Below are 72,089 nucleotides of genomic sequence, written 5' to 3'. Positions count from 1 at the left end.
ATACACATCTCCACATAACACAATCCTAAACCCAAATCACTTTTCACCACATTAGGCTAGGATTCATAACTCACTACTTACATAATCACAACACATTCAAAACTAAATCTTAGCCCGTTATCATATATTTCATCACATGAATCACATTTTCACACATAAGGCTAAGATTCTCAAAATCATCACTTCTCACAACTAGCACATACATATGAGTTCTATGGCAACTTAACTGTTTACAAATGTACAACAAGAGCAAATCTCTAACACCACATGGGTACTAAGGAGATAATCTCTAACACCACACCTTACTAAGCACTAAGGAGATAGAACTCTATAGCACCTTACATCTTAAGGCACTAAGGAGAATATATGTCATATGGACTTCTCACTACTTCTCCCTATAGGTGAACTCCCACCCCTTATGATCATGCTCATGTAATCTTCCCCCATATCCTCCAAATACAGGAGAATATTAACCAAATCACCACTTAAACACACCAATCAGTAATCAAGTAATTTAGTTGAAAAGCTTTAGCTAAAGACTTGTTTTACAAAATCATCAAAACTATAATGCATCTATATAATTGCACTGTAGACACAACCCATAAGAATTCCTATCTCAATTGCATGCATTTCAAATCACAAAAATCAAGTTGGAAAATGAGCCGTACATCGCAACATATGGAATGAAGCCACATGCCCAACTTCCTGTGCCTTGCACTGCGGCATACAACACCATGAGCCGTGGCACGCTTGTCTGAAATTTTTGCTATCATTTTGACAACAAAATGATGAAATTTTGGTGTATGCCATTTTCACATATGACATATGATCAGAGTGATTCAAGTACCCACATGAAACTTAGCTCATAAGCTAGCTAATGAGATAGGTTTGAACATGATTCAATGGTCCAATCAAAATTTAGATACCCTGGTATATAAAGTCACTTTTTCTGAAAATTTTGCGTATCCAAGCATTCAAATCGATCTCTTTCTCTTATCAGACCACACAAGGCCTTAAATCAAAGTCCAACAGGACCTAATATACTTGATCGACCATATTATATCACAATCATATGGATATATCAAAATTTAGCCCCTTAACGATCAATTTTCACATTTCATAAACTTTCATAATTTTCCAATACTTGGCACATCTTAGCCTACTAGGCTCTTTTCTCTATCACATGTCCACACATATCACATTTACTACTCAACTTTAGCCCCAAATTTCTCATTTCATCATAATTTCACACTTGGAATTAAGATTCACTAATATTCACAACAATTTCAACACAACTCACAGAAATCTTAGCCCCAGATTCAATTTACCTCATATATATACAATCGAGCTAAGATTGCACAAAATTACCAATTTAGACATGCATGCAACCTTATAGTAACTTATATATACAAAATTCACACTAGTTTAGTTCATTAAACAAACTTTGAGTTCACACAACTTCAATAACTCTAAGATAGCCCAGACTCTTTTCTCTTGCCCTTATCATTGCTATGTCCTATAAAATGTAACTACGGAGGTGAGATAGAAATCTCAGCAATAGAATAACTCACTCCTATTGACTATCACATGCAACTATATGAAAGTAAAACATAATATATTATTTTATGTAATATATCACATATTTCATTTCAAATAACACTTATATCAAACAATTAATCACTTTTACACTTGATTTACCACATTTCTCCACTTATACCATATATAGCAACATATTGCATCACATAGCATCCTATAGCATGATCACTATCAATCAAACCTCCAAATCACCTTAACACGAAACCATAGGCTCACCTTAGACTAATGTACATTCTTATTGGCCCTCAGCTCACTTTTAGTGGTAGAATCACCTTACCGAAGGTGTTCTATCTCACTTTTGGACTATGGTTTTCCTCAATACACACAATAGGATGTCATTAATTCCAATACCATATTACACAAAACACTAAGGAGTCCTATATCTCCAACACTGAACCTCAATAGGCACTAAGGACATCTTCTCTAACATTGCACCTTAAAAGGCACTAAGAAGGTATAATTCTCCAATATTGCACTCCATCAGGTACTAAGGAGAATGTGACATACGGTCTTATCATTACCTCTCTACTCAGGTGAACTCCCAACCCCATGATAATGCTTTTCGAACCATTTAAGGTTCCTCATCACCATATTATATACTTTCTCACACATAACATATATATACACACACAAATTACATACCAGTTGAAATCATAATTTTACAATGCTTTTATTCAATCAAAAGCTATTTCACACAACATTCACACAATGCTATAAAACTTGCTTAATCCAAAACAAGTTCATGCACTATATAGTATACTTACACACAGTTATAACAAATAGTTAAATAAAGAAAATTATTCGGTTACCCCAACCCTTCTGTCACTAGAAAGGTTACCTGTGGATTTCAATTACCACTATAGCTTATCTCAAGCTTCCTTTCTCAACTCACTTACCCAATATGCCAATCTGAACACATTTGGCACATTTTAGTTATTTAGTCCATTTTGACTAAAAACACATATTTACTACTTATGGCTATATTTAGCCGTAAATTCTTTTTCATTTATCCATCTTATATCCACTACTTAATTACTACTTTACATCACCTTAACTGGTTGCATTTTACTCAAATTAAATTTTCACCCTAAAATCTCTCTCTCTTAGGGCCAAAATAAGCCTACAGGTTTAAAGCTCTATTGTTTAGCTTTAAATCAATTGCAAAGCTTTAATTTAACCCTCGAAAACCTTTTTATTAATATTGGGTAACAATCAAACCCATAAAATTCCATTGATTCAATTTCCCTATAACTCATTTTTAGAGAAATTTGTATAGAATGAAAGGTAAGGGTTATACGTAGCTTACCCATAAAGTAACTAATCAGAAATACCTTTCATAGCTCCGAAATCTCTTGCCCACACCCTTTTTCTCTTCCCCCTTTCGTGTGCTTCAGATTTCTTTCTTATGAAATTTCTAAAATTTCATGACTTAAGGGGTCATTTTCTAGTCCATGCACCATGATGCATGCAGCACAAGCCATGGCATGTGGCATAATGAGAACAATTCTCATCACACACACTTACTTCAACCTAAAACACAATCCTTCTACCTGTACCTATTCATTTAACATCCAAACGAATCAAATCATCATATAGCCATCCAAATCTCTAATCCCGCAATAATTACCACTTTATCCTCAATTAACGGCTAATCATAGGATTAAAAAATTTAGGATGTTATAGCTCACATATAAATAAGTAGTTTGTATTCAAATCCATATATACATATATAGTCATATAAACACATTTTCTATAAATCTATTTCCTTGAAATTCATTTCTCTTAAATCCTTTTCGTGCACAAACATTTTTTTCTCAAAAACATGCATAATTCAGAAACAATTTCATACCATAGCTATAATACTCATAGACAGTTATAATAGATAATCAAATAGAGAAAGTTATTCAGTTACCTCAACTCTTTTATCACAAGAAAAGGTTACCCTTAGATTTCTTATACACTTATGGTCACCATATTATTTCTCCTCCTCGAGATAGATGTACCACATGGTAATCTACACACAATTAACACTATTAGTATATTAGTCTAATTGACCACAAGTACTAATTATTACTTAAAATTGCATTTAACCATTCTTCTCCTTCCACTAAGTCCATTTATATTCATCACAGCCCAACCACCTCTTCCGATTACTTCTATCAATCCCATGAAACCTCTTTCACAATTTAACTTTCACTTTCTTGTAATTTAAAGTTAAACTAAACTTATAGTCTCAAAGCTTTATTGTTTAACTCTAAACCAATTGTAAAACCTTCATTTGATTCCTAAGAACCTTTTTATTACAAAAGGATAAGAAATAAACCCCTTAGAACTTCTCAATTCAATTTCTCTATTACCTAAACTAAGATGAATTAGTATAAAATCAAAGTTAAGGGTGATACAAAACTTACCCGATAAGCTATTAGTCGAAAACATCTCCCAAGCTGCCAAGATTCGATGCCCTAGAGCCCTTTGCCTTCTTCTCTCCTTTGCTCTTGTTTTTTCTCTCCTCTCTTTCAAAATCACAAGTAGTCTATGTCCTTATTAACTACTTTTTTATGCCATGCACCGTGGTGCAAACAGCACTAGCCACAGCGCATAACACAGAAAAAAATCTCCTTACCGTGCTCAGATACTTCACTTTAAAATGTGATCCTTTTACCTACATCAGCTTAGTCAACATTTCAAAGAGTCAAACCACCAAATTATCATCCAAAATTCTAATCACTCACTAATTTACTAATTTACCCCTAATTAGCAATTAGTTTAAGAATTAGGAAATCAGGATGTTTCATATGGGGCTAGTTTAAGGAATCATGACATGTACTTTACACTTAAAGTCTAGACCATATCAAAAAATATCCCTATGATTTCTTGTTTCCTTGACTTCCTTATTACCAATATGACTTTTCGACTACAATATATAACAACATATATAGTATTAAAAGTTCTCATGTGAACTAAAGTTTTTGCTATCCTAGCAAAATAATACTAAGCTATATTAATGTAGTATTAGTATGAACATAGGTCAATCTCTATGAGGAGGCTTAGTTAGAAAATTTAAGTTTGAAATGTGCTACAAGTTAAGAGTGATTTGGACATATTTAAGCTCAAAATTAATTAAACTAATTGACCTAATTCTAGAGGAAATAGAGTAGGTTTGTGTAAACCTATTGAAGTAGGAACTCCTATGTGAATTTGGTCACCTATCCTTATTTGATTATAACCTAGCTAGTATGGTCTCCTTTCTTCTCTCTTTAGTTCAAAACACTTAGTTATATTCACCAAGACTTAGTTAATCTCTTGATCAACCTTAATATAAGATCATGGTCTTAGAGTATGCCAAAACCTAGCTAGCATTAAGCATAACCAAAGTGTTACAAACATGAGTCAATTAGGTAAAGCATATTTAATAAAATCAACGTGCTCAAGATTATTATTCATCAAGATATTCACATGCATTCAAGTTGGAAAGATTACGACAAGCAAGAAAACATGTTAAACTAAATAAGCTACACTAAGATTATGGTTCAACTCAAAGAGGCCAAATTGTAGTACTCAAAGTAACAAAACTTAAGTTGCAACATGCATCTCTTAATCATATGAATCATTACTTAAAATTACAAGATTAAAGAGTCATACAAATTTATAATTCTAGGGAGAGAAAGTAGAGAGATAAATTCAAAACTAGCTAGAAAATAAAACAAACTCAAGGTTTCCTCCTCCTCATAATAGCCCCTTCAAGAATTTAGTCTTCCATCTCCAATCTGACACTAACATGAAGCTTCATGATCATAGCAAATTTCCCTATAGATGTCGCCCAAGGTAAGCAAGTGTGAATCCTTAAGAAGCTATTAGGTTATGTAGAGGAAGAAAAGGAAGAGAATAAGATGAATTTTATGGAATCTGGATGGTTAGATTGAGATATGGAGGATAAAGAGTGAAAGTGTAGAGAGAAAAGTGAGAGAACTTGAAGAACTTCAAGATGAAAATGTGTAAAAATAAGTGAATGATCTGAAAATTCATCTCAACCCCTTACAAAACCTATTTGGCTGAAAATGGGAGGGTTTTACCTCCTAAACAAGTTGCCACAACACACATTACAAGTCATTAGGTAAAGTGAGGTTAAGGATAGTCTAGGTTGCAAGTCAACTTAGGTGATAATTCTAATGTTGCTTTTATGCTCTTACAAGTCATATGTTCATGGAATGATAAGCTCTTATACTCCCTTAATTGCCTTGGAATTCATGCCTAATGAAGCCTAAATTTAGATCTAAAATTTGCTCCCATGCTTCTCAAACACATTGTAATTATCTTAAGCTTTGACAAGTCAACTTGATCCCTTGTGTGCAAGTGCATGGAAAATTCATGTATGCCTCATTGGACCCTTTGAAAATCACTCCTCTTTAGTCTAGATTAGGTCTGAAATTATGTTTCACAAATTCCTTCATGTGCCAAGCAAATCTTGAACTAAGTCTCTTCCATACAAACTGTCACATAAGACAACAATATGAAATTTAACTAAGTTATTTTGCACATGTGATAATTATAAAAATATTCAAACCTTAATATCTTTTTGCATGTATTTTCAAAATTTATTTAAAACTTCACAAGCATACATGAGAAATATAAGGTGGCCATGCATGCATGCAAATTAGGTCAAATTTGCTAAATTGATAAGTCAAGCCAAAATGTTGACTTTTTAACCCTAGGTCCAAATGTGACTTTTAAGATCAAATATTTCAACCTAAATGAACCTAGTATTAATGCACACATTAAATTCTAAATTTTCCCTTGAATTCCCAACAAAGTGCAAAATGATCAAAATACACCTAATATGCACACTTTCTAACTAGGGCTCAAAATCCTAATTTAACACAAAATGCACATTCTAGGGTTCCTTACCATGAAATATGGTCCTAAATGCCTAAAAAAGGTATGTAAGTAATGTGACCTATCACCATGGTTTCAATTATGCACTTGCGTAAATGTCATTTTACAAATCAAGTTCCATCTAATCTTAATTGTCACAAATAACATTTTTCAAAATCTTTAGTTTCAAACCTTTCTTTTACTTCATCACAATAAAATTTCAAAATTATTCATTTAATGAAAGGAAATATTTAATAATTTATTTAATTTTTCATTATGCTTCTTATTTGTTATTGTTTCTGTAACATCCTGAATTATTAAGCTAAAAACTAATTATTAATTAAGGGTAAATTAGTAAATTAGTATTTTAATTAAATAATAAAGATTTTAGATGGAAAGTTGATATTTTGACTTGTTATGCTATTGAATGGATTGGATCAGGTGGAAGAATGGAGTTATAGAGTAAAGCATACGAGCAATAATAAGATACTCTTTACTGTACCACATGCCAAAGATAAATGCTGCATGCACCGTGATGTATGGCACAAAATTTGGAATAACTTGATGTGGTCAACTTGTGAAATCAGAAGGAAAAGGAGAAGAGAACACAAAAGAGAAAGGAGAAGAAGGCTTGTCTATTAAGGTAAGAAGTTTTGGAGTCTTCGGAGATATTTCTGACCTATCACTTACCAAGTAAATTTTGTATCATCCTAATCTACTAGTCTACCTAAATTTCTCTTAGGTTAGGATATAGAGTAATTGAATTAGGGAGATTTAAAGAGTTGATTTCTTACCCTTTGGTAATAAAAAGGCTCTTGGGAGTTAACCTGAGCTTTTGCGACTAGTTAGGGAATTAATGGCTAAGCTTGAGGTCATAGACCTAGTTTAGCCTAAATTGTGAAGTTTTAAAGGGTGAAAATATTAGTGTGGGTTGTGTTTAAGCTAATAGAAGAGACAAAAGGTTCAAAGAAAATAGTTAGAACCTAAGATGGTTAAGTGGAAGTAATTAGGTAATTAATTGTGACAAATTGATAATTAGTACTTTCGATCACTTTGATAATTAATTTATAGTGCTAAATCATGTAGATTGGTATGGTTTATACATTGATTTAACCTAAGGAAGTTGAGAGTTTGAAAAGTACCACGAGTAACCTTTCTAGAAAAAGAAGGGTTGAGGTAACTAGATAATTCATTATGTTTATTAATTAGCTTAATTATTTATAAGTAAATATGAAAATGTGATATTTCTTTAAAATCATTAGCATGCTCCAAAATTTCATGTGTTTGCATGTTTTGACATAGAAAGGGTTTTGATTTATAAACTTGATTAATTGTGAAATTGGTTTTAAAAGCAACTATAAGGTGTGGGGGGTGTGTGTGTGTGTGTGTGTGTTTGGGTGGATATCTGATTGAAATATGGTATTGTATGTGGAAAAATGGCATGATCATGTTAGGGAGTTGGAGTTTACCTTGCATTGAGTAGAGACATATGAAAAGAAAATCCATATGGTTGGGCAAATACCATGAGGCAATCTAGTGTAGCAAATATTTGGGACTGTTCCCATGTGGCAATCTAGGTAGTTTGGCAACTCCCTAATATCTGTAAAGGTGCAGTTAGGAGTCAATGAGACACTTATCATGCATGTGAAAGGGGGAATCCATAGTTTGAAAATGGGATAGAATAGCTTTGGTCGGGTGTTTTTACCATTGAAGGTGTTCTTGGATTAATGCATATAAGATTCGTCCAATAGAGCCTGTGGGTTTAGTCATAGATCATAGAGGTTTAGTGGATAGATGATTGTGATGCCCCTTCTAACATTATAGTTTGAGCACGCAATCATGCTAAAGACCTAAGAAAATTATGTAAAATAGGAATCCCAATATTTCTTTAGAAAATTACTTTAAATAGGTTAAAAATTGATTCCATACACAGCAGAAGCATTATAATTAAATATACAAACCAACAGATGAAAATAGAAGTGAAATGGCAATTTGTTATAAAACTGGCACATGCATTGAGACATGTACCACATGTACCATGGCATAAGGTATAGAGGTGTGAGTTCTGGCTTTGTGTCATACACTATTGCACACATATCAAAATCTACTGTCGACACAACAATTCTATTTTTAACTTCAAACATGCACCATTTCTAGATCTGATGTTTGATTGAGGTGATTTAAAGCCTACACAAAACTTATTTCAAAATTCAACTAATGACACTAGTTTCATTTTAAGCAGATATCTTATTTGAAAATAAGAGATCTGAGTGCAAAATGATTGCTTTAAGTCAATTTTTCTCACCCGAGCACTCCAATTCCAAACTACATGTCATTGGCCATTTTTAGGTCCTTGACTATCCCCAAAAGAACATTTAACACCTAGTTAACCAATCATACACATAATTTTACATATATATACTAGTTTGGCCTGTAAATAGCCCTTTGCACATACTTGGGCATATCCATTGTCACATATACATTTGTTTCCATACTTGGCCAAACTTTACCATTTTAAATCAAATACTTGTACACATACACACCCAAAATCCATCCCCAGCCTAATTTTGCATAAACTCCACACATATCGCAATATGCCATTTACAAGGCTAGGTGATAGAACACATTTGTTAGCCACTTTTATTTGTCAATTAGGGCCCTTTTATTAATGATTTATCACCTTTAAGTGCACACATTGCATTAGATTTAGAATTTCGCCTAAGTTTTTAAGTTCAGTGCACTAGGGGCATTTTGGTCCAAAAAATAAAATTTTGAGAAAATGTATAAGAAAATTTGAAAAATTTTATTTTATGTCCAGTTGATGAGTGGTGAAATTATATTTTTAAAATTCATTTTAGTTTGGGAGTAATTCAATAAAAAAGTCAACATTTTCTTAAGTGTATTAGTTTGACCTAGTTTTTTGTTTGCCTGTGTGGAAATTTTTATATAATTTTGTGCAGCCTGAAACTTGGTTAATTCAATAAATTCTCCCTTCTAATTATGAATTTAATTCTGGATATTAATTATATTTTATTATATCACATGCCATTTAATTGAATTATGTGATTTATGTGACATAAGTGGCATATGACTTGTGCATCAATTGGGCAATTGAAGTCAACACTCCTTGAGGTCAATGGCTGAGAATTTGCACGTGATTTATGCTACTTTTGGGATATTAAATTAGCTTAAATGATGTGGATGACACATGAGAATACTTGATGAGTTGCTTGAGTTTTCATAGTTTTGAACTTAAGTACAGCTTTGAGCAATGGCATTTGGGAATGAATTTTAGCTAAACACTTGGTTAATTTTAGAGCTAAGCTAGTAAGATTACCTAGGGGGCTTGTAATAGCACTTAGGAAATTGAATTAATGAAGCTAGGATACTTGAGATAGTTATCTTAAGTAAATGCATTTTTTAGCCAAGGAAGAGGAGTTAAGTGAGTTGCCATAATTAATTAAAGGCTAGAAATCTTCCATTAACAATGCCCTAGGATTCCTACTTAAATTGAGAAGCCACTTCTTTCAAAATTAGGATTAGTTTTCTAGCTTAATTCACTAGATAATTAGGTTAGCAATTAGTTAATCAACTTCAAACTTTAGGTGATTTATTTTACTAGATAACTTTTAAATTAGATTTAAAATTATTCCTTGGGAGATGACCTAGGGTTGGCCCTATATTGTATTAGAGTTAGCTTTAGTTTAATTTTAAAGACAAGTAACAATCCCTATCACTAGGCCACTCATTTGCACACATATTTGCATTCATAGGATTATGCATACATATAAACAATCATATGGCAACTTATACACAATCAAATATTTACACAGCAACTTTTTTACATTAATACTTTAAGGCTAATTAGAAAGTCTTCTAATCTCGACCCAAATTTTTCCCCCTTAATCATCAACATCAAAACCTATACAAATAACCATGAGTAAGGTAACAATCTCAGTAACTCAAAATAGTTCATTAAATGATTACTAACCACAATATCCATGTATAAGTAAACAAACCCATTAGAATATTCACTTTTACTAACAATATATATACAAAAATATGCATTTATAGTCATCTTTCTTAAAAAACAATTACACGTTAGCATGATCCATTATCCACCGATCCTCCAAGCTCCCCAACCAAAGCCACAGACTCTATTTGACCAATCACATATTAATCTAAGCTCATTTCAGTGGTAGAAACCCTCATGCAAAGGTATTCCATCCCACTTCTGAACAATAGGTTTCCCCTTTCACACATATCATAGGGGTGTTATTGACTCCTAACTGCACCTTTATGAGCACTATGGAGTTGCCAGACTATCTGTAACATCCTAAATTTCTTAATCTTAAATTTAGATGTTAATCGAGGGTAAAGTAGAAGTTAGTATGAGATTAGAGATTCTAATGATAAATTAGTATTTTGACTTGTTTGTGTGTTGTGTGAGTAGATATGGATAATAGGAGTATGTTTCAGGTTAAAGCAAGTGCATGTGGTGAGAATAAATCTCACTGTGCCACATGCCGCAACTTGTGCTGCATTTACTACAGCGCATAGACCAAATATTGCCTTCATAAGTCATGAAATTTTAGAAATTTTAAAGGAGTGAAATTGAGAAACACACAAGATAGAGAGAGGTGAAGGGCTGAAAATCTAAGTCAAGCTATTTTGGAGTGGTGAAAGGTGATTTAGATTGATAACTAGTCAGGTAAGCTACGTATAACTCTTATCTTCCATTCTACACAAATTTCTTTGAATATGAGTTATAGAAAAATTGAATCGATGGAATTTGGGAGGTTTAATTATTTCCCAATACTAATGAAAAGATTCTCGAGAGTTAAATTAGAGCTTTGCGACTAGTTTAAAGCTGAATGGTAAAGCTTTAAACTCGTAAGCTCAATTTTAACCCTTAGACAGAGAAAGTTAGGGTAAAAATCTGATTTGAGTAAAATAAGACCAGTTGAGGTGATGAAAAATAGTAATTGGGTAGTCATAGACTTAGAATGGATAAATGAAAAAGAGTTTACAGATAAAAATAGCCCTAAATAGTGAAAATGAGTTTTTCATCAAAATGGACCAAATGACTAAAATGTACCAAATGTGTTCAGATTGGCATATTGGACATGTGAGTAGTGGAAGGAAGCTTGAGATAAGCTTGTGTGATAATTGAAATCCACGGGTAACCTTTCTAGTGATAGAAGGGTTGAGGTAATTGAATAACTTCCTTTGTTTGACTATTTATTGTAACTGTATGTTAGTATACTATATAGTGTATGAAACGGTATTAAACTAAACATATTTTATAGCATTGAGTGATTGTTGTGTGTGAAATGACTTTTAGTTGAAATAAGCATTGAAATGTATGTTTTTTAATATAAAGTATTATTTGTATATATTATGTGTAAAAAAGTGTGAAATGGTAAATGGGAATCTTAAATGGTTTAGGAAAGCATGATTATAAAGGTAAGAGTTCACTCAAGTGTAGGAGATGATAAAGACCATATGGCAAGGTTTCCTTAGTACCCATTAGGGTGCGATGTTGGAAACAATTCTTCTTAGTTCCTTGAAAGGTGCGGTGTTAGAGAAGATTTCATTAATGCCTATTAAGGTGCGGTGTTAGAGATGAGAAACTCCTTAGTGTCTTTGTGATACAGTGTTGGAGTCAACGATGCCCCATTGTATGTATTAGGAGAAACCATAGTCCGTATTGTACGTTAGAACATCTTTGGCCAGGTGATTTTACCACTGCAGGTGAGCTCAAGGCTATTGAGAGTATACATTAGTCTAAGGTGAGCCTATAGTTTCATGTCGGGGTGATTTAGATGTTCGGTTGGTAGAGATCATGCCAGCATGTTATGTGATATGAAATATGTTGAGATAACATGGAATCCTATGTGATTGAGGAAATGTTGAGAAATGAGATGAGATATGTGATATAAATACTATTTTATGAGGTATTAATGATATACTATGTTTACTTCCATATTATTGCATGTGATAGTCAATAGGAATGAGCAATTTTATTACTGAGACTTTTATCTCATCCTCATAGTTACATGTTTTCATGATTGGGAAATGACCAAGGGAAGGGAAGAAAGTCTGGTTCGGCTTAAGTTGTGAAGCCGTGCACTCTAAATTTATGTAATGAACTAAACTGACTATATTTATGTGTATAAATGAGTTTCCATAGGGTTGCATGCATGATTTGAATAGAGATTTTATAAAATCAAGCCCGATTATGTATAGACGTGTTGTTTGAAACAAAAGGGCTATAATTTGAGCATATTATAATGAAATGATTTTGTATTAGTGAATCTTAACCTGAGGGACTAATTATGATGAAATGAGTAATTTAGGGGTTAAGATTGTATTGTGAATATGATTGTATATGAATGGGTTGAGAAGTAGCCAAGTGGGCTAAGTTATGCTAAGAAATGGCAAAGTGTGTGAAGTTAGTGAATTATGAAAATTAGCTGTAAAAGGGTCAAATTTTGATATATGAGTATGATTGGGATGAATTATGGTCAATTAGGTGTATTAAATCCTTTTGGACTTGGTTCAAGGCCTAGTGTGGTCTAATGAGAGAAAGGGATTGATTTGAATGCTTGGGTGCATAAATTTCTTTAAAAAAGTAACTTTTTGCACCAAGGTGTTAAAATTTTGATCGGACTGTTAGATTACGTCCAAACCTATCTCATTGATTAGTATATGAGCTAAGCTTCATATAGCTGCTTGAACCACTCCAATTGTTTTTGTATGAAAAAACAACACATGCCAAAACTTCACCATTTTTACTGTCAAAATGATAACAGAAAATTAGATAGAAGCACTATGACGTATGGTAACGCATGCTGCGGCACTGTAGACACAAAAAGGATGAGCATGTGGCTTTATGCCACATGTCGTGGCGCACGGACTGTACACCGCGATGCATAGACCATTCCTCAACTTTATTTAGTAATGAAATGCAATGCCATTGGGATAGGAATGCTGGTGGGTTATGTCCACTGCATATTAGAGGAGTGTATGAATTGCTTCCACTATATATTTTTCTGATTATAATGTGAATTGAATGATTTTATAAAACAAGTCTTCGGCCGAAGATTTTGCAATGAAATTTGAGTATTACATTTGATGTGAGGCAGTGGTATCACCATAATCTTCTTCTATATTGAGTGGATATAGGAGGAGATTACACTATCCAGATGCCCTATGGTAATAGTCCCAAATATAATGCTACACTAAATGTCCCATAATACTAGCCCGACCATATGGATTTCTTTCTACATATTAGGTGAACTCCTACCCTTATGATCATACTTCATTTCTCACGCATATAATCATTTTCACACTTTCACATATATAAATGTATACTCAATTTTCTTTCAAAATCATGTATAGTCAATAAGCATTATCAAACTACTTTAAATGCTAAAACATGCATATCGTAAAAACATTTTATAATGGAAGTCATGAAATCACATTTCAAGCTTACTTTTTTGTAGTTATACTAGTTAATAAATATAACAAACTATATGGTTACCTCAATCCTTCTATTCTCAAGAAAGGTTACCCGTGGCACAACTTTCTTACTCAAACTCCTTTTGCTTAATCCACGCATAACTTACAATAATCTACACAAATTAGCACCCTAAGTCAACTATGAAATTGACTAAAGGTAATAATTATAGTAATCAAACCTCCACACACTTCCAATTATCCTTCTAGATTCTCTTAACACTTATAGTAGCTTTATTACGCTTCTTATCAAATTTTACCCATTTTCACTTACTAATTTCAATTAAATTACGCCTAAAGCTTTAAAGCTTAACCACTAGCCTCTAAACTAGTCGCAAAACTTTACCTTAACTCTGAGGAGCCTTTTGTTATGAAAGGGTAAGAAAATATTTCCTTAAAACTCCTTGATTCAATTTCTCTATGACTTAAACTAAGAGAAATTAATGTAGAATTAAAGCTTACAGTAATATGTTACTTACCTAACAAGTAACAGGTCAAAATATCCCCTAAGTGGCAGTAACCTCTTGCCCAAGCAGAGCTCCCTCTCTTCTCTACTCTAACATGATCCTTTTCTCTTTCCCTTCCTTACTTCATGATCTGATCTACTCACTTAAAAGTCAATTTTTTTGCCCTGTGCTGCGATAGATGCAACACATGCCGTAACGTGGCACAATGAGGGAAACTCTCATCATGTTTGCACGCCTTACCCTAAAATGTCGTTCTTCCACCTGTTCCTATCCATTCAATACCTAAAGAAATCGAAACTTCAATTTTCCATCCAAAATCTAGATTATCTAATTAATCTATTAAGTTACTAATATATCCATTAATTAGAAATTAGTTAATCTAGATTGTTTTGTTTACTTGTTTATAGTTATTCCTATTAATATATAGTGATGAATTAATTTGGCTACTGAGATGTTTATCTTACCCGTGGTAAAAATTTTACAAGTTCTAACATTAGGAGAAGTAGAGGAAAAGAGCCAAGCCAAGAGTAGTAGAACAACTGATAGCCCAACAAAGTTGGTGTAATGAATTTAAATAATTACGAAAGATGTTATTTCATAACATGATGCATAAAGAAATTGAAGTATATGTAGATGATATGGCAGCTAAATCAGCAAGAATGAGAGTCATGTTGAAATCATTAGAAAGCTATTTGTGAGGTTGCGCAAATACCAACTAAGATTGAATCCTAATAAAAGCACCTTTGAGCTCTGTCTGGGAAGTTATTAGGATTCATTATAAGTCATAAAGGGATAGAAGTAGATCCAGATAAAGTGAGAGCAATTCAAGAAATGCCACCTCCTCAAATAGAGAAAGTAGATCCAGATAAAGTGAGAGCAATTCAAGAAATGCCACCTCCTCAAATAGAGAAAGAAGTTAGAAGCTTATTAGGATAATTGAATTACATCGCTAGATTTATTACCAATCTAACAACTACTTGTAAACTAATGTTTAAGCTTCTAAATAAAAATTGCACGGAGACATAAGATGATGATTGTCAAAAGGCCTTTAACGAAATCAAAGATTATTTATTAAATCCCTCAATTTTAGTTCCTCCATCACTAGGACATCCATTAATCTTCTACTTGGAAACTTTACCTCACTTAATGGAAGCAATGTTAGGTCAACATGATGATTCTAGAAGGAAAGAAAGGGCAATTTATTTCTTGAGCAAGAAGTTTAATGACTGTGAAGCTCGTTATCCAATGATTGAGGGAGCTTGTTGTGGACTAGTTTAGGCAACTAGAAGGCTAAGGCAATACATGCTTTACTACACTACTTGGTTAATCTCAAGAGTGGACCAACTCAAGTACATCTTTGAGAGCCTGCACATTGCAAGTAGAGTACTAAAGTGGCAAGTTGTACTATCTGAGTATGATATAAAGCATGTAATGTAAAAATTAGTCAAGGGTAATGTGATAGCATATCACTTGGCTGATAATCCTTTAAGGGATGACCAACCATTAGATTTTCAATTTCCGAATGAAGGCATATGTACTGCAGATAGTGAAGGACAAGAATGGGAAATGTATTTTGATAGAACCCCCAACATGCATGGAAATGGGATAGGGGTAGTGATTGTTTCATCAAAAAGGAAATGAGTTTGATTGTTTCATTAAATTGGAATTTGATTGCACTAATAATATAGCAGAATATAAAGCTTGTGTCAATGGTCTTCAAGGAGCTATTACCCTTGGCATACGATGTTTGAAGGTGTTTGGTAATTCAACTCTCATCATTCAGCAAGTAACAGGAGAATGGAGAACAAAGGATGTAAAATTGATTCCCTATCAATAACTCTTAACAGATTTGATTAAGCAATTTGAGGTTGTTAGCTTCCATCACTTGACTTGAGATAAAAATCACTTCGATGATGCTTTAGCCACTTTAACAGCAATGATTCAAATTGATTGTGGAGTCTATATCCAACCCATTCAAGTAGAAGCTAGAAGCTTTCTACCATACTATCTAAATATAGAAGAAGATCAAGAAGAACATCCTTAGTTCCAGGACATTAAGGACCATATCACTAAGAATCAAAAGAAAACCCTTCATCATTTGGTTATGACATTCTTTATCAGTAAAGATGTTCTGTACAAGAGGGGTTATGATAGTACCTTAGTTCACTGTATGAGTTCAGAAAAAGCATAGAAAATCACGGTTGAGGTGCATGAAGGCATATGCAGTACATATGCAAATGGTCACACTATGGCCAAACAGATTCAAAGGTATGGCTACCTTTGGTTAAGGATAGAGAAAGATTACTTTGAGCATGTCAAGAAATGCCATAAAGGTCAAATCTATGCTAACAAGATAAATGCTCCTCTAATTTCATTGCATAATTTGGTATTACCTTGGCCATTTTCAATGTAGGGAATTGACATTATTGGTCTAATTGATCCAAAAGCTTCAAATGGACATCACTTTATCCTTGTCACGATTGACTATTTCACCAAATAGGCAGAGGCAAATTCATTTGCTAGCATCACAAAAAAAAAAGTATTCATAAAATTCATAAAGACAAATATTCTTTGTCAATATGGGATTCCTGAAAGGATCATTACAAATAATGGTCCTAATCTCAATAGAACAGAAGTCAATAGCTTTTGTGAAAAGTTTCAAATCGAGCATCATAATTTAGCCTTATATAGACCTCAAATGAATGGAGCAATTAAAGAAGACAATAAAAATATTAAGAAGATCATTGGAAAAAATGAATGTAACTTATAAGGATTGGCATGAGATACTTCCATATGCTTTACGTGGTTATCGTACTATTATATGCACATCCATAGGGGTAACCCCATACTCCCTTGTTTATGGAATGGAAGCTGTCACACCTATTGAGATGGAAATTCCATCTTTGAGAGTATTGGCTAAGGTAGATTTAGAAGAAAATGAATGGGTACAAACCCAATTTAAGCAACTCAACATGATTAAAGAGAAAAGGCTTACTGCAATGTGTCATAGACAACTGTATCAAAAGAGAATGACAAGAGCCTTTGATAAAAAGCTTCACCCACTGGAATTCAATTTTGGTGATCTTGTACTTAAGAAAATATTGCCTAACCAAGAAGATAATAGAGGCAAATAGGCTCTGACCTATAAGGGACCTTATGTTGTCAAACATGCCTTTTATGGAGGAGCACTAATCCTAACTGACATGAAGGGTCAAGAGTTAGCAAAGCCCACTAATACAAATGCTGTTAAGCAATACTTTGCTTAAAAAAATGAAAAAGAAAAAGAAAGAAGTAGTCACTAGGTTGGAAACCTGTAAAGGCAACCTAGCAAAAGTTAGAGCTAACAGAAAATGAAAAGGAAAGAAGAGCTTGTTGGTTGAAAACCTATAAAGGCAACCTAAGAGAAAGTTAAAGCAAAGAACAAGCAAAGCAACAAAAAGAAGAAGAAGAGTTCACCGGGACAAAATGATGTCTTAGGAGAGGAAAGGAAGGCATAAGAAGTTAAGTATCTATGTTTAGAAAAGTCGGCTCCATCGTCCCTCACACCATGTATATCAATGGTAGTTCAATGAAGCACGGTCATGAAAAGCCAAAGGAGGGAAAATGTGATTAAGTGGATTCACACATCCCATTTGTGCTTAAGCCATTTGTACTCATGAACCTAGATATTCCCATTTCTATATGAACGTTTGCATTAAAGAATGAATTTTTTCACCCTTGTTCCTTTGAGATCATCTTTCTTCTCTTTTTGCATTATCATATTTGAATTCATATCTCATATACTATAGCAATTTCACATTCAAGGAACAATATTTATTCATATATTTGCTTGACGTAGAATGTTGGTATCTTTATTCTTACCTTTCACCCTTGAGGTATCAAGATCATCATGTAAGTGTAAAGTGACAACAAGAGCATGTGTGCTATCCATATTCGATCATAAAATTTGATCTCATTTGCTTGAAAGCAAGATCAAGTGGTGTGAATTTGGTCATTTGAATTTTCTAAAGAGGGGCAATGGCATACTCTAATACTACACCTATTAATGAATAAAGGTTTAATAATGGACTTTACGGTATTACCTTATGTTCAAAATAATTTATCCGATATATTAATAATTAAAATTTTTTTCAACATCAAACTTTCCAATAAAAAAAATTGCAATACATCTGCATTATCCATACAATTGCATTGGGGCAAATAAGCGCGTCTTACCCTTTGCATCTAAGTCTCATGAATTGAGGCGAATGAAGGTTTAAACTTTTTGCATTGCAAATCATCCATCCATAGTATATTTCACATATTTTTAGCACCCATTTTAATTAAGGGCAAATAGAAAAATGAAAAAAAGAAATCATACATTGCACATTACCATATTGCAATCCTTGTCATAGAAAATATGCCTCATTTGGATTGGGCAAAATAAAAAATAATATTAAAAAAACTTGAGGAAGCAGGAGAAGAAATAATAAACCTCACATGTGAGTTTCTCATATTTGCCACGTGAGATGAAATCTATTCTCACATAAAGCCCTGTAATAGTAGGCACCCTCAAAGCCCAATAACAGCTAGCATAATTCTTTAAAGCCCTATAACAGCAGGCACCCTCAAAGCCTAATAATAGCTAGCACAATTCTGTAAAGCCCTATAACGATAGGCATCCTCAAAACCCAGTAACAACTCGCACAATTCTTTAAAGCCCTATAATGGCAAGCACCCTCAAAGCCCAGTAATGGCTAGTACAATTCTTTAAAGCTCTGTAACGATAAGTACCCTTAAAGCCCTATAACAACTGACACGATTCTTTAAAGCCTTGTAACGACAAGCACCCTCAAAGCCCAATAACGGCTAGTACTCTCAAAGCCTTATAACAGCAAGCACCCTCAAAGCCCAGTAATGGCTAGCACAAATTAACATAATGTCCTTCTTTTACACATGATCTCTTAAGAAATGATGCCTTATATCAATATGCTTAGTTGTTAAGTGTTAGAGAGGATTCTTTACCAAATTGATAGTACTTGTGTTGACACATCTAATTGAAATTTCCTTAAGATGAACTCATAAATTTTCCAATTGTTGCTTCAGCCACAAGATCTGTGCATAACAATTTCCAATAGCCAAATACTCAACTTCACACAAAGATATGGACACACTATTTTGCTTTTTCATAAACTATAAAATGAGTGAGCCTCTAAAGAATTAACATGTTCCACTTTTTCTCTTTTTATCAATCTTATAGCTAGCATAGTCAGTATCTGAATAGGTAATCAATCTAGGCTCTCCTCCTTTAGGAAACCAAAACCACAACTGTGGTGTGCTATATAGATACTTGAAAATCCTCTTCACAGCTTTTAAATGAGACTCTCTAGGGTCTGATTGAAATCTTGCACACATGCAAACACTAAATATTATATCAGGTCTTAAGCAGCAAGGATCCAATCATTTGTCTGAATCTAGCTTAATCCGTCTTCTTCCCTTTTTCATTCCCGTCCATCTTGATTGAAGCACTCATAGGGATATTATGTGGATTAGAATTCTTGAACCTAAACTTCTTCAACAGCTCATGAGTACATTTGGTCTAGCTTATGAAAATCTCATCTCTCATTTGCTTGATTTGTAATTTGAGAAAGAAATTTAACTCCCCCCTCATAGACATCTTGAATTGATCATGCATTATCTCAACAAATTTCTTACAAAGAACCTCATTAGTAGCTCTAAAAATAATATCATCAACATATATTTGAATTACTAAAACATCAATTTCTTCAATTTGAAATAATAAGGTTTTATCCACCATTCCTCTTTTGAAGTTTTTACTAAGTAAGAAAGTACTTAACTTATCACACCAAGCTCTTAGGGCTTGTTTGAGTCTATACAAGGCCTTCTTTAATTTGTAGACATGATTTGGCATTGATAGATCTTCAAATCCTGGAAGTTGCTCTACATAAACTTTTTCATTGATTAGTCCCTTCAAGAAAGCACTTTTAACATTTATTTGATAAAGTTTAAAATCTTTAATATCAACAAAGGCAAGTAAAAGTCTAATAGCCTCAAATCTAGCAACAAAGGTAAAGGTTTCATCATAATCAATACCTTCTTCTTGATTATAACCTTTACTTACTAGCTTGGCTTTATTCCTTACCATAATACCAGTTTCATCAAGTTTATTTTTGAAGACCCATTTTGTCCTAATTATAGGATGATCACTATAGGTCTAGGCATTAAGTCCTAAACTTGACTTCTCTCAAACTGGTTTAACTCTTCTTGCATTGCTATAAGCCAATATTCATCAAATGAGGCTTATTTAATATCAGAAAGTTCAATGTTGGAAAGAAATGCATTGAAATGGCATACTTCTCAAAGTGAATCTCAAGTTTTAACTTTATCACTAACTTCTTCAATAACTTGATCAATGAGATAAGACTTACTCTATCTCCAACTTTTTAGAAGATTATTTGTTTACCTATTTTGATCATCAGTTATGGTATCATTGTTGGTTTGATTTTCCTCCTTTTCATTCAATGAGAGACTACCAAGAGGAAGACTTATGGTTTTATCTTCTTTGTTCTTATTTGATAATGATTCATCAAATCTATCATGTATTGACTCTTTAACAATTAAGGTTCTTTTGTTAAAGACTCTAAAAGATTTTCTCCTATTAAAATATCCCAAAAACACAATTTTATCACTTTTAGAGTCAAACTTATCTAGATTATCCTTACCATTATTGAGTACAAAACACTTATAACTGAAAACATGCAAATGTGAGATGTTGAGCTTCCTTCCTTTATAGAGCACATAGGGTGTCTTGTTCAGAATTGGTCTCATATAAGCTCTATTTGTGATGTAGCAAGCTAAACTCATTGCATTAACCTAGAAGTATTTTGGCAACTTCTTTTTATTCGGCATACCTCTTGCCATTTCCTCTAAGGTTTTGTTCTCTCTCTCTACAACTCCATTTTGTTAAAGAGTTCTTGGCTCTGAGAATTCATGAATTATTTCCTATTCTTCACAAAATTCAATAATGTTGAAATTGTCAAATTCTTTACCATGGTCACTTATAATCTTCACAATTTTCAAACTCTTTTTATTTTGAACTTTGGCTATAAATGCCACAAAATAATCAAAAGTTTGATCCTTGTGAGACATGAAGATAGTCCATATGAACCTAGAATAATCATCAACAATAACAAAAGTGTAGAGATTACCCCCCTAAGGCTTTTTACCCTTGAAAGACCAATTAAATCCATATGAAGTAGCTCAAGAGGTCTTAAGGTAGAAACTACATTTTTGCTATGGAATGTAGTCTTGACTTGCTTTTCCTTTATACAAGCATCACATAACTTGTTAACTTTAAATTTTATCTTTGGTAGTCTAATGACAAGATCTTTCTTAACAAGTTTATCTAGTTGCTTCATGTTCACATGAGCTAGTCTTTTGTGCCACATCTAGCTTTCATCATTTATAGAAATCAGGCACTTTGTGTTCAGGGTTATCATCACAGAGGTTGATAGAGTACACATTCTAAATTCTTTTCCCTTCTAGAATGATATTTCCTATTTTCTCATCTCTCACAATGTAATGCACAGCGTTAACTATATCCTCATAACTTTTGTCACATAATTGTCTTATGCTTAAAGGGTTATGTCCCAAATCATTAACTAGATACACATTATCTATGCATGAAGAGTTAGAATTCTTACCAATCTTACCTATATCAAGAATTTTTCCTTTCTTATTATTTCTAAAGGTGACATTCCTAACATCTTTAGCTTCTACTATGTTAGGAATATTAATCTGTCACCAATCATATGCTTGAAGTAGCCACTGTATAGATACTACTTTTTATTTATGACTCTCCTTAATACCTGCATAAATGTTAAATTTTTTTAGATACCTAAATCTGTTTGGGTCTTGATGGGTTAGTAAACTCCTTTGGAACCCACTTTATATTTTCACTCAACTCTTGCCTCCTATGAATACATGACTTAGTTATGTGTCCTTTCTTGTTACAATAAGAATAAGCAGACTTGGGTGAGTTAGTCAAAGTCATAGGAACAAAGAAATTCTTGTAATATTTTGTTTTTCTTTAGGTTTATAGCCCAAACCAGTTTTATCAAAAATACTTCTTTCTTGACTTAAGATCTTATTTAAATTTTCTCTACCCTTAACAAATTTAGCAAGAGTATTTTTCAAATCTTCCTTTTTAGATATATGAAGTAAACAATCAACACACTAAATTTCATTTTCTAAAATGTTTACTTTCTTATTCAAAGCTTCATTTTTAGTTTTGAGAGACACATTTTCCTTTTCTAAAAGTGCAAGTTTCTTTTTAGTTTGAGTAAGATTTTTCATAAGCAGAAAAGATTCATTGTGTAATTCCTCAAAAGAAAATTTTAGTTCTTCAAAAGTAAAATCAAATTCTAAGTTTGAATCATAACCATTTACCTTATCTGTGTCACTCTTGATCATTAGACAGAGATTTGCTTCTTCTTCTTCTACAGATTCCTCATCATTGTCACCACGAATTGAAGTGAGATATGCCTTGAACTTCTTCTTATCATACTTGTAGCTCTTACTCTCTTCTTTTAGGGGACAATCAGTTTTAATATGGCTTGACTTTTTGCACTTGAAGCAAATGATCTCCTTGTCTTTCTTATTTGAGAATTTCTTATTAAACTTCTTCTTCCTAAAGAATTTGCCAAACTTATTGACAAACATGGCCATTTCTTCATCAGTCTCCACTGTCATTGGTTTTAGAGCAAAAACTTTCTTTTAATACTTTCAATGCTAATGATTTCTTCTTCTCAACATCTTCCTTTAGTATTGATAATCTCACTTCATGTTCAATAAGGCTTCCAAATAATGCTACCACTAATTTCATAGAATCACTCCTTACTTCCTCAATGGTAGTGACTTTTGATTGCCATTCAACAAGGAGTCCCCAAATGATGTTTTTGACTTGCTCCTTTTATGTGTAAGTCTTTCCAAGTGTTGTAAGCTCGTTTATCATATGTGTGTATCTGACTTACATTTTCATGATGCTTTCTCCAGGCTTCATCTTGAAAAGCTCATACTCTTGAGTCAATGTACTCATTTTGTTTTGCTTTACTCCTTCTGTGCCTTCATGTGCTATCTCAAGAGCACCCCATATTTCTTTTACTGCTTCAAGATTACTGACACAAAAGTACTCTTGTTGACTCAAGGCACTTGCTATGATCAATTTTACCTTAAAGTTCAGTAGCACTAGCTTATCTTCCTTTTTAGTGAATTCACTCCTTACTTTTCTCACTTTTTGTCCTTCCACTATTTTCATGGGAACATAAAGACTATTTTCAACAATTTCCCATAGATCAAAATCTGATGCTTTAAATAACAATCTCATTTTTCTCTTCTAAAAAGTTTAGTTTTCACCATTGAATCTTGGAGGATATTGATCTTGGCACCTTTGGGAAGAATATTATCACCAAAACCAACAATAGGATCCTTTTAGATTGTTAAGTCTTTGATCGAGAGAGTCCAAGCTCTAATACCAAATGTTAGATAGGCTGACACTTAAGAGGGAGTGAATTAAGTGACACTTAATTTTTCTGGTGAACTAAGAAGGAAGGAAGATAGATGCAAGAAGTTAAGAGAATTGACATAAAAAATTTATCCTAATTCAACCCAAATCTTAGCCTACATCCAGTCATAAAAATCACATTTGAGATTTTTTAACTAAACTCACAAGCTTAAGTGAGTCCTTATAATCTCAATACAACTCTCAAGACTTGACTAGTCTTGTTTTAACAACAAACCTTGCTACAACCAGCAAGTTGTTACAAATCATTAGAAAACTCCTCTTTAAAATTTTTGCTTGTTTATAAAATAGAGAACTCTTAAAGATGAACTCTCTTAAAAGTGTAGATAAAGTACAATTAAAAGCTAAAGAACTTATGAAAGCTTTTTCACAAGATTTATTAAGAATGATAAATGAATAAATGCAAGACTTTAATGCACAATAGAAAGCTCTTAAGAATGTTCAAATGATGAATAGTTTACTAAAGATTAGAATTCTTATTCTAGACTTGAATTATATCACATATATAGTTTTGAAAGTTAACAGATAGTTGGAAAAATGCTTGTAGCCATTGGTGGCATTCCTTGCATGTAACTAGACAATTCACTCTTGAGATAGAGCTATCCAAGTTCTAAACAAGCATATGTGACAATTCAAGCATGAACACTAAGGTGAATCACATGTGTTTTGTAAGATAAGAAGATGAAACAATTTTGTGTGACAAAATAAGCATATGACCCTCAAGCTCTCATGCATGAATTGGCTGGCAGAATGCTAAAAGCTAATTTATGTGATGAATCACATGTGGTACCATTAGACTATCACAAATGAAATGGTTGGCTACAAACCAAAACCATTATGGATGACAAATCATTTATGGAACACTCTACCTCTCACACATAAAATAGCTAGTTACAAAATTGAGGCATTTTGGAAGACATATCACGTGTGTAACTTATGTAACATTTAAACATGGATTGCATGATTGAAAAGACTTAGAATAACGAGTGATAAATCATGCAAATTCATAAGATGAAACATGCTTCAAATGGCTTAAGACTCACTTAGGCTAAATGCGTTCAAAAAACTAAGTGACAAAACATGCATAAATACTTTCCAATTCAAGCATGAAATGATACTTCATAATATGTAAAGGAACACAAGGTGATAATTTAAGCGTGCATACATAAGGCTACCTTACATGAATTGGAGCACAGAAACTTCATCAAGACATCACATAAAAACAAGTAACAAATCACATGTGGATCACTATTGATGCAGGCATGAAATGTTAGTCAATGTGCCTAGAGTGACAAATCATGTATGTGACTATACTGAATCACGCATGAATCATTATGCAAAGAAAATCTCAACTTCTATGATTCAATTCAAACTAGAATGACATTACTCCCAAGCTTGAATTGACTAAGAAAAGTAAGCCTAAGATAATGCATTCATTTTAAGGATGATAACATGTGATTAAGCTCTCAAAGTTTTCACATTAAATCTAAAAGAAATAAATAAGTTATCCCATTAATCTTCTTCTTCTCTTAATTCTTCAAGCCTTTGAGGTTTCATCTTCATCCATGAATCTTTATGTATCTGTACTCATAACACACTCCTCTTCTCTTAGTTTTATAATTATCAAAACATATGATTCAACAAAAATAACCTATTAAATTCCTCATTTAACATTTACAACTTCAAAACAATTCAACTTCTTAATTTTATATACTTAGTGCTCTATCCAAAATATTCATTTTGTGAATTCTGTAATATCCTGAATTTCAATCCTAAGAACTAGTTGCTAATCAGGGATAAATTAGTAATTAGGGGATTGATTGTGATTTGGATGTTGAGTTGATATTTTATGTTGGTTGGGTGTTGCATTAATAAGATTGACAGGTAGGAAGACAATTTAGGATAGAACACACGAGTACAAGTGAGAATTTTCTTACTGTGCCACACGCTGTGACAGAGGCTGCGTGCACTGCAGTGCACCCCCCAGGAATCACTTAAAGCTAACATGAACAGCTCATAAAAATAGAAGAGAGAAAGCTAAAGACACGTCTGGAGGGGTAGTAGAACTCATCCCTATTAAGGCAAGTGATAGTTAGAACTCGAGAGTCTACTTCGATTAATAACTTACTGGGTAAGTATTGCACAATTCTAAACTACAATTTTACTTTATTAAATTTAATTGGTTGAGAAATTGAATAATGAGATTCTGAGATGATGTAATCTAAAAGAAAGCATTAAAATGAGATATCGAATGTAGAATTAAGGTTTTATGACTGGTATGGAGTTGAATGGTTGAGCTTTGAGCATTTAGGCTTAAAATAACCAAAGTTAGGTTAATAGTAAGATTTTAAGTAAATGAATGGATTAGGAGGTTGTTATGGTTGATTGAGTAGCCTATAGGGCTAGTGGCCATGAATAATGGATAAGTGAATTAAAAAGGATTCAATTGAACTATTTTATTTGTTAAGGAATTTAGTTTAGCCAAATCAATGCCTATAAAATATGTTGGAAATTGACTGAGGGGCAGTATGTTATGTAGATTAAGCACTTGTGAAGTTGCTTGTGAGAATCTGCGCCCCTGAGAGCTTAATGTGATTGGTAACCCTTATTAGAAAGGGTTAAAGGTAACTAGAGTAAGCCTTTTACTTGTTTGTTTGTGAGATTGTTTGCAAGTATTTTGATATAACTATATGTATTATATTGTAAACTGATAAAGTAGCAACATTGTAAAAGTATGTGCATACGGGTGTGCAAGTATTGATTGAAATAAATTTGAGAAGTAATACATGCACTAACATGCATCGCATCTATGAGATATACCCTAGATTATAGTAGGGAAAAATGTGGCCTTATCGTGAAGAGGTCCAGGAAGTCCTGATGATCTAAAACATAGAGCTTGACTTTGCCAGAATAGACCTAGGAGAAGAAATCCTAATGATATAGAGCGTAAAGCTTAACTCTGCCACGACGAACTTAGGATATTGAATGATCTATGAGGTTATCCTAGACTAAGGTAGGGGGCTGTGGTCCTACTATGTATAAGGCTAGGAAATCCTGATGATCTAGAGAATAGAACTTGACTCCGCTATGACAGACCTAGGAGACCACCCATATGAAAATGACATGGTGTAAGCAGTGGTATAGTGGCCCCTATTCCTTGTGACTGGATGGCCTAGTCTGAGTGTAGAGTTTACTCTGCCAGGGAGAACCAGGAATGCATTGCATGAGCATAACGAGATTGATGAGAATGAATTCCTGTATATGCATATGTTATTACTTTTATCATTACACAAGCTACTTTATCACTTGTTTATGATTTTACCTACTAACCAGTAATTGGGGTTACATCTGAGTTATTGGGACATATGTCTCACTCCATTACTTTTGAACACAGGTAAGGAGAGCTTGAGAAGGTCGGGAAAGGAAGCGAGAAAGAGTAGCCTTGATTGATAGGGGTATGACAACCTTTGAGTAAAAATGAATGTATAATATGTTGATTAAGTTTGAGTTGCCAACTAGGATGCATAAATTTATGTGAACTTGAGAAAGTAAATTATGACAAGAATCTTACTTGTATATATATATATATATATATGATATTGCATTGTACCGAGGGTGCTCCGATGGAAGGTATATGGGTAAACCTAAATGTGAGACAAGCAAGTGTATGATGTTGTAACTTGTTCCATTAGTGTATATATGTGTTGATTGTGATTGATTATGTGAATTGAATGTGTGTTGTGTTGTGAGATGAGAACTTGACACAAATGGTATGAATTTGACATAAATGGTGAAGCAGAGCCCTATTTGTAAGAGTCGAGTACATTTGTAATTCCCAACCATATAGTGAGGTGGGGCCCTATTAAGATTCAGAAGGTTAAAAGTGAAACAAATCTAGTTGTATTCGTGATTATATGTTATATATGTGTTTTTCTCATTTAAGACCACAAGTGTATAATCTGGTTTTAAGAGGCCAAAATGGGCTATTAATGTGATATATGTGTATTGTGATGTTAATCAAGTGTATGTGGTCCTTTTGGACTTAGTTTAAAGCTGAAGTGGTCTAATGGGACAAAGAGTGAGAATTGACCACTTAGGATGTAAGTTTTTGACAAAAACAAAAAGTAAATTTTTGCACCCCAGATGTCTAATTTTAGATTGGACTGTCAAATCAAGTCCAAACTTATTCCATTAGCTAGTATACATTGTAAGCTTCTTGTGAGCACTTGAATCACTCCAATCAGACATCGGGTGTGAAAATGACACATGCTGAAATTTTGTTATTTTTGCTATCAAAATGATAGCAGAAATTCAAACAAGCACACCACGGTGCATGATACAATCAAGAACAGAGCATGTGGTTCTGTGCCATAGGTCACGGCGCATGGCCCTTTTTTCAAGGTTAATAAATTGTGATATTTTAAGTCTTTCAAGTGTGTTTATGCTTTTGTTAGTCCTCTCATTTGAATGCATGTTTTAAGAAGTCAGGATCCCGTGATTTTGAAAACAAATAAAGGGCTATTACTTCAATTTTGATTTATTAATTGTATGGTGTGGAATGGTAAAGCATAGGTTAAGACGGGACTTTATAGTTTAGACTTGGAGACTTTACAAATTCCAACCTCAACCAACAAACTAAACCAATTAGTCATCAATATAACCTCCAATAAACATAATCAAGCCATTATATTTGAAATAAACCACCATTATATTCATTAATCACAATTTTCTTAATTAAAAAGTAACTTTAATTCCTCAAATCAACTACCATCATTTGCTCTATTAAAAACTAAATGGTTAATAATCACCCAAAAATTTAAAAGCTAACCAACTCTAAATGTTTCTTTGTCAATAATTTAGAAAATAAATGAAAGAAGATAGTTATAAAAAAAATGTTTAGGATACCTATAAAGTCTTTAAATGCTCAAAATTACTCTTATAGTATCTTATTATGAAGACAAGATTTGAAAATAACTCACACTATGTCATCGGTGCACTCACCTCCCCTATTTTTTGAAACGTTATTGGAAGAGGACATTGTGTTGGAATACTAATGCATTGCTAATTGTGGTTAGTTGTTAGCCTGAGCCTATATAAAGGGATAAGTGTTAGGAATTTAGATAAGGAAGTTTAGTCCTACCTCAGAGTGGGAGGTTAACATAGTCCTCACCTCATAGTTAGTCCCCATGTTTAGTGTTTCTTCATCATCCAAGTAGGTTGATTTGATTTGTAATCCTTTAAGTAAAGGAGTATTGCATTTTGTAATCATCATCATTGTTATATAATGAAAGGTTTTCCTTCAAGATTCTTCTCTTCTTAAATTCCTTAACACACTAGAATTGATTTTTCGAACGAGAGATAAAGGGAGACAATTGAGTTGAGGTATAATAATAAGTTAATGGGCCAAGGCCCACGTGACACACACCTAAGCCTCCTTTAAAGAAAAACTTCTCTAGCCCTTAATTTCTTTCTTTTATATATATATAGTATAATTTTAAATCATTCAACCCTTTTTTTAATTTCCTCTACCTTTATTACTATTTAAAAAAATAAGTTTCAGAATTAACTCCTTAAAGTCTAACTCATTTTTTAATTAATTATATTTACTTAAATAACTACATGGTAATTAGAAATTACCATGGAATAATTCCATCATAATATTATTCAAATCCTAAAAATAAAAATTGAGATGTTACAACACACGCTTAATTTAGTGCTTACTCAAGGATATGCTTCTGTAATCTACTTTATCCTTAAGTAAGTAGTAAAACATGTAAGATCTAGTTCCAATTTCTTAGCCTGAGTTCATACTTAACCTAGAACCTGTGTGTCCCCAATGTAACACATGCTTGTCTGGGATTCAACTCTTAAGGTTTTCATACCTAATTTAGAGAGCCTTGAACTTGAGCAAGTTAAAAGAAGCTTGTATTAAAGGTCACACATGTGTCTCTTAGTTTCCAAAGAGCATTCATCCAATACACACTTGTCCTAGACCTAACCCAACTGTGTCTGAGTTCATACTAGAAGCAAGGTGCTTTTAGTCTAGATACACACGTTCCTTTCTGCCCAAATCCAATACACTCATGTCTCAGCCTCACACAAGCTTATCTAGGGCTCTGATAATGCATTTAATACAGTTCATAAAAAAAGTGCTTTTTCTGCTTTCATTCACTTTTACACGTCTCTAACAACTCTTAACCACTTTTTGAGTGTTCCTGCTCTATATTGATCCCAAATTATAAATAAGACCTCATTTAAGTGAGTGGGTAACAAACTATTGAGCATTAACTGTGTTGTATTAAATTATTACCTACTTCATTCATATTTTTGTAAAAAAGCTCTCACTTGATTTATAAGCTTTCAATTGCATTCATATCTACTCTTTTAGAGAGTCTTTGATTTGAAAAGGCTTTATTTCCATTCTGAAATCTTAAAAAGAGTTTTTCTAAGTGTGATTTGGCTTACAAGTTTGTAAGTGTATGATATTGTGAAATCAAAACTATTGTAGTCTTGTAGTTTGTATTGTGGTGATGGCAAGCACCCTTTAAAATTTATGTTTATAATGGAATTAGGCCAAGTGGTTACGTTGAAACAAGATAAATTCTCTTGTGCAAAGCTTCTTGTCTCAAACTTATATGCTTTAGAAAGCATTCTGCATTAAACTTTGATTTTCTCATCTTCAGTTTTGGGTTGGGAAAAAGTTTTTTTTGAAAAATTTAAGAACAATCTCTCTTAAGTGCTAGCTTTATCTAATAAAGTTCTATACAGATAGCCAACAAAGATTAGTCCAGTTGGCAAAGATTTAGCTCATAACCCATAAGATCATGGATTCAAATCCCACCTTCAATGTGAGGACTTTATTAGTGGCTGATTTATAAATACCTCTATAAGCATTCTTTGAGCTTGAAAGTATGCCTTGGCCCTAATAAGTTGCTGGGACCCAACTCACCTAAGCTTTTATTTATATAAAAAAAATCAATACAACTACAACTAGAAAGAGTATGCAATAAAACAGGTGCATTTATATATTTGCATTGGATGTTAGAACCTATGATTAAGGTAGTGTCTGGAATTTAAGCAAAAAATAAAAGAGTGAGTAGCGTTTGGAAGGTTTCATCATCATTGTCATGGAATAAAAAAATAGATAGAGATGGTTGAAAATGCTTCTAGCATTATTTGGAAGAATTTTGAAAAATAAAATGGCTTACAATAACTTCTCAAGCCATCTTTATGCTTCCTAAAATAACTTTTTCCTAAATTAAGGGTTAAAAATTAAATGACCTAAAACAAATAGTATTATTACAAAACTACCACCTATCATTCTCACTCTCTTTTTTTTCTTCCTCATCATTCCTCGCTATAATTGGAAAAGTATCATTATAATCAATTTCATTATATTAATTTTATGATAAGTCTCAAACGGTGATCAAATACGATAGTTATTTACCTTTAAAATCCCCAAACAATTAAACGTTCTATTCATCTCCCTCCATTTCATTTTATTAATAGTCTGTATGTCTATTCCATTATGAACTTCAAGACATACCCTAAGTACCTAGATGCCTAGGGCTTGTTTGGTTTCTATTTTTAAAAATAGTTTTTAAATTTTATAAACAAAAAAAAATTAAAACCGTGTTTAGATAAGCGTTTTGAATTTAATTGTTTTCAAAGTTATTTTCATTTTTTATTTTGAAAACATAAAAATAGAAACACCTTAAAAATATTTTAATTTTATTTTTCTTATTTTTAAAATTTATTGCATTATAATTGTTGAAAACTACAATTTCCTTGATCAATTACTCTAATAAGCTTTATTTGTTATTTAAAAGTTTAGTTTAGGTGAGTTAGGTGCCGAGAACCTACTAGCGCCAAGACATGTGTAAAGCCCCTTAATTCATCCAAACTTTACCATCCTAAATACACAATCATCAAACAAAAATAACATAATATTAGAGTAATAGCCCTCAAATTATTTTCAAAATGCGAGATTCTGACTTCTTTGAAAATATGTTCAAATAAGAAGGCTTACAGAAGTGTAAATATAAATTCATGACCTAAGCAAAACACAATTATTTTTCTGAGAAAAGGGCCATGTGTCGTGGCATGTGGTACAGAGCTAAGGGCTCTCCTCTCTGTGTCATGTGCTGTGGTCTGACACACAATGCACCTCAACACATTTGTTATCATATGATAATTCACCTTAGTTAACTTCCATCGCATGCCAAGTCTACATCTAATGTCCAATTAGAGTGAATCAAGTGCCCACACAAAATTCTCAACACATTCTATCTAATGAGATAAGTTTGGATACAATCCAATAGTCTGATTTAAAATTGGACATCTGGGTGCAAAAGTTACTTTTTCTTTCAAAACTTGTACTCTAAGTGTTCAATTCTCATTTCTTATCCCATTAGACTACTTTGAGCTTTAAACCAAGTCCAAAAGGACCACATACACTTGACTAAAACATCACGACACATATATCCCAACAAATAATCATTTTGACCTCTCAATATCATGTTACACAATTGTAAACTTATACGAGGCACAAACATATAAACACATACACACATATACTTGTTCCACTTTCAACCATCTGACTCTCACATATAGGGCTAAGCCCTACCATATAGTCAGGAATCACAATTCATTTAACTCATACAAATAGAGCTAAGCCACACCATTTGGTTAAGTTTCCCACAAATACACAATTCATCACATCAATTTCACATATAAACTAATGGAACACGTTATACAATATAAAATAAACTTGCTTGTATAGCATCTAGGCCTACCTACTGTACATCACTATGATACACTTGGTGAGATTCAATACTACATACACAAGCAAGTTTCCAATACAAAATCATATATTTACACACATTTCTGCATCCTAGTTGTTAACTAAAATTCTTAACAACATAGTTATATATTCATTACACAAAAGTAGTCATACCATTATCAATCGAGGCTACTCTTTCCTCGTATCCTTTCCTAGCCTTCTCATGCTCTCTTCACCTATATGCATAAGTAATAGAATGAGACATACACCCCAATAACTTGAATATAACCCAACAACTAGTTAGTGAGAAAAATCATAAACAAGAGATAAGGTTGTATCATTTTATAAAACAATAAAGCATGCATTCACAGGATATCTTTCACTATGATAATATGCTCACACACTACCAGTTCTCCTTAGTGGAGCAAGCTCTACTCTTAAACTAGGGCTTCAAGCCCTACACAAAATAGGACTAACCAAACCACTATCTCAGTTTGGGAATCATTAGTATGGGTGGTCTCTTGAGTCTCAACTAGCAAAGCATTCAAAATGCTTAAACTTTCAAGACTTTCTGGCCTTACACAGAGTAAGACTGTGACTCCCTACCCTAGTTTAAGGTACACTTGTGGATCATTCTCCTAGGTCCTTCTTAGTGGAGCAAACTCTACACTTAAGACCTTTAAGACTTCCTAACCTTGCATAGAGTACGGCCACAACCCCTTACCCTAGTCTATGGTATACTCATGGACACAATGCACATGTCTATTCATATATCCTGTCTCATACATTTCAAGCATCACTTACACACCCGCATGCATATTCTTTTCACAATATTGCTACTCTATCAGTTCATAAATCACAATGCATATAGTTATATAAATTATTTGTAATTTCACAAAGTAACAAGTACAAGGGTTACTCCAATTACCTTTTATCCTTATTATCAAGGGTTACCGTTTGCACAATTAATTTCTAAGGGTATAGATTCCCTTGAGCAACTTCTCAATGCTCAATCTACATAAGAAAACATTCCTTAATCAATTTTTCACATTTAGCATAAGCACTAATTTGGCAGAATCAAATTCCATAATGCACAAAACAACTCTATTAACCCCTTTTTGAATTCACATAATCCATTTCCTATAATCATTGACCCTATAGGTTATTCAAATGACCTAAACATCCTACTAAACTCACTTTACCAAGCAATATACCCTTTTTAACCTAATCTTTTAGGCTAATTTGAGCCTATATCCTTAAGGTTCTACCATTAAATTTCAAACCAGTCGCAAAACCTTAGTTTCACACTCAAAAGCCCTTTTTAAACCTTTTTCCTTAGATTTCAACTTCTTAAAACTTCTTGATTCAATTTCTCTACAACCAAACTTTAAGTAGAAATGTAGTGTAGGGCTGTACCATACTTACCCGACAAGTCACTGGCTAGAACAAACTCCTGATCACCAGATAATCCAAGACTTAGCAAAGCTAAACTCTCCTCACCCTTCAACTGGGTTTTCTCTCACTTCCCCTTCTAATTTCACGAGCTGAAACTTAGCTACTAATTAAAAATCTATATCATGCGCTGCGGTGCATAGCACAATGAGACAATTCTCACTGCTGCTCGCACATTATGTCCCGAATTGCCATTTTACCATCAGATCCTATAACCACACCAAGCAACCAACAACATACATTAATCCAACACCTAAGACCATAATCAATCTACTAATTACTAATTTGCCCCTAATTAGCAACTAGTTCCTTGGATTGAAATTCAGGGTGTTATAACATGCCTCCAAGTTTAAAAGGCACATATAGATATACTTACAGATCGCTCACCAACAAGGTCCTCATATCAACAATGGGATTTAAACATATGATCTTGTGAGTTATAGTCCAAATTCTTACCAACTAGACCAACCATTGTTGTTATCAATCAATTTTTTAACTTTAAAATAGTTTTTAAATTAACACGATCAAGCATATTTTCCTTTTGTTTTGTTTAGAAAATAATTTTGAAAACTATACTATAAAAAAGTTTCTGAAAATAAAAAATAAAAACCCAACTAAATAGCTTCCTATATTCTTATCCCTAAGGTCACCTAGTTTCAATTTAAAGGCATCCAAAAGAACTACTGGCCCTATGAAAGGTTGCCCTCCAACCAACTTACATCCAAGATTAAAGGGAACCTTTTTTTTATTTTATTGGCCAAAAAATACAAAAAAAAAAAAAAGAGTTTCGTGTTGGCAATTTGTCATGACCACCTATCTACCCACACAAAGTGTAACAGAGGATCAAAGCTTTATAGGATAAAGGATTTCAAATGGATCGAACGGTTGTTTTTGCATAAATTGGGCTATTTGCTCGGAATTTGGGTTAAATGCTTTGATAAGGTTAAAAAAGAGTTTCGTGTTGGCGATTTGTCAGGACCACCGATCTACCCACACAAAGCGTAACAGAGGATCAAAGCTTTACAGGATAAAGGATTTCAAATGGATCGAACAGGTTTTTTTGCATAAATTGGGCTATTTGCTCTGAATTTGGGTTAAATACTTTGATAGGGCTTTTAAACCATTAGACCATGAATGGGCCCAAAATGAGTGGCCCAAAGCCTATCACTCCTTGAAAGAGAGAAGGGCATAAGGCATTAAAAAACTGTAACAATCATCACAGGCCACGTCTATCTGTAGCCTTACAACTAGGCTAAAACCACACCCTGTACAATTATTTTATTCTTTCTATAAAAAAATATAAAATATTTTTAACTATATTTAATCTCTCAATAAAATAATTAATTATTTTTAAATTAACATCATATTTTTATATTTATTTTTAATTAATAAAGTGTTACACTTTAAAATAAATATAAAGTGATTTATTTATTTTAAATATTTTTAAAAAAAGCATATTAATTACAGCTTGAAATACTAAAAATATTTTACATTTTTTAACATCTAAATTTTTAAAAAATAGTTTATACTTTTTAATAAAAAAGAATATTTAATTTCTTTTGGTTATTGCATGTAACTTAGAACACAAATTGTACTATTTTTTAACTTATCTAAAGCAAGACTTGCTTTATATGCATACCAACAATCATCTAGCATTTTTCTGCTGATTTTAATTGACTTTTAACATATTATAGTTATTGGGTTCAATGAGATTTTTTTTTTTTTACATTTTTTGGTCAAAAAATAATCTTATTACATTAAAAAAATTATATTATCATTTTATTCTTTTGCCATAATCAAGCAAGGAGAAAAAGGAATTTAAGAGAATCGAATTTCATTTCATTTTTCTAATCAGTTAGAAAATTATCATACAAAAATCAAAACCTAACACTTTCTATATCTGATTTTACTTATACAAACAATGCCTATTGAGTGAGATGAGAGACTCGTATGTGCAGTCCATTTGGAGCTTCAACTCTAGGAAACTTCATTAGTTTATCTCCTCCAACTTCTTCCCATCTGCAATCCAACATTTTTCAGATATATCATCAGAAACAGATGGATTACTGGTGTTGATTTCTGGCTCTTTCAGGCTAACCAAACAGTTCAATCTTTCAACATTGAGAACAAGTTTGATACAGGTAAACTAAATTACTCACCTGTATCTAGTTACAAAGTAGTGTAAGAAAGTGCAAATTTCTGCTATCCCCAATTCTTTCCCTGGACACTGCCTTGTACCTCCTCCAAATATCATAAAGTAGCTTTGTGATTCTTGACTCTTATCCTGCATTTTGCAGTTTTAATTTTTAATTATTATGCTGACATGAAGCTTTGCTGTGAACAAACATGAATGAACAGAGGAACAAGTTGGATAGGTGGGACCAACCAGCCATCTCCATGGGTTTAATGTTAGTGGATCAGGATAGAGAAATGGATCATAATTGATCTCCCTCGTATATACGTATATTCTCCACCCTTTGGGAATCAAGTAGCCTGGAAATATATCATCATATGTATGATTCAGTAACAAGGTTATTTTCTGAGTATTAGATGAATGCAGTATGAAATTTCTAGCAGTATGGTAAATAGTGAATACCATGTGTTTGTGAAAAAGCTCAAACCAAGGGAATCCCTTTTCAGAAAAAGCAATTATGGTGGAATTGTCTATTTGGGGATGCAGGACTTGTGGGGAATCCTATGTGTATTATTGCTCTCATAAAGATGTGTTTTCTCTCATGTTACAGTTTTATTAAAAATTTCTATGGTACTCATAATGTATTATTCATATCTCGCCTAGTTAATTGTGATACAGACAATTAGATAAGTCCATTCAGATTCATCTCACAATGCTTAACAGTTTCAACTGAAGAAGATGCTGATATGAGACTCTGATTTATAAAATATGTTGGAAGTGGGTCAAGTTGAAAATGAGAAGTGCATCTGATAAATTTATGAATCTTGAAAATTGGCTTGGTTCAGTCAATTTATCTTTTATTGACCAGGTACATTTAACAACGTTTATGCTGCACAGACCCCGGTTCCGCATATTTAATTTGTTATTTATAAGAAAAGTTCATGAAAGAAGTCATAGAAGTCAAAAAAAAATAGATTCTTGAGCCCATAAAACAAGGAAAGATAGATTCATGGTAGGCCTCATGAAACGCACCATTCAGTTCCATGTCTTGAGTAGTTTTTCTGAGAACCCCATTAACTATTGCAGCCAATCTCGAGGTCTCGAAAATCACCTGCAAAATGAACAGAAAGTGGACAACACAAAGGTTTTGATCAAACTTTCTTGCAGAATCGCAAGACAAAAAAAAAAAATATATTGCACAATCAGCGTAAAAAACTGACAAGTGATGCTCAAACAAGCACATAGTTCTTACCGCACGAGTAAACCTCATTGACTTGAGATCGTTACAGTTAATTGGATCATCTAACTTTTTCCTCTCTCTTATGGCCAAATGCTCCTTCTGTAAAAGACATTAACTGCACACAGTCAGAACAACAAACATAAGAAAACAAACATAGTATGCCTCTGCAAACATGTCGGGTCTTTTCATTTTTCACTCACTCTCAGCTCTTTAAGAACATTAGGATGGTCATGGAGGTATTTGACTGCCATCATTGATGTAGTTGAAACAGTTTCATAACCAGAATACATTATTGTAATTATGAGATCAATGATCTCTTCATCGCTTAGCACATAGCGATTATCTTCCTCTTTCATCAAGCATCCAAGCATGTCTAGGTAGGTTTCCTGGGAAGATCTTCTTTCCTCAAGCAGCTTACTCAGAATGCTGATAATGTTCTTCCTTGCCTGCCAGACATGGTGAAAACTGTTCTAAATTAAAAAAAAAAAAAATCAAAACTTTGGAAACTGGGAACTGAAAACATTCATTGATTTCCTTTCCATCTTCATCGCTAATCTTCTGTCATAGTTTAAGATTTCATAAACAAACCACTAAATGAAAGAGGATCAATAGGCATAGACTGAATTCTATGGCTCACTTATAATTTAGCAGGTGTATCATGTAAAAGTTGGAATTTTCATTTGAGCATAGTTAAGACAAGTATCAAAGCATCATACCTGAACACCGTGGCGATAGTTTGTGCCGGGAAGGTCAATAGGAAGGGAGAGGGTTCCTAAAACTAGCCTGAAGAACTCTTCCATGAATGGTTGAGATATGGAGCCAGATTCAATACCAGCAATTTGCTTCAGAGATGAAAGAAAGGCCATCTGCAAAAATGTTGCAGAATATACAGGTCAAAACAAAGGCTTCTCTGAAAACTTTCTGGTAATGCTAAATTTTAAGGGAAATCAACAAAACAAACCTCCTTAGTTTTGGCTTGAATGTTGATGACATTGTTATTCCAGTTGCTGAGGTGAGCTCTCATGAACTCATCAATTTTTGGTAAAAGCTGTTCTCTGATCATTGTGGGGTTTATCAGGGAAAGCAGTGCTCCTCTCATGTACTTGTGAGTGGAGCCATGAACTGCTGCAATATTGCATTTGCCTAAGATATCTAACATAGATTGAGGATATCCAGGAACAAGCCCTTTTGCTTCATTCACTAGGATATATCTGTTAAGCTCTGCATCCATGGACACAATAGTAGGACACCCCAATATGTGGGATTTGAAAAAACTGCCATACCTGCCATTGTCAAAAGGGTAAAAAGGTACAATCATTACTTTTGGGGTAAAAGCACAGGAAATGAATAGTTCTATCCTCACACAACCAGTTAAACTGATTTGAAGAAAAATAATAATTTGGTAATAAATTGATTACTGTTAAACCAAACTCTGTTACCATCTTTTTCCTCGGTCTTCAATTTTCAAACTTCATTGACCAACTTTCATATCTCCCAGAAAGGGAGGCTATTACAAAACCATTTTATAATCAAATTCCCAAAATATGTTCCCTTTTGAAAATGTGAAAAGTTAGGCCTATCACATAATGCAAAATGACCCAACAGCTTAATTACAGAAGCCAGAGACCAGAATGTTGATAATAGAAGACGACCTCGTTCAACACATAAGACCTAGAAAGTGAGCGAAGCCTTATGTATGACGCAGTTACCTTGCTCTCTGATTTTTCATGAAGTTTGGACCATGCTTAAGAAACTCAGTGGTTTCACCAAATACTGGCCAACCCATTGTTCCTGGAGGCAAACCTTTCTTCCTGTGCTTCAGTTCATTCCATTTCAGCAAAACAGAGCAAAAACAGAGCACTAACATCACACCGACAATGATTGCCATGACCATATCCATGGAGCTTCCACTTCAGAAACAAACCCAATTTGTAGACAGAGTAGAGTTTGCTGCAAATCAAGACTTGAGACACAAACATATATAGGCCCTTGAGTTCCCATTTGCAGAGAAGGACAAAAGCCACAGAGAAAAAGAAAACGAATATATAAATAAATTTAAATGAAGAAGAACCCACTACCTCTGCAAATGAATAATGGAAGATTTAAAAAGACTTGAAAAAGAGAGTTGGCTTTTATGAAAAATTTCAGTGAGGAGAGCCAACCAACGCTTAGTTCCGCAGACATTTGGAGTCTGCAAACGAGTGTGAAGTATATATAAAGAAAAGGAAAAAAGAAAAAGTAAAATTTGAAACCCCTTTGGAGATTTCAAGCAGCAAATAATTGTTGCTTTCATAGAGGGAACTGGGAAGAGAGCAAAAGGTTGGGGGGTTAGGGGGCCGGTTAGAATGATGTGATTGATGATCGTTAAAACTAGTGCACACTGTAAACTATTTACTTTCTGTTCCTATGCATCCAAAAAAGCATTGGGTTTTGTTAGGGGATTGGGATCCTTTAATGTTGAATTTTCAAAAAAAAAAAAAGTAAAGTAAAGTAATATTTATTTCTCAAAATTTAATTCTTTAGCAAGAAAATAAATTTAAATTTAAATTCTATTATTGAAATTTTTTTGTTTAATATTGACATTTTATATTTAAAATAAATAAAATATTTAAAATTTTATTTTTAAAAAAATAATTATCAAAATAAAGATAAAATTTAGATTATTTAAGTTAACTTTAGACAGTTTAAATTTTTTGTTTTAAAAAAATGACAATGTGTGCTTCTTATATTTTAGAGTTAAAATCAATTTCATATCTAAATTAGAGGTTGATGCTTAATTTTAAATTCCTTTTTATTACAATGATCCCAATCATTGTTTAAAAATGGTGCAATATCAACCCTACTATTAACAAAAGTTAATTTTAAATGTTAGTTAACCAAAAATTTATAGAAAAATACCTAAAAATTGCATAAAAATGACCCAAAAATTACCAAAAAAAGTACCTGAAATTAAAAACAAAGATAAAAAATTAAAGAAAATGATAAAAAAAATTATTGGCCTTTTTATGTAATTTTCTATAATTTTTTATATACTTTTATATAATTTATGATTAATTTGTCAAAGTTAACACTTATTAATGGTGCGGCAATAACATATCATTTTCAAAAATTAAGGAATAACATTATACCAGAAATAAGTTTAAAGTCTCAAATGCTCATAGAGCAATAATTTTGGAGTAAATTTGTTATTTAACTCTATACTTTATAAGAAAAGCTCACCTTATGCCTTTACACAGAGTACGAGGTAAGCCATAATGTTTTTGAAGAATGATAGTTAGGTTCCAAAATAATGAATTAATAATAGTTAGGTCCCCAATAAATTTTATTTAAAAAAGTAGTTGAAAATATCAATTCAAATAATTATAAATTTAAGAGTTTTAATTATAAATAAGTATTTAAATATCAAATATAACTCTTAGATTGTAACAAAAATTTCTGCTCATAACTGTTTGAATTGATATTTATAATTCATTTTATAAAAAATTTTATCGAATACCTAACTATCATTAATTCAACATTTTAGAACTTAACTGTCATTCTCCCTAATGTTTTTTATTTTTCTGTATTATTTTGATATCAATGTTTACAAGTGAATTGGTATAAGAAATTCAGTAATATTTTGGTGTGGATTAATAAGAGAAATTTGTGCAATATATAAATAAATAAATAAATAAAAATAAAAAAATGACAATAAAATTTTTTCAAATTATATAAATGATAATTTAATTTTTTTTTTAAATTTTATTATTTTAATGACGTCTCTAGGGACTTTTATGTTAATAAATTTTAAAATAAAAAAATTATTTAACCCTTACTGAAAATAATAAGCCTCGATGACAAATTTTATTTAAAAAATTATAACTTTTATTCTGTAAATCACAAGAGTTAAACAAAAAATTATAATTTATTAAGTGTAATTTATGTTATTGAAAAATATGCCCAATCATAACTTTTGCTAAGAAATAACAACTTTTGTTCTGTAAATAATAAAAGTTGAATAAGAAATTATAATTTTTCACGTGTAATTTTTATTATTAAAAAATAATTTTTCAAAATAACAAATCTCATTCATAATTTTTATTTGAAGAATCACAACTTTTATTTAAAGAATTAAAAAAATTGAACACAATTTGTCAATAAAAGTAAAATGTTCTTTTTAATTTAAAATTGATTGACAAAAAAATCTCTTGAAAATTTATCAAAATTATGACACTTCAAGAAATTAGATTTTTATTTATACAACTCAAATAGATTTTATTGTCCTTTTTCCAAACAAAATCATGGTAATATCTTAGTTAAAAAGGCATTAAAAAAACGATAGCAACCAAATTTAATATTGAAAGATAATTGTTTGACAAATATTTTTCCCTTCTTTTTTATTAAATAATATTTTTTTTCATTCTAAAAAGAGAATATTTATAATTATAAATAATTGTAAAATAAAAATTTTTTGAAATTTTTTTATCATTTACATGAATATTTTTTGAATATGAGATAAATAACAGGGAGAATTTGATCTAGAGGCCTAAAGGGAGGAAAAATTATAATTAGGGCCCAATGTATTCTAAAATTTTCTACGGCCCAAGGGTCCTTTTTGCAAATATATTTTAGGGTGGAAAGACACAGTTACTCTTAGTAAGAAAAAAAAAACTTTAGGATTACTATTAATGGATAACTTTTTGTTAACATGTGAATTTAAAGTTGTGAATTTGTGAATATTTAGTTGTAAAAATCTACACTTGCTATCATGATGAACTTTAGTTTTGAATATATGAAGTTATAAGTTATGTATTTTGACTTATGAGTAGATGAACCTATACTTGTGAATATTAAAATCCTAAGTTGTAAATTTATTAAGTTGATCAAAATGAACTTGTCAACCCTAAACAAGAATTTCACTAATAATGGACGCGGAAGCAAAATCGTGCTAGTTTAGGGACAGAACCCTGACACAATAAAAACATAAGAATAAAAAGAAAGGGACAAAATTTATGACGAAAATAAAGAAAGAAAGGAAATAAACAACGAGATAATGATCAAGGATAAAATCCTCTAGAGCACCTGCCTCTAGAAACCTCAACCTTCGAAAACACCAAAAGAGTTGATCACACTCTTGATCACGTCTGTTTGTCACACGGGATGCTACCACAAAGCACTAAGGCTCACAAAAATTATAAACTCTAAAATGAATAATTTTATTCAACTTCTCTTCCTTGCATAGGGCTAAGGTTTGTATCTCTTGGGCTTGACTCTTCATAAATTTGGATCTTAGACACATTATACACGTATAGATGCCATCCTTTGGGCTTGAGAGGAGTGCCCCAATGCTCTCTAAGCTCTTGAACTTCTTGCACAAGACTGAACAAGGCTTGCTTTATGGCTTTAGTTCGGGCTCTTGTCATTGGACCTCCAATATGTTGTAATGGGTCTTTAGGTACGTTGGATTGAAAGTATTGGGCTCCTTCCATGTCACCATACTCATGATTACCAACCTCAAGCTTCGTTGCCATTAATGCCATGTCATTTGTGCCATAGGGTCCATCATTCCCTCCCAGTTAGAAAGGATTCATCCTCGAATCTACAAAATCATATAAAGATAAATCAGAAACATTAAATATGGCACTAACATTGCCATAAGAGCTAGGCAAATCAATCTTGTAAGTATTATCATTAATTCTTTTCAAAACTTGGAAAGGTCCATCTCCTCGAGCTTGAAGTTTGGACTTCCTTTGATTAGGAAATCTTTCTTTCCTTAAATGTAACCAAACCCAATCTCTAGGCTCAAAGATCACACGTCTCCTGCCTTTATTAGCTTGCTTGGCATATTTCTCATTCTTTTGCTCTATGTTTGCTTTAACCTTAGCATGTAAGTCCTACACAAACTCAGCTTTTTTCTTGCCATTAATGTTAGTATGCTCAAAAAAAGGCAGAGGTAAAATATCAATAGAAGATAATGGATTGAAACCATAAACAATTTCAAATGGAGAATAAGAAGTAGAAGAATAAATAGCCCTATTGTAAGCAAATTCAATATGAGGTAAATAATTCACCCAATTCTTCAAATTCTTTTGAATTATTGCTCTTAGCAGTGTAGTCATAGTTCTATTAACTACCTCAGTTTGACCATCAGTTTGTGGATGGGCAGTAGTGGAAAAAAGTAACTTAGTCCCTAATTTATGCCATAGGGTACGCCAGAAGTGACTAAGAAACTTCACATCCCTATCACTCACAATAGTCTTAGGTAAACCATGCAAACGAACAATCTCTTTAAAGAATAAGTCAGCAATGTTAATAGCATCATTAGTCTTAACACAAGCAATAAAGTGTGCCATCTTAGAAAATCTGTCAACAACAACAAATATGGAATCTTTGCCTGCAGAAGATTTAGGCAATCCAATTACAAAATCCATAGAGATGTGTTCCTAAGGGTGAGAGGGGACAGGTAAAGGAGAGTAAAGTCCATAAGGTTGGACCTTAGATTTTGCCTATCTACATTTAATGCATTTATCACAAACAGATATGACATCTTTTCGCATGTCAGGCCAAAAGAAATGATCAGAAAAAATAGCCAAAGTTTTCTCTACACCAAAGTATCCCATCAAACCACCACCATGCGCTTCCTTAGTAAACAACTCATGCATAAAACAAATAGGAATGCATAATTTATTTTTCTTAAAAAGAAATCCATCAAATCTAAAGAAATCACTAGATCCATGATTTTCACAAGATTTCTAAATATTTTTAAAATCAAAATCAGTTTTATAAGATCTTTTAAAATCTCAAAGCCAAGTAATTGAGCATGCAAATAGAAAAATAATATATACCTTTGAGATAAGGCATCAGTAATGATGTTTTCTTTACCTTGCTTATGCTTAATCACATAAGGAAAAGTCTCAATAAATTCCATCCAGCAAGCATGTCTCTTATTCAACTTACCTTGAGACTTGAGAAACTTTAAACTTTCATGATCAGAATGAATGATGAATTCCTTGGGCCACAAATAATGTTGCCACGTTTCTAAGGCCCTCTTTAGAGCATAGAGCTCTTTGTCATAGGTAGAATAATTCAAAGCTGCACCATGAAGCTTTTCACTGAAGTAAGCTATGAGCTTAGAATCCTGCATTAAAACAGCACCTATACCAATACTAGAAGCATCACATTGAATTTTAAATGCTTTAGAGAAATTAGGCAAAACAAGTAACGGGGCATTAGTCAATTTATCCTTTAGGGTTTGGAAGGCCCTGTCTTGTATCTCACCCTATTTAAAGGTCACATTCTTCTTAACAAGTTCATTAAGAGGGACAGCAATGCTAGAGAAATCCCTAACAAATCTCCTATAAAAGCTTGCTAAGCCATGGAAGCTTCTCACTTCACTTGCATTCTTAGGGGTTGGCTATTCACAAATAGCCTTAACTTTCTCCTCATTCACATGAATTCCCTGTGATCCAACAACAAATCCCAAAAAGATAACAAAGTCTATGTAAAAGAAACACTTTTGAAAATTAGCATATAACTTATATTCCCTCAAGGTGTCAAACACAGTTTTAAGATGATTCATATGATTAATCAAAGATTTACTATAAATTAGAATATCATCAAAGTAAACCATAACAAACTTGTCTATAAACTTTCTAGAAACTTGGTTCATTAATGCCATGAAAGTACTAGGAGCATTAGTCAAACCAAAAGGCATAACTAACCATTCATATAATCTAAATTTAGTTTTAAAGGCAGTTTTCCATTTATCACCCTCTTTCATATGAATTTGATGATAACCACTTCTAAGATCAATTTTAGAAAAGATAGAAGCACCATGCAACTCATCAAACATATCATCAAGTCTAGGGATAGGGTAACGATACTTTACAGTGATTTTGTTAATTGCTCTACAATCAACACACATCCTCCAAGATCCGTCTTTTTTTGGCACCAAGATAACAGGGACAGCACAAGGGCTAAGGCTCTCACGCACAAAGTCTTTCATCATCAATTCCTCTGCTTAATGCTAGATCTCCTTAGTCACTTCAGGGTTAGCCCTATAAGCAGGCTTGTTTGGAATAGTAGCTCCGAGCAAGAAATCTATCCTATGCTCAATTCCTCTTAAGGGAGGAAGTCCATCAGGAATCTCATTAGGGAATAGATCTCCATAATCCTGCAATAAAGAGACAATACTAGAAGGCAAAGTGGGGTCAAGAGTGTCAGTAGAAAAATAAATATTCTTAGGAATTTCAATAAGAGCTTGCTCACTCATCAAGGCCTCTTAAATCTCACTTTTCCCACATAATAATATTTTCTTTTCACTATTTTCCTTCACTCCCACCATTCTATTTTCTTCTTTTCTCACCTTCTCACCACTCTTTTTCCTCTTTTTTGATTGATTTTCAAGTAAAGTAATACTCTCTTTCTTTTCTCTCTCACTCATGCCACAATCAAGGAGATCTTTCTTTTGCTTGTAATCTTGAGCAATCTTTAGTTGATCTTCATAGGCTTGGATGGGCCTAAGAGGATTTAATACAACATTCTTACCTTTAAAAGGCACCTTGTAACAATTTCTGAAACCATCATGAGTAGCCTTATTATCAAACTGCCAATGCCTACCTAATAACAAGTGCTGAGCAAGCATAGGGGCTACATCATATAATACATCACAAGTATAAACCCCAACAAAGAAAGTAATAAACATTTGCTTAGAAACCCTAATTTCAGCACAATTATTCAATCATTGCAATTTGTAGGGCTTAGGATGTGGAGTTAAAGGTAGAGATAATTTATCTACAAGTAAAGTACTAGCTACGTTAGTGCAACTACCACCATCAATTACCATGCTACACACTTTCTCTTTGATAAAGCATCTAGTATGAAAAATATGCTCGCGTTGCTCATGTTCATCATTCTCCTTTGGTTGAATATTGAGAGCTCTTCTTGCCACCAAGATAGAGTCAACTACACCATTGCATTCAAGCTCATCATTTGATTCATGGGAGGTAGAATCATCATCAACATTATCAGCATGATCTTTATCACTTTCATGCACACTATTATAGCCACCATCATCTCTCAAGATCATAACTCTTTTATTGCTACAATCTCTCACCATGTGGCCCACACTATGACATTTGAAACACTTAATAGGAGAAGCATTAGATGAATAAGAAGAAGGTTTAGGGTTAGAAGTTTTACCCTCATACTTGGCCTTTATTTCTTCCTTAACCTTGGATGTATCTTTGGCTTTGGAATCCTTCCATTTGGAAGTTGCCTTGAATCTTTCCAAGAGGACTTAGAACGTTTGTTCTTATTTCTCTGCTCCAACTTTATAGCCTTGTGTATGAGCTTTTCCTTGTCCATAAAAGTGTACAAGTCAATCTTATCTCTCAACTCTAGCCTCAAGCCATCCATAATTATTAACATTGCTTCACGTTCATTTTCTTGAATGTTTGCATGAAACTTTAAGATATTCAACTTGTGCACATACTCCTCCACTGTCATAGATCCTTGAGAAAACATTCTCAATTTTCTATTCAACTCTGTGTAGTAGTAGCTGGGGACATAAGCCTTTCTCAAGTACCTTTTAAGCTTCTCCCACGTTTTAATGGCCTTTTTCCCAAGTTGGCTTCTTTTGTATTGTAAATCTTGCCACCAATAAATAGCATAGTTAGTGAAATTTAAAGAAGAAATTTTTACCTTCCTTGACTTAAACAAATCAAGAGTCATGAAGATTTGATCCATCTTCATTTCCCAATCAAGGTATTTTTTTGGATTGTTGCTATTCTTGAATGAAGGATACTTTACTTTTTGGTCCGGTAAGTCAACATCACACTTTAAGGAGAGAAGAGGGCTCTTCATACTCCTCATCATTGCTGGGAGTTTCATGCTTCTTTCGTTTAGAAGAGGAAGTCTCCGGCTCATCTTTATCCTCCTTATGGAACCTATGATCAAGTTCTAAGCGAAGCTGCTGCAACTGTGTTTTGATAAGTTCTAAAACAGAGTTCATATCAATACTAAGGGATTCATCCTTGTTACTCATATTCACAGAAGCACTAGAAACTATATAAGATAAAAAATGGATCCTCACACACACAAACTCACGTGTTTACTCTCAAAATAAATAAAGTTACTCGTGTTTCACAAAAAAAAATTAATGGCTTTTTTTTTAATGATGAAAAACACACTTGCCTTTTACCACTCACTAAGCTTGTGGATAGAATTCAATAGTGAAACCAAACACAAATCAAGAAACTAAGAAACAATCAAGTAAATATCTTCTAAATTAAGGAAACTAGAAAACAAGCACAAGATAAAAAGAAGATTTTTTTTTTACAATTTTGAAACAAATAGGAAAGCAAAATTTTCAAATAAAATTAAGCTTGTAAAAGGAAAAACCACACGTGATAACAAAAATAAGAAAAAAAGAAATAAAAGTCAAAGAGTCAAATACTCAAAGATAAAAATAGAAAACTAAATAAAATAAGAGAGTAGGACAAATAGCAAATAAGAGAGTAGAGAATTTGAAAAGTGCTACCAAAAATTAAAAATAAGAAAGTGATCAATGTAGAAGACTTTTTTATCACCTAAGTTGACTTTTCTCTTTAGGCAACCTCTTGGTGACTTGGAGTTCAAGAATAGCCATTTTCTACAATCATAACTTATAGCAATATTTTTTTTTTTGTAATTTTTTTTTGAGTTTTTGGATTTTTTTCTCTTTTTTTTCAACACACTAACACTTTTTTTGCCTTTTTTTGCACGAATTTCTAGGTTTTTTTCTTTTTTTTTATAAGGCTAATAAAATGAAAACTCATAAAATGAAAAAGTCACAAGGATGAAGAAGAGAAAAACCAAAAGATAGAAGTAGATGGGGTAGATAAGAGATGATCACAAAAAGAAATAACTCAAGATGAAAAAGAAGAAGAAAGGACAAGAATTTGAACCAAAACTAGCAATCAAAGCCCTGATACTAATCTAATAGGGGACGCGGAAGCAGAATCGTACTAGTTTAGGGACAGAACCCTAACACAATAAAAACACAAGAACAAAAAGAAAGGGACAAAATTTATGATGAAAATAAAGAAAGAAAGGAAATAAACAATGGGATAAGGATCAAGGATAAGATCCTCTAGAGCACCTACCTTTAGGAACCTTAACCTTCGAAAACACCATAAGAGTTGATTACGCTCTTGATCACGTCTGTTTCTCACACAGGATGCCACCACAAAACACTAAGGCTCACAAGAGTTATAATTTCATTCAACTTCTCTTCCTTGCATTGGGCTAAGGTTTGCATCTCTTAGGCTTGACTCTTCATGAATTTGGATCTTAAGCACATTATATACATATGGATGCTCTCCTTTGGGCTTGAGAGGAGTGCCCCAATGCTCTCCAAGCTATTAAACTTCTTGCATAAGACTGAACAAAGCTTGCTTCATGGTTTTAGTTCGGGCTCTTGTCATTGGACATCCAATATGTTGTAATGGGTCTTTAGGTATGTTGGATTGAAAATATTGGGCTCCTTCCTTGTCACCATGCTCATGATTACTATCCTCAAGCTTTATTGCCATTAATGCTATGTCATCTGTGCCATAGGGTTCATCACTTCACTTATTAATATATGAACCTAAAATTGTGAATTGGTGAGCATGTAGTTGTAAAAATCTCAATTTGATATCATGATGAATCCTAGTTCTGAATATATGAATCATAAATTCTATACTTTGATTTGTGAAAAAATGAATTTGTAGTTGTGAATATTCAAACTTTAAGTTGTAAATTTATTAAGTTGGCCAAGATGAACATGTCAACATCAAACAAGATTTTTACTTCCAAAGGACAATTAATTGTTAATATGTAAATCTATTACCAAAATTAAAAACTAATAATTTTGAGTGCTATGATAATAATTTTTTCAAAAACTTATTAATAAGTTTTTACACATTTTTACATGAATATTTTACAAAGCTTTTCTAATGTGTTTTTAGGCTCTGATCATAAATCCTCCTTATGTCCAGTGGCTCAATGCATAAGTTAGCTATAGGTTCATCTATATTTGAATAGTTAGATGTCTCATGAGTTGGAAATCCTGCCTCCTTCTCATTCCTAGGATGTAAGTTGTGAGTTTTACGTGCTGCACCTGTATCGCCACATTCCATATCCCAAGGTCTAGTGTGGTCTTTATCTTTAAAATCTTTAGAATGGATGTTTCTCAGCAATGTCCTTAACAATCAAATCCACCAAGCGTGCCAAAAATTGTGCTGGCTTGATTTTTAGGGAAGGGGTCTGAGTGTTGCGGCCATTCGAGTATGTGTGCTTGTGTGTACGAAGCATGCAAGAGGAGTGTGTCATCAAAAAAGTGTGAGTTTGATCAAATAATCAAGCAGGTTCTTAAGGTCTTTTATCAAAATTTTGTTTCGAGAGTCAAGTATGTGTGAGAGCAATAAAGAGTGTGTTGTGCTGAGTGTAGGGCTCAATGGTATTACTAGTAAAGTGAGTACAATTGGGTGCTCAGTGAGGCAGAAAAGGGAAATATGATTATGAAACTAGCCTAGGAAGTCGATTTTGCATAGAAAAGGTAATTCTCACTAGGCAAAGTTGAGTAATGCAGGGTTAGGATTGGTGTTTTATTTATCCATGGCTTTATTGGAGTGCGGGTTGCTAGATCTCCATGGGTGGTGATCCTTGAGTGGATCTCTAAATATTTTCATTCCTAGATTGCTGGCTCTTAGGGAGCCTAGTATGCTAATTCTGTTAGGGGTTCATTGATCCATGACTTTGCTAGAATGTAGATCATTGGATCTATATAGGTGGTAATTTATGAGTAGATCTCTAAGTACTTTAATTCCTAGATTGCTAACTAGCTCTTAGGGAGCCTAATACTCTGATTCTGGGGGTGCATTGATCCATAACTCTGCTAGAGCATGGATCTTTGTCTCTCTCTGGGTGGTGATCTATGAGTGGATCTCTAGGTACTTTGGTTTCCAAATCGCTAGCTCTTGGGGAGCCTATTACTTAGGACAATCTTTTGAGTTATCAGGTTTAGGGAATTTATCCTCATATTCAAAGTTTTTGATTTGCGATGGTGCCATTGGTGCACATGCATGCATCCCACCAAGCATGCCAAAATTATTTTTGATGGTTTTTTGTACAAGCGTGCTAAAGGAGAGTGTCATCAAATGATGCAATTTACTTGACTTTTAAATCAAACAATGAGTTTTTGAGGTTTTTCACCACAATTTTCCCATATACAAGTGCTTTAAAATAAAGGGAATGAAGGAATAAAGATGGAAAAACATGTAAGAATTGCATGGTAAGAGTAGCCATGATATTGATAATGCTAAAAAGGAAATTGCAAGAAATAAAATATGGAAAACTAAGAGGAAAAGTGCTAGCACGCTATTATGTTGTGGATTTCCAATAGTGACAGAAATAGAATAGAGGTAGAAGGGTAGATAGAAAGGAAAGAAGAATAGAGGAGAGAAGAAGAGGAAGAGAGAGAATTAGAGATGATTAGAGAGACATAGGGAATTCTTAATAATACGCTCCTATTGATCAAAGGTAGGATTACAAGTCAAATGACTTAGTGTTTATATGCTCCTTAATGAGATCCTAACAACTATCTTCCTATAACTAACTTTAATGAACTAACAGTAACTAACCTCTCAATATTACAATTCCATAACAATACCCCCTCCCAAAAGAGTTTTGACCTCAAAGGTCATGTGCAACAATTTGAGAGTATTTTCTACTGACATATTGAAAAGAGAGCACTAAACTCCTAAAAGTTACTGTTCATTGTCCACTATTCACTCAATGTCCACTATTCACTTTACTGTTCAATGCTTGAATAAAGTAAAGAAACTCATTTAGACATGATACTAACATCATTTTAATCAATTCCCCTCTATACCATAGCAAAACAATTAAATAGGTAGGAAGTAATTGAATGATTGAAGCCTAGTAAAGAACTTCCTTCATTAATGTACTTGTGTAAATAATATTGCCCCCGTTATTTGACCTTTGAGCCCATATATTTACAATAGATGATAGCTGGTCTAACATCCAAGAAAGTTATGCATAATTAATTAACTTAATGAGTGTGATTAGTGAATTGATGAGGTGTGTGGCCAAAGGGCTCTAATTAGTGTATTTGGCTTTGATTTTAGCCCAAGATGTGAGTCTGGACTAAAGTCAAGCCATCTAGGCAAGGAAAAGAGGAGGAAAAAGTTAATAAAAATTCTTTATGCCACATGTCGTGATGTGTGCACAATCTATCGAGGCACACAGAGGCATTATAAGCGTGCATTGGGCCTCTTTGTGCCTTGTGTCACGACAGGAGGCTACGCGCACCACAGCGCATGGCCATAGCTAAAAATCAGACTTTATTAGTTCACGTCTGTGTGCCAAAATAGAAGAAAAGGAAAGTAGAAATCAAAGAGCACAACTTGGATCTGCTAGGGTATGCACATTGGACCCTTGAGGATAGTTAAAGGCTTCCCAACACTTAAGGTAAGTATAATGAGCTTTCTTTCTTCCTTCCACTCCCATAGTTATGAGGATTTGGATTAGGGTTTGAATTGGGAGATTGATTTTTAGTCTATAAGAGTTATGCGTCTAAACCCATTAATTAAAATGAATATAATGAGAATAGTTTAAAGTATTTAAACTCAACATTAATGGTTTTATAAGTTATTGGTTGGGAGAGGTCCTTAATATTTGAAATTGCAAAAAAAAGGTTGTTGGTTGAGTTTGATACTCATTAATAGTGGTTAGAGGACTTATTAATGATGATATAAGTCAATTAAACCTAGTGAACCCATTAAATATGAATGGATATTGAATTATGTGATTGATAGAATAGAGAATGTGGAGATTAATATTTGTAAACTCACAAAAATGAGATAATGATAATATTATTCTGTTATGATTTTAGTATGGTTCAAATTGGCACCACCCAAGCCTGTGAAAAGCTTTAGAAGTTGGTATTGTGAGAGGTAAACCTTTGAACTCTCAAAGATTTAAAATAATTGAGGAAAACCTAGTTTATATAGTTAAATGTTAATTGATTTTTGTGAAGCATGGTTGATAATTTTTAACTATTGATGCAATATTTGGCAAAATGATAAACTCATGAATTGTGGTATGATTTTAAAAATAGAAACCTTTGACAAGCTATCTCTTTGTAATTAATGACTTGATAAATGGCTAATCATTATAAAATTTTTGAAAATGTGGTACTTAGCATATGGACTAAGTTGGGTGTGTGAGTATGGATTTGTGGGTCCATGTGATGTGATTTGTTAATTTGAATGCATAATCATTGTGAAGTTTTGCATAACTTGATCATTGGTGGGACTTCACCAAGGGAGAGGAGTAGATTGATAAACCCACTTGGTATTAGTAGTGACCATTAGAATCAGAAGGTGGCCCTTGTCTCATGATTGATTCAGGATTGTCTCACTTGTTGTATGAGGGACTCGAATCTAACTAGTATAATATCTTAAGTTTTCAATCTTGAACTTATCAATATTTTTAAGGGTATTTTGGTCAAATTAGATAAATTATTGATTAATGACATTTATAAGAGACTAATATAATTTTTGAATCATTGGACAGCCTTAAAAGAAGGCTAAGTCGAAGTTCAAATAGGCTATATCATAGAGGAAAGTTTAAATGGTGGTTGGCGCACATGCAAAACCAGCCTTTATCAGACTCGTAAAAACAAACTAAAACCAGAGGAAAGAAAGAAGGGAAAATGAGAGAGCGACAGAAGAGACTTAGGGCAGTTAGGGCATGATCTTAAAGGCATCTTGGAGGCATATTAAGCTTACTACACCTTGGGTAAGCTTCCCTTTCTTCTCCCTCTCCTTTTTATGCGAATTTTGATACTTTTGGGTATGGTTGAGGCTTGTTTTCAGTTGTTCTTGGGTAATGGATGAACCCATTGACTTATTTAAGGTCTTGTGGAGTCAAATCAAGCTCTAACCCTAAGTTTATGGGCTTTATGGTGATTTAAAATTTTTGTTAAGGATTTGGTCAAACTTTAGATATAATTTGAAAGTTTTTGGACAATGTAGATGGTTAGATGATGATTTTGGTATATTTGGATGCTAAATAGGATTGTTAGAGTTTTTATGAAGGGTTGATGTTGTTAAATAAGAAATTTAAGAGTTATGGGTGCTTGAAACCTTGTGAATTTGGGGTTTTATCAAAGTAATAATTAATAATTATCACTTAATTATATAGATTAAGGGTGGTTCGAGTGTTATTTTGTAAGTGGGAACGTGTGGAGCTGATATTGAATCACGATAACCCTTTTTGTGACAAAAGGTTGAGGTAATGGAATAATTTACACTATTTGATTATATTGCTTAACTGTTTATGAGTAGATATGTTAATTTTTTACTTGAGATTTGTTAACCTTGTATGTTGCAAAATGTGACTTTGTGCATGCAAAATGATTTGCAAACTATAAGAAGGGTGAAAGTTTTATATGGATTGGTTGAGAAATGTGATACGTTTATGCGTTATATATAAGATATATGAGCATGATCATATTAGAGGGTGGGAGTTCACCCGTAAGAAGGAGTAATGGAAATTCATATAGCATGTATCTCCTTAGTGTCTAGTGCAGTATGGTGTCGAAGATTATCTCCTTAGTATTCATGCTAGATATGACATTGGAGAGTAACGTTCCTTAGCATTAATGATGCGATATTGGAGTAATGACACCCTAATTCATGTGCAATAAAAGGAGACTATAGTCCAGAAGTGGGATATGACACTTTTGGTCGGGTAATGCCACTAATGAAGGTGAGCTCGGGTCATTATAAATGTGTACTTAGCCCAAGAGCCTATGGTTTCAGTCAGAGTGATATAGAGGCTCAGATGGTAGAATGATCATGCTAGAGTAGAAATGAATGTTGATCATGAAAAAGACTATCTTGAACTATGTTAAAAATATGGTTTGCAGTATATAAACTTTACTCACTTTTAGTTGTGCGTGTTAATCGAAGTAGTGAATTATTCTATTACTAAAATGTTTATCTTACCTGCCAGCTTAGAAGCATTTGAGCCGTGGCGCATTAACCCTTAACCGTGGCACATGTCACATTTTTGGTACAAATTAAATTTTGAGTTTTTACTAGTATAAAATATGAAATTTACGGGGTATCTTTTACATTGGTTGGAAGGCAAATGGTGTAAAAAGTTAAGGCGGTAGCATTTTTCTAATTATGGTGAAGTATTCTACAGTTTTTACATCGGGTAGCCCTTCACCCGATGTAGAAAATAGACTTTCTACATCAGGTGGGGTGAGGCCACTCGATGTAGAATATGTTTTTATATCGAACAAAGGTGATAAGTTTGGATTCTTTTGCCCTCGTCGAATGACAGAGAAAGGTAATACTCCAGAGTTAAGGGCCGAGTACCTCCAATAGAGAATATGTGAAGTCAAAACGAACTTTTTTATGGCTCTATATGTGCACTCATAAGGATCAATTTATAATTAATAGTTTTTTTTCAATGTAGATTTACTTTAACTCGTATCATATTTAGCAAGAAACATTGGTAGTTATTTGTTCTTTCAATTAAGAGCAACACTTTCATCTTTTTATGCTCCTTCCATTACAAACTTGGGAAAGAAATGAAGAAGACAATAGACTTGTAAGAATATTTTTACTAAACTATTTAATTTAATTTTTTTTGAATATATTATTTACTAACTTGGTGATCTTGATCATATGGCAATGAGAACATATCAAAATGAAGTCTTACAAAAGCATGGACATAAGCTCAAGGATCCCATGTGGATCGAGCTAAAGGTGATGCTATACTTTATTAATATGTTCAATTATTAAAATTTCTTAGTAATTTTTTATGATTTATTCTTATACAAAGTCATAGATAACCGGTGAAAATAAACTTGTGCAGTCTATATGTCATGAGACACATGCTCAACATCATCACATTAGGCATGACCGAATTTACAAAAGAGGTAAATATATTTTTAAAATTTTTATTTTATTATGTTATTTGAAATTGATTAATACGCTTATTTTATGAATCATATTTTAGATATTCGACAATTCAAATGCATTTCCTAAAGCTAAAATTGAAGATATTTGCATACGTTGGGCAACCTATTTTGGAAAGAATTTATGAGGTTTATAAAATGTTTCATATAATTTATTCAGTTTGTTAGTTTTAGACAAGTTTTAACTTTGATAGTTGACATAATTTAAAAAATTGTTAGTTTTTTAATAGTTAAATAGTTTTGTATAGTTGATAATGCTTGATAGACAATTATTAATAAATTGAGCTGTCTGATTTGGCTTTGAAATTTTTTATGCACAGGAATGGTTAAAATTGATAAAATAAATATAGAATAAAAAAATTAAATACTTTTTATATCATTTATTACCATAACTGCTGTAGGATATAATATTTTTTACATCATTGATGTAAAAAGTTTCAGGTAAGTTTTTTTAAATTTTTTGCATATAATTTTCAACATCAGCTTTATAACCGATGTAGAAAGACGGGACATTCTACATTTCCTGAAACAACATCGCCTCTTTAATCATTGTAAAAATTTATTTTTGTACTAGTGTTTAACACAAATGTTGGGCTACATTTGATTTTTAGGCTTCCACATTACTTTAAAAACCTTGTTTTATGCTTAATGAAAAGGTTTGGTAGAGTTTTAAATGTTGAAATCTTGGGATTTCTTGAAAAATGGGTTGAAACTTGTCTTCCATTCATAAAAGGTGACAACTTGGTAATCTTTGTGGGTAATCCTATGATTACCTCGATTTTGATGTTAGTGTTTAGATTTGGCGAATTTACAGCTGGCACCCACTAAGACCACAAAAGCAATAACCATTTGAAATAGAGGAATTTTGTCTTTAACTTATACACCCACATGTGTAATACTTCTACCATGCTAACACCTGTCTATTTGCCCAGTCATGAGAGACATGTTGCTACCCTTTTTGTCCTTCTCCTTATTTTTTCTTAGTTTTAGTGGTTCATACCACCTTTATGAGTCCCACCAAAAGAAAGAGATAGGTGCCTTTGACTTTTCAGCACTTAAGACACATCCCCATGTGATCTTCTGAGCAGTGGAAGCATAAAACTCACCCAAAAAAATAGTAACACACAATATTTCAAGAAAAGAAGTAGACATTAAAGATTTTTTCGAAAATACAAAAACAAAACTGTCATGGAAAAACTAGAGAAGACAGCAGTGAAGACGACAACCTTCCTAAACCAAATCTATCTTCTTCTTCAACAGTCTTATCATCTTCTTATGATTCTTGCATGTTAATGCATTCATGGTTTTACGATGGAGAAGAGAAACCTTCTTCTTGAGCCAATTGACCCATATCAAATTTGAGGTGCAGAGGTTGAGTATTGGCTCTAGCACTCATAGTCACATTATTCTTGACAGATGCTCTCTTTTCAGCTTGCCTTTACAACATAATCTCCTATATTTGTGCCGAACTCCTTGGTTCTTGCATCATTCTTGGTTTAAAGAGATGTGCTGGACCAACATAGTCTTCTTGTAAGCCTCTAATATATGCATCCACTAAATATTCTTGCGTAAATTGTAGCTTGGAAGAAATAGAATCAAAGGTATTGTTGTAGTCTACTAAAGTCCCTTATTGTCATAACCTTGTTAAGTTACCCATGGGTGCTTCATATGAAAGCCTAAAGCATTTTGTAATAGCCTACTGCCATTCATTGCCTTCTTCTTGCTCCCTCATTAATATTTAAATCTGATTAGACAACCTAATAACACGATTGCTCCCTCATTTTCTTGCTCCCTCATTAGTATTTACAATCTATTGTTCAGTTCTGTCCAACCTTGCTTCCATTGCTTTTTGAGGATTTTTTTCTAGCCTCGGGTCTTCACCATGAATCGTGGAATAAAGGAAAGAACGGACAAGAAAAGGAAAGAAAAGGAGGCCAAGGAACGCCTGCTCTAATACCATTGTTGTAAATTTGTAATAGTGACAAAAATAGAATACAGGTAGAAGGGTAGATAGAAAGGAAAGAGGAATATAGGAGAGAAGAAGAGGAAGAGAGAGAATTAGAGATGATTAGAGAAACATAGGAAATTCTAAATAATATGCTCTTATTGATCAAAGATAAGATTACAAGTCAAATGACTTAGAATTTATAGGCTCATTAATGAGATCCCAATGACTATCCTCTTACAACTAACTCTAATGAATTAACAGTAACTAACCTCTCAATATTGCAATTACATAACATATTAATGTTGTTATGCTAGGAGCTAACGCTTAACAAATAGCTGGAGAAGTTTAGTACTATCTCCTGAATGCGTGAGACGTTAAGGCATTATGTCAAATTTGCCATCGGATAAAAGGAGTCGTGTTAGGCAAAGTAAAAGATGATGCAAAGTCAAGATTTTTTCACTAAGCAAGTAGATTTTGGGTTGAGTTGTTGAAGTGTTTAGAGAGATTGTTGAAAATATGTGTTTAGAGTTCAAGAAATTTGTATGTGTGTGGTGTCTTTCCTTTTATAGACACACATTTGCAGTTTTTTCCATGGCTCCTTGCTCTAATTTTTAGGGCCACTAATGCTTCACCACTTTTGTCTCCTTACAAAAATGATACATGCTTGATCAAGTCTTTCCATAACTTCTTTCTTTCTAGAAAACCTTCATAGACTTGGGCCAAAATTATTATTTTTAGCCAAAATAGTTGGGCTTAGGGCAACGATCATATTTTACCCCAAACACTTATACTAAATTTAATAAAATGGTATATAAACTATAAAAACACTATTAAAGTGTTCAAAATTTAAAATAGTTGTAATATTAAATATTTATACATATTTTTTAAAAACTTACATTCTTATTAATTACATACAAACAAAGAAATGCCCACGTAGTGTATAATTTTTGTTTCATATATTGTTCCATTGAACCTCCATCGATTACAAAAAAGAATTATAATTTCTACATTTAAGCTTCCAAATTTTAGTAAAGTTCATTAGTTTTCTAATCAAGTATACTTTGAAGAAACGTTTGAATAGTTTAACATTTATTGTTTATATTGTATTAAGGCTTTTCTTGCAGCTTGGATAATCCATCTGTAAATTTAGAACTGCTTTTTTTTTTTTTGAGTAATGAATTTATTCTTTCACTAAAAAATTCATTTTGGTCTACAGCGATTTTTTATGGTCAATAAAAAAACCTTTGCCTTTAATTGGTATATTCAATTTTCTTTTGAGAATATGTCTGCTATTATTTTAATAAAAAAATCCCAAGCTACCATCTGCCCTAATATTTTTTGGGAGAATGAAAATTAAGGACCTTTTAAGAACATTAATCTCAATTATGGATCGTGAAATTTTAAAATCTCAATTAAGGATTATGGTCTTTAATTGTGATAAAAAAATGTAATTTGTACGGTGGGATTCACTAACGCGACTTGAGAATTCACTAACCCAATTTGAAAAAATTACTAACATATATTGTGAAAACATAAAACCCCACTTGAAAATGGAATGTTTAACAAAAAAGCGTCACTCGGGAATTCATTAACTAGACTTAAGAAAATTTTTAATGTATATTGTGAAAAAATGAAACCCTACTTGAGAATTATTAATAAAAAGTAACTTATCCAAATTGATGTTTTTTATTAAACAATTGATTCCAAGTAAAGTTTCATGTTTTCACAATATACGTTAGAAATTTTTTCAAATTAAGTTAGTGAATTCTCAAGTGGCGCTTTTTGTTAAACAATTAATTTTTAAATGGAGCTTCATATTTTCACAATATACATTACAATTTTCTCAAGTTGGGTTAGCGAATTTTCAAGTGGCAATAATGAATTACACCTCACAAACTACATTTTTTTTATCACAATTAAGGACCATGGTCCTTGACTAAAATTTTAAAATTTTACAATCCATAATTAAGATTAATGTTTTTAAAAAGTTCTTAATTGTCATTCTTTTTGTTTTTTTTTCCTTGATGATGTTGGAGCTGTGAATAAAAAAGAAAAATGAGAAGGAAGAAAATGATGAAAAAGAAAAGGCACATGGAGAGCACCGCCATTGGAGGAAAACAGTGAAGTGTCTCACTCCCTCTCTCACTGTCTCGTGTGGGACACAAAATATAAAATAGTAAGATGTGGCGGAGGAACCAACCGAGCAAGAAATTGCATAGAGCCAAGCCACCACTCCGTATACAACAAAATGCACGAGTGTGGTTGAGTGCCTTTCCAAAGTATGGTTTTAACGATAGCTCACTAACTAATTTATATTTAATCATTATTGAATTTAAGGCTGAACAATTTCTCTAGCATTATTAACGTTTTGGGATAATTATAAAGCATAAATGAACAAATTGACTCTTAAATTATATGTTTAGGAACGTTTGCGATCATAAACTCATTTTTTATATAATAATTTTTTTCAACTTTTAAAAATAGTACATTCTACTATCTACCATTAACAAAAATTAATTTTGATTATTAGTTGATGAAAAATAAAAGAAAAAAGTTCAAAAATTACTAAAAACAGAATAAAAAAATTATAGTAAATAATCCAAAAATTACAAATAAGGACTGATAAAAATTTCAAAAAATGATTAAGAAATTTTTATTGGTCCTTTTGTGTAATTTTTGAGATCATTTTGTGTCATTTTTTTGTAACTAATTATTAAAGTTAACTTTTCTTAATGGCATGGCTAAATTGTATCATTTTTAAAAGTTAAAGAAGAATATTATATCAAAATGAGTTTAGGATTTCAAATGCTTTTAAACTTATAATTTAAAAGCTAATTTTCTCTTTTATCCTAATTATAAATAGGTATCAAATATGGAAATTAATTATTTTCTTAGTCATATTTATAGATTAAACTCCTATATTTACATATCAAGCTTTTGTGTACACAAATAGTTAGAAAATGTGATCAACCATTTTTTTTTATTTGGGACCTATATAATTACAACAAATTAATTTCAAATCATATTAAAAATATTTAATTAAAAACAGATTTCTGACCACAATAAAAACACATTTCTAACAAATTATTTTAATGTTAATGTTCAAATGTGTGATAAATTGCTCCAACCATTTCAAACTTGAGTCAAACATGAATATAAATAATTTTAATACAAATTTAAACTTATCGTAATTTTCTAAAAATATAGATAATAAAAATATTCAAAGACAAAATTTTATTATTCGTATTGTACAGCAAGTTTACCAATTTACTCCTGAAGTGCTGAACTTTTTTCTTTCATATGTTGGAGGAGGACAAAAACTGATGAGCCACAGCAAGCTTGGCAAAACTGTTACTCCTCCGTTCAAAAATATAAAGCATTTTTAATTAAATTTTATTTTAATAAAATAATTATCTACTTTCAAACTAACCCTATTTTTTCATATTTACTCTATTAAACACCTTATAATAAATATAAAATCATTATTAATAAGAGCACTTTTAAAAAAAAAGACAATGATTACATCTCGAAAGATTAAAAATACCTTATATTTTTTAATATTCAACTCCTCAAAAAATACCTTACATTTTTAAACAGAAAAAGTCTATAAATTAAAAAAAATTAATCTATCACAGAATGAATAGCAAAAAAGTTAAGATATATTTTCACTTGATTTAATCACTATTAACTGTAATTTTAAAAATTTATAATAAATAACTAAATTAAACTAACTTCTTTAATTTAGGTAAAATTGTTAATAGTGTTTAGGGAAAACAAAAAGTTACTAAACCAGTTATTAGGGTTGAATTCAATGCACATTTTTTTTTGGGGGAAAAAAAGCTATATGAACAAAACCGTACAAAATCCAATAAATTACGTCTTGATGTCAGCCAGGCTATGGATTCCTGTTTTTCCGATCCAAAGAATTAAATCAGCTTGCCTAAAAATTTTAAATTTGAATCTTGGAATGTACTATAATTACATTAAATAAATATGTTAAAAATATTCTCAAAATACTCATTAGATCTTGATAATAACAGTTTTACATAGAGATTCAGATTAATTTGAGCAGAAGGTGACAGTACGTCAGATTTTCTAAGATATTGATGGAATTTAACAAAAAAAATCTACACCCTATAATTACCAAGGATGTGAATTAGAGTTTAGAAATAAACAAGCCCATATGATCTCAAGTCATAAGCTCAATGACTGCAAAATTGATCATTTGTTAAAGTTCAACTCTTATTTAAGAAGACTTAAAGACCGGGCTTGAAAGGTTAATTATATTTTTTATTTTTTGCATTTCTAAAATTAAAATTTTTAATTGTAATATTTTATATTTTTTAAAATACAAATTGTAATATTTAAAAATTAAAAATAAATAATAAAAATTTTACTTTTAAAATATAAACTAGAACTATGCATTATGCTCGAATGCCGATCAGCCCATCCCTGCTTGAGATATTCAGGCACATAGGGTCGTGCTTCAAGCTGAGCACTAGACAGGGGTAAAATTTTTTATTTTTTAATTTTTTGTGAATAATATTTATTTTATTATATGATTTTTTAAAAGTTATTATAAATTATATTATTTTTATGATCTTTTAGATATTTTCATCATTATAATTTTTTAAATCTCTTTCAAAATTTAAAATTTATTTTTAGTTTATCATTATGTAAAAATGGTATACAATTATTGTTGATTTGAAATTAAAAAAATTCTTTTGATTTTAATATTAATTTTATAAAAAAATATATTGATGATGATGATGATGTTTTTTCAAAGAAAACTTTTTATATATTTTTTTTAAAAATACTTGTAAAAATATTTTCGAATCACTTGTGCCAAACTCAACCCGAATAATTGGGCATCGGGTTGGCCCAAACTGTACATTGGGTAAGGGTGATGCGCAGCTTGACTTGCTTATGTGAAGCCTTAAATTATAAATATATATTTTAAAGTTTAAATTTAATTTTAAAATTAAAAATATTTTATTTTTTAAATGTAAAACAAAAACAAATCTAAACAAGCATCTCAAACTTAAGCGCCCTGAGCCTTGCCCAATTTCCCTAAGAAAGTACATTTTTTAATTCAATTTTTTATTAAAACTAAATTTAAACGCGCCACTCACGTGGACTGACCTTTATTCCTGACCTTATGGCATGAGTCTTGGTTTCAATGCACATTTATGTCGTGCCGTGAAAAAATGAATTGGCCGGCCGCAGGCATTAAGGTGGATATTAACATAAATGGAGTTTTGTAAAAGAAATCAGAACTTGGCTCTCTCTCTCTCTCTCGCATGCTGCTGTGCTTTGTGATGTTTCAAGTTCAACTCTGAAGCTTCTGACAGTTTCATCCTCTGACACACTGTAAATCCTACGAAACCATACTCCCTCCCTCCCTCTCTCTTCTGCTTCTGACTTTTTCAACGCTCCTTCTTTTAGGGTTTCAAAGTCAGACATCTCTCAAAAGCTCGGATTGTTTGCGTCATACTAGCACCATGGACTGAACAAATAATTTATAATTAAAATAATAAAATTTTTAATCCTATTACTTTAATTTTTATCAATTAAAATAAAAAATTAATTTATATTTTAAAATTTAAAAGATTAACATAATAACTTAAAAAATTATAAAAGATTGAATTAGAAAAAATAAAATTTTGAGATTAATTGATAAATAAGATAAATTTATGGGACTAAAAATTTTATTATTATTTTTAATTTATTAACAATACCATTTTATATAAATTTTGTATTATAAAGTAAAATGAAATGTAGGTCCAATGAATAGAATTTGAGATCAGCCATAATCGCGTTAATTACTTAAGAAGGCTACGGTTGTTTTTTTAATTTATACAAATTTTACATCAAACGCCAATATTTACACACACACACACATCCGTTTTAGAGTGTTAATTCTTTGTATATTCTTCTTTATTTTCAAAACAAGCCAAGCAACGATAAAATGTCCATATCCAAGAAGGTTTCAATTAACTAATAACTACTATTCTTCTAAGGATACTTTAATAATTATTATATTTATTTTTATTCTTTTACATCTATTTAATATTAGAAAGATTATTAAATGTTAAAATATTTTATTTATCCTCTCAGAGACATCTGATAAAATTGGAATTATATAGAGAAAATTGGCATAGTGCCCTAGCAAGGATGATACGCACAAATTGAGAATATTATATTTTTAGAATAAGGATATTTAATAAAGATAAAGTTAAAAATTTATTGAATTTTTAAATAAAATTAATGAAATTTAATTTTTTTTAATTTTGATGAAAATGTTGAAGTGATTTATGAATAGATTTAGGAGGATTACATATTAGACGGATTTAGAAATAAACATTTTAATTACATAAGCATTCATCACGAATTCTCATATATAGTTGCAAACAAGTTTATTTTTTGGCTAATACTTGCAAAGAAGAAATTAATTCGCAATTAGAAGCAATTTGTTTTTTTTTTTTTGGAATCTTTAAGAGAAAGAAGTTAAGGAACTTTAATTTTGAAATTAATAATCTCCATCGTTTCTTGTCCAATAATATGACATGGGACGAGAGATTAACTTTAAAGGAGAAAGAGATAAATACATAGCTTTCTGTTAATCACATCAACCAAAATAATATGATTGGATTATCTGGAATTTAGCCTCGATGCAAAACCTTTCACCAATCAAGCCCGGATGCTCTTTGATTTTCAAAATGATTACTTTCTTTTCCATTTTTGCATCACCGATTACGAAAATTTGCACGGTCAAAGAACCATTCGATGACATCGATTATAGTAGTGGTTAATTGATACTCATATAATTAACACATGTGATCTTATTTATTTCTGACCACTCGATTTGCCATAATTGGATGCCTGAAAAAACACTGGGCTATGAGAAGAATTTTTTTTCTCCCTATTCTTGATGATATTATTGCTCCTTATTAATGTTCCATAAGTTTTCAATTTGTTTAAGAAAAATCCATCCTTAAGTAAATTAAACTATTCGCAAAAAAATTCGATGTTGATTTTCCAAGGATTTTTGTGAAGCACACGAGTAGACATTAACAATACAAAGGATGGTGGGCAATCATAGTCATTGGATCAAGATCGTGCTGTTAAAAAACAAAATGTCATTTCCTTTGTGGTGTTGTTTCTGAAAAAATCTTTTCATGAAAACTTAACTATTCAGCACAGGACCGTCGTAATCAGATAACCGTGTTCATGCTTTTTTAGAGGAAACTCTGTGAAGTTGATCAGTCCATGATACTTGAGGAAAAAGTAAATACTTATTATTATTATTATTAGGGTTAAATTAAAAATTAATTTCTAAACTATAAATTCATATAAGTTTTTGGGATCCCAAACTTGCTTTTGGAGTAATGTTTTTTTTTTTTTTCAACTTTTTACAATGATGTAATATGACTTTTACTTAAAGAAAGTTTATTTTGACTAAAAAAATTATAGAAAATAATCTCATAAATATATACAAGTAATAAAAAATTATAAAAAAAACTAAAAATTATAAATAAGAATTCAAAAATTACAAGAAAAGAACATGTGTTTTTTTATGTAATTTTTTAGATATTTTTTATAATTTTTTGACCAACTAACATTTAAAGTCAACATTTAATTTGGTAAAAATATAGGTTATATTGTACCATTTTAAAAAGTTAAAATATATTATAAAAATATTACACCGGAAGAAAAGTTTAAAGCCACAAATATTATTAAATTTACAGTGTGGGAGTCAAATTATTATTTAACTCTTTATTATTATTTTGTGAATTTTCTCCTTGTGGACGAAAATTCAACCCCCTTGCCAGGGATTATGGCATAACACTGACCATTCAAAATTGTGCGTGAGAGTTTTTTGGATGAGTCCGTACAGTTGTGGAGCTGTTTAGGGGAGTGTGTACATGAACGTGCAAGAGTCCAATCAACTGGCTGTATGATTGTGAAGTGACATCGGCGTTTTGTTTTCGTGATGGAAATGTTAAAGTGATTTGATCAATGCAAATTTAATAAATTAATGCACATGCAAATATGCTAACTAAAGTTTTAGGTGAATAAAAATAATGTTTTTACTGAAATTACATAGGCCTTTCCCCTTATTTTAAAAATTCGAGCAAAAGTTTACTTGAAGTTTCTTGACGCTATGCATACATTCCTTCTGTTTTTAAATCTTACTCAATAAAGATTAAATTAATTCAAATATTTTCAAAGTATACACGAATCTCCCTTAAATATATAAGAAAATTATGTGTAATTTCCAAAATAAAAACAAAAATTCAAGGTAGATTGGTCATTGCAATATCTACTTTTTGAGTTTAACAAAATTCAATGGAAATTATAGGAAATATTTATATAATTTGCTAAAAAATTTCAGATATCTACACATGTCTCTTATATAACAATATTTATTCAACAGTTATAACTAAAAATGTTATATATTGGGAGATGGGAAAGAGAAAATTACACATTAAACAGTTATTTAAAAAACTGTTTAATATTGCGTGATAATATTCAACGGTTTATTAATATAACCGTTGAGTATATAAGCATATTACACTTCACCTCTTACTCAACAGTTAAAATTTAAAAACTATTGAGTATTAATCAATACTAAACAGTTATTAAAAATAAACTGTTGAATATATATACTATTTGAGTCAATTAATTTTTATTTTTTTAATATCTTGATACTCAACATTTATTTGGATTTAAACATTAAATATATATATATATATATATATGTATGTATGTATGTATGTATATATGGCAAAACAATATATTATATATATTATTCAAATTTATTTTTTTAGCAAAATAATATATATATATATATATTATATTATTTGAATATATATTATATATTATTACTCAACGGTTATGTCAAATAACCGTTGAGTATTTGATATTAATACTCAATGGATTTGACATTCAACCATTGGGTATAATAATATATTCAACGATTAGAAATATCTAACTGTTGAATATATTGATTTCTTAAGCTTCTTCCCTCCGTTAGTGAAAATGCACAGCCATCACAAGGACGCGTGTGAGAGTAAGACGAGAGCAGAGCAAACCCATTTCTTCTAAGACCCATATCTAGCCAATACTTATTTCCTCTGAGCATCAGTACAGTTTTAAGCAAAGAGAGTCAGAGAGCCATTTTCAATCATTTCCTCTGTGCATCAGTCACAACCGCCACCCATTTCCTCCATTTTCCTCTTCCTCTAAGATCCATTTTCAACCAAACCCTATTCCTCTTCCTCTTCCTCGTGAGCTCGTCTTCGTCTTGCTCTTTGTCTTCCTCTTCCTATTTCTCTTCTCAAGAGTAGGTGAGATACGTTTATTCTCACTCTCACCGTCGACCGGCCCTCAATCCTCCTGGTCCGCTATCTACCCCTGAAGTTGTCACTATCTCATCCTTTCTTCTATCAAGAGCAACCTCACACTATTGCTTTGTAATTTTTAAGGTATTTCTCTATCTCATTTGCTATCTCATTGTGTAGAGGAAGCTTCTGAGGTTGATAACATTGATTTTTAACTTAGAATTCAGATTAGTTGACTGGATTGGTTTGAGTTTGTGACAATTTGCTGGGTTGTATTGAGATTTAATTGTGATATTTTGTTGATTGATTTTATTGTTTCATGCCCCTTGTGGTTTGTTTTACGAAAGATAAGAGAGAAGATCAGAGTGCTTGGTTAGCTTTTAATTATTTAAATTTAGTTCAATATGTGGTCGAGCAATCTTGAATAAAATTTAATAAACATGTTTTTCATTAAGATAAACTAATTTTTTAAGATATTTAGTTTTGTACAAAATTTAGTAAACATGTTTTTAAGATAAGCTAATTTTTTTTCAATATGTGGTTAGCTTGTGATTATTAAATATTCAGTTCAATGTCTGCTAGGTTGTGATTATTTAGTTTATTAAGATAAATTAATTTTTTATTAACAATAAGATATATGTCTTGATTTACTAGACATGTTCCTTGTTACTTTTACCCAATGCTTTTCAATTTGTTCTTAAATATTGTATTTTTTTAGTTATTTGATTCCTTTTTCCCCCTATTGAACTTGAAAACTGGACTTGTTTCTTTATATATTATAGTTATTATATTACATGGTTGCTTAACCTTTTAGTTGTAGTAGTATTTTATTCTAAAATTGACCTGAGATTAATCTATGTATATGTTAATTTGAAATTTTTGTTATTTTAATATTAGATTTGTGAAAAGAGGGCATTAAGCCTGGGAAGTGCTCAATTTCACGCCGTTATGCTGTCAAAATTTTTTTAAATTTTTATTTTGCGATTATTTAGAACAAGTTTGAGCTTTCTTTGAAATAGTTTAACATTTAGTTTGATTAAATTAGTATAAATAGAGAATAAGCTCGAGGAACATTGAATTTAAGCCACTATGCTGCTAAAATTGTCTAAGTTTTTAAAATAATCAACTTGTACTCACTGAATGCTTTTCCATCTTTATTATCTTACTTAAACAAGGGCATTAATTATGGATAAGGAGTGAATGTCTGCTAACCATCTATCGAAAGAATATTAGGATAGGGTGGCATACTTCATTAAGTTTGCGGTAAATAATGCAGAAGACTGCGGGCGAATTGTTTACCCTTGTTTAAGTTATGGTAATGTGAAGTCAATTTCTCCTGAAACATGTGAACTTCACTTGTTTAAGTATGGAATTGATCAAAGTTATAAATGTTAGGTAAAGCATGGAGAGATACTTGAAGATGTGAATAATAGTAGCTGGGCATATATGAAAAGTTGTTCATCATCACCGGATTCTGACACGAGTGCATATAAGGTTGACTGCTATTTTGAAGAATTAGCTAATGAGATGGAAGGGGAACTCAAAAATTTTTCAGAGAAATTGGAGAAGTTGAAAATTAATGTGGAGACACCTTTGTATGTGGGTTGTACTGAGTTCACTTTATTATCCACTGTGTTAGAATTGTACAACTTGAAAGCTACAAGTGGGTAGAGTGATACTAACTTCTCAAGCTTGCTCTCTCTGATCAGACTAATGTTACCAAAGAATATCAAGCTTTCAATTTAGCTATATGATGCAAAGAAGGTTTTACACACAGTTGGCCTGAGTTATAAAAAGATACATACTTGCCATAATGATTGCATCTTGTTTAGGAATGAATACGAAGAGCTAACCCACTGTCCTAAATGTGAGGTATCACAGTATATGAAGAATGGGAAGAGTCCAAAGAAGGCGATATGATATTTTCCTATTATTCCAAGATTCAGGCGCTTGTATAGCATATGTCAAGAGGCAAAGAATCTAACATGGCATGCACATGGGAGAATTAAAGATAACAAGGTTCAGCATCTAGCTGATTCTCCTGAATGGATAAGGTTTGATTGGAAGTACCTTGAGTTTGGAAAAGAAGATAGGAATTTATGTCTCACATTGTCTACCGATGGGATGAACATGCATGGAATGTAGAATAGTACCCACAGTATATAGCCTGTGATAATGGTCATTTATAACTTGCCTCCTTGGCTTTGCATGAAGCAAAATTATATTATGTTGTCCTTGCTAATCTCGGGGCCAAAGCAACCCAAAAATGACATAGATGTTTATTTGGAACCACTTATTGAAGACTTGAAGCTAACATAGGAGACAAGTATGGAGGTATATGATGCCTACAGAGAAGAGATATTCAATTTGAGAGCCATGCTTTTTAGTACAATTAATGACTTTCTGGTGTATGATAATCTATTGGGATATAGCATTAAAGGATAACTTGGATGCCCTATTTATGAAGAAGGCACACATTCAGTGAGGTTGCAACATGGTATAAAGAACGTGTACCTTGGGCATCGCAGATGGTTGGGTGACAAGCATCGATATTGTCGTTGGAAAAAATTGTTTGATGGGAAATCAAAAGAAAGAAGGCCACCAAAGCAGTTGACTGGTGAAGAACTATTTGAGAAGGTAAAAGATGTTGATATTGAATTTGATAAACCATTTGCGAAGCATGTTAGAACAAATGGGTGGAAGAAAATGTCTATATCCTTTGAGTTGCCATATTGGAAGACCTTGAATGTTAGACACTTCCTTGATTTAATGCATATTGAGAAAAGTGTTTGTGATAGGCTTATTGGAATATTGCTTAATATTCCATGAAAGACCAAGGATGGCATTAATGTGAGGTTAGACGTGGTTGCGATGGGGATAAGAGAAGAATTGGCACTACAAGAGAAAGGAACTCATACATTTCTTCATGCTGTGGCTCACACACTGTCTAGAAAAGAAAACAAAAGTTTCTTTGAGTTTCATGCTACAGTCAAGATTCCAGATAGGTACTCTTTAAATGTTATGAATCTTGTTTCAATGAAGGATCTAAAGCTAAAGAGTTTAAAGACTCATGATTGTCATGTTTTGATGGAGAATTTTATTCCAGTAGCTATACGTGGTATTTTACTTGATAATGTGTGAACTATAATTACAAAGTTATGCTACTTCTTCAAGTATCTCTATAGTAAAGTAATTAACCCCAACAAGTTGCCAAAGTTGCAAAGTCGAATTGTGCAAATATTGTGTGAGATGGAGATGTTTTTCCTTCCTGCATTCTTTGATATAATGGTCCACCTAACAGTTCATTTAGTTAGAGAGATACAATTATGTGGTCCTTCTTATTTGAGATGGATGCACCCATTTGAGTGTCATATGAAAGTATTGAAAGGTTATGTTAAAAGTCAAAGTCGACTAGAAGGTTGCATTGTTGAACTATATATTAGTAAAGAGGCTATTTACTTTTGTAGTTGATACTTAAAAAATTCAAGGGTTGTTGGTGAAGAAGGTATAAAAAGGATAATAGGAAGAAAAGTTGTCACTATCTCAAGTAATCAGTAGGAAAAAGTACACCTTTTTATGCTATACAACTTTCCAGAGGTTGATGAGTATGCTAAGATTCACCAAGCAGAGCTTAAGAGATAGAACACTTATTGATTAGATAGTTGGATCACCAAACTACACAATAAACAATTTATACGCTAGTTGAAAGAGCATATAGAAGAGAAGTATAATGCCGATCCTAATTTAGTTCTTGATAGATTGAGATGGTTATCACTAGGACTAAACAAACATGTCTTCTCTTACATGAGCTATATCATCAATGGGTACAAGTTCTAAACGAAGGAATACGACGATTGAAGCACGATGCAAAATAGTAGTGTATCTACCATAGCTGATGGCATGCACATTTCTAGTGTGAAAGATAAAAAACCCATCTATGCTAGAATGCATTACTTCGGGGTAATTGAGCCTATTTGGGAGTTGGATTTTGTCTCCTTTTGAGTTTCGGTCTTTGGTTGCAAGTGGGTTGAAAATAATAATGGGTTAGTGTCGCACCCAAAAATGCGACGCGGACAACACGAGAATGGAGGTTCCGGCCTTCAGAAAGAAGATCGGAGAAATAAGAGTCGCCACTAAAATTTTGAGAAAAATCTTGGGAAACTATTTAATGGTGGATAAAGATGGTCTGCGAAAATAAAAAATAGGTTCGAAAGTCGATTGAGTGTGAGGAATGTGTTAGGCACCCCACAACACCCGTTCGTGAGAACGGTTACTTGAAGTTTGTTGTGCTATATTAATATGGTTTTAAAATTATTTTAATTATCCCTTTTATATTCATGTGTTTGATATAAAATGATAAGAATTAAGTGAAAAATATTTATTTATGAGGGAGGACTTGATTCAGAATTCAACTCTGAGGCCTACGTATCCTGTAGTGGGGATCAAAGTCCACATAGTTCGAGTTTAAAAGTTGTTGGTGAAAATATTTTTTAAAGAAAAATTAATTAGAAGTAATTCACCCTTTTGCAAATAAAATAATTTTTTGAAATTTTGATATGTGTGCTTTAAATTGCAAAAAGTGATTTAATTTCAATTATTTTCTCAATTTTTGAATTTTTGGAATAAGAAAAAGTTAAAGGGTTTAAAAATTATTTTTATTTTTATTTTTTATATTTTATGATTGAGAATTTAATTGTTATACCTGCAGAGCCTTATTGGCTCATACGGTAATACAATTATTCTTTATATCTGCGGAGAATCCAAACTCTCACACGATAAAAGAGTTTGACTACTTAGTTTATTTACTTAAGATTTTTAAATATTAATAATATCATTATGTTTTTTAGTGCATTCATATATACTTCTCTTTTTTTTTTAAAAGACTCTTAATCATCATACCTGTAAAGCCTTATTGACTTTTATGGTAATACGATTATTCTAAATATTTGCGGAGATTCAAAATCCTCACACCATAAAGGATTAAATATTATATATTTTAAAAATATTTTAATACGTAATTATATAATTTTCATTTTTAAATATAGAAATTTTAATCGCTATACCTATGAAGTCTTATTGACTTTCATGGTAAGATGATTATTCTAGAGGTTTATAAATATTCAAAAATCTCACA

General features: G+C 32.1%; 1 protein-coding gene and 1 non-coding gene across 2 annotated transcripts; one reads left to right on the top strand and one right to left on the bottom strand.

Annotated features, from left to right (window-relative positions):
- Positions 1-36,093: 36,093 nt before the first annotated feature.
- LOC129289879 (cytochrome P450 85A-like) lies at positions 36,094-39,870 on the bottom strand. The gene is made up of 10 exons (XM_054926642.1): positions 39,723-39,870; positions 39,354-39,607; positions 38,606-38,927; positions 38,361-38,510; positions 37,845-38,090; positions 37,657-37,743; positions 37,437-37,515; positions 36,657-36,763; positions 36,430-36,554; positions 36,094-36,289 (listed from the first exon to the last, which is right to left on the bottom strand). Exons 2-10 carry the CDS (start codon positions 39,542-39,544, stop codon positions 36,196-36,198), a joined length of 1,401 nt encoding a protein of 466 aa, XP_054782617.1. The 5' UTR covers positions 39,545-39,607; positions 39,723-39,870; the 3' UTR covers positions 36,094-36,195.
- Positions 39,871-63,716: 23,846 nt separating this feature from the next.
- LOC129296618 (U6 spliceosomal RNA) lies at positions 63,717-63,818 on the top strand. Its single transcript, XR_008589847.1, has one exon. It is a non-coding gene; the product is annotated as a U6 spliceosomal RNA (small nuclear RNA).
- Positions 63,819-72,089: the final 8,271 nt, after the last annotated feature.

Source organism: Prosopis cineraria, unplaced genomic scaffold (assembly GCF_029017545.1).
Source record: "Prosopis cineraria cultivar Desert tree isolate PC_DT_omini unplaced genomic scaffold, ASM2901754v1 PC1, whole genome shotgun sequence".
In the NCBI taxonomy this organism is placed as follows: domain Eukaryota; kingdom Viridiplantae; phylum Streptophyta; class Magnoliopsida; order Fabales; family Fabaceae; genus Prosopis; species Prosopis cineraria.
This window is presented reverse-complemented; position numbering and strand designations above follow the sequence as displayed.

Coding starts and splice junctions, on each gene's coding strand:
- LOC129289879 (XM_054926642.1), bottom strand. CDS start 39,544: ATGGATATGGTCATGGCAATCATTGTCGGTGTGATGTTAGTGCTCTGT. Junction 38,091..38,360: donor ACTATCGCCACGGTGTTCAG/GTATGATGCTTT, acceptor CATGTCTGGCAG/GCAAGGAAGAACATTATCAG. Junction 37,516..37,656: donor CAATGAGGTTTACTCGTGCG/GTAAGAACTATG, acceptor TTCATTTTGCAG/GTGATTTTCGAGACCTCGAG.